The sequence below is a fragment of the Hyperoodon ampullatus genome (assembly GCF_949752795.1).
Source record: "Hyperoodon ampullatus genome assembly, chromosome: 3".
Taxonomy (NCBI): domain Eukaryota; kingdom Metazoa; phylum Chordata; class Mammalia; order Artiodactyla; family Ziphiidae; genus Hyperoodon; species Hyperoodon ampullatus.
This window is the reverse complement of record NC_136916.1, coordinates 161,614,970-161,687,058: the sequence shown is the minus strand read 5'-3', so window position 1 is coordinate 161,687,058 and position 72,089 is coordinate 161,614,970. Positions and strand designations below refer to the sequence as shown.

The 72,089-nt window shown below is 37.6% G+C and overlaps 1 protein-coding gene across 1 annotated transcript; it reads right to left on the bottom strand.

Moving 5' to 3' along the window:
- Positions 1–44,107: 44,107 nt before the first annotated feature.
- On the bottom strand, positions 44,108–46,464 carry LOC307050202 (nucleolar RNA helicase 2-like; the record flags this gene model as incomplete). Its single annotated transcript, XM_079700067.1, is given in 3 exon segments — positions 44,108–46,176; positions 46,179–46,392; positions 46,396–46,464. Coding segments are annotated over 3 exon segments (2,352 nt in total).
- Positions 46,465–72,089: the final 25,625 nt, after the last annotated feature.

The following is a 72,089-nucleotide window of genomic DNA, read 5'->3' as shown; positions in this document are numbered from 1 at the left end:
TGAAATTTGGCATAATACCTGTCTGCTTCGTCCTCACTGAAGAACTTATTCCTGGCAGCCACAGTGGCAGAAGTACCTCATTATAAAGCTTTTTCACTTATAAGATGGCCCCATGGCATGGATCCTAAATGTCATGTTCTGATAGGCCCCATTTGGCACATTGGTAAAAAATTAAATACACTGTATGCTTTAAATCTGAAATGGGAATGCAGTGGAATGTGAGAAATATTTCTTTTCAATTTGGAGGGCAAACTCATCAATCAACCATTAGATAAATGGTGCATTTACTTTAGGTCTGTCAATAAACAGATCAATTAACATAACCAGATCCTGTCTGTAAGAACACAACTGGATAATACTTTTCCTTGACCCTATTAAGAATTCAGAGTTTTTTTCTCTAGTTGTCTAATCAAAATATCTTCATTTCAAGAAAAATACTAATTGATAATTAAAATTATATATATATATGATATATATATATGATATATATATATATATATATATATATATATATATATATATATATATATGATATATATATATATATCTGTCCCAGTTCATGGGACAAAACTCCTAAAGTCCTTGCAGTTCCCTAAGTGGTAAGAGCATTAGGAGTATCTTTTGTTCTAATATTTAATCTTTGATGCTAGTTCCTGACACAGGGATCCTAAATCCCTTGGAATTTTCTGGGTGATGGGAATGTCTTTTGCTCTAATGAGTCAACTCTTGGTGGGCTTCTGGATAGCTTCAAGATGGGGGCTGGTCACCAGAAAGACCAAGTAATGATTAGACACTTGGAATTTTCAGCCAGTAAGGGCAGAAGTGATGCAGTCTGAGTTAATGACGAATCATGCCTACATGATATAACCTCCATAAAAATCCCAATAAACAGAATTTGAAGAGCTTCTGGATTGGTGAACACATCCATGTGCTGGGAGAGGGTTGCATTCAACTTCTCAGGGACCTTGCCCTGTGTATCTCTTCCTGTGGCTGTTCATCTGTAGCCTATATCATATCCCTTATTATATAATAAACTGGTAAATTAAGTAAATATTTCCCTGAGTTCTGCGAGATGTTCTAGCACATTATGGAAAACTAGGAAAGGTTTGTGGAACCCCTATTTATAGTTTGTTGTTCAGAAGTAGTGGAGACAACCTGTTATTTGGAATTGTCATCCAAAGGGGCAGTCTCCTCAGATGGAACCCTTAATCTGTGGGATATAATGCTAACTCCAGGTGGATAGTGTCAGAATTGCACTGAAATGTAGAAGGCCCAGCTGGTATCCAAGAACTGGCTGGTGTGGGAATAAACCCATGCATCTGGCATCAGAAGTGCTGTGAGTGTAGTATTCATGTGAGAGTAAAGGGGAACACAGGAGGTTTTCCTCGACAACTTTGAATGAATCCTGTCATATTTAAAATCATTCTCCCTATTTCTAAGTGTGAGATACTCCTCTTAGGTTTCTTAAAAATGGAATCCATCAATTTCTGTTCAATTCAGATTTCCATGGGATTTTCTGTTCCTATTAAAGGCAGTGGCATTATTCCAGTCAACTAGAGGAGAAAAATCAATAATTTGTGACTCTGTCCCCTTTGTCCTGATGTCTAGTCAGTCCCTAAATGTGCTTGACTTGTCCTGACAGCAGTTTGCAAACTCGTCTTCCCCTTACTCTTCCCCTTGTCTAGTATGGACTGGTCATTACCTTTGGTCCAGATTATTACAGTTGCCACCCTAATATGGCTCTCCAATCCCAGAGTATTTGCATTCTTTAAACTAAAACAGTATTTAGGCAGCTTTATTTCTTTATTTTTAACAAAGAGATTTCATCACTTAACTTCCCATTCAAACAAACAAACAAAAAAAAAAACAAAGAAAAAAATCCCTCAGAACTCTCTATTGCCTTTTTAACTGTAAACACATCCTGACTGATGTACAAAGATATCCATGCCTTCACCAACCCTTCCAATTTTACTTACCATTATTTGCCTTCAAATATTCTGCATTCCACATTAAACTGTCCTCAGATATTCCTGTTCCCATGATTTTTTGTCATGTTATTCCCTCAGCCTGAGAGTACCATGATCTTTGTATTTCATGTTTATATTTTTTTAATTTTTTGAAACACAGTTGTGATGTTGTGCTTATTTGGAGGTTCTATCTTCCTCATCTGATTCATACAGCAAATGGGTTTTTCTCCACTTTTTACTCACTAGATTGCTTTTTCCCCTTATGTTTTATATATTTTGTAAAAATCTTTATTACTATATGGAGAGCTCATTGAGGGCAGGAAAATGTCATTATTCATTTTTTGTGACCTTTACTGTGTCTTTCACAGCTCAGGTGCTCAATAAATATCTGTTTCATAAATCTAAGTATATGGATATGACACACACAATGTTTATATCCTTAGAAAGTTTCTCAAGCAGATGGTAGTTGCTATAGGAATTCAGAAACAGTGGGAAGAGAACATTTGATGTTCAGTGCTATCATGTTCATGTCCCTTCCACCCAGAGGGAGTGCAAAGGAAGGAGCTGAGAATCAGAGACTTCTTCAGTTCCTCAAACTGTACGTGGTATCCACATCACCAAGACAAACAGCTTAATATCTCAAGGCATCAGTTCTCTCCTCTAAAAGTGAAGATGTTCTGCTATGTGTACTATCGTTACTATGTCTACTCATAGGGATTTGTAAAAAATGGGATAACATCCAACATCAATTGATAAACTTTAAAACATTATACAAAGAGAAATCTTTAATGAAACTTGCAGTTACTAAATATCCATCTCAGATTTACAGTTTCATAAATGTCAGTCTCCTATTAACAAACTTGTCTGGTGTGATACTTACCAAAGGGGCCAGTATCTTTCCTTTCCCTTTCTTTTTTTTCCATTTTGCTTGTAATTTATATATCATTGGTAGTATTTTGTGTATCATAAAACTTGAAAAGCCATTATCATTTTCAAAATGCGAGTAAGTGGGAAATTCATTTTATTTAGTGCTAGTGTACTGATTTAATATCCATTATTTTTCCCTAATCAGTGTGAGCTGGAAACAGCACATTTCTTCTCCAGATGCCACTGAGTGTCAATCATCACAAGCATGAATTTTATTTGAAGCTACATTTTTAACCAGAATATAATTTGATTTCATATTTGTCCTTGATTTAGCTATCAACAAAATGGAACAAATAGATGGGCAGAAAGAAAAGATGATTATGTTTTAAATGAGAGGTAAAAACAATAAAACAAAATAAATAGCAGTTTTATATTCTGATAATGTCATTTCTTATTAGATGTTTAGGAGACTGTCACCCTCAAAAGACAAACACCGATAGCTTAAATGGAATCTTACCTGAGGGGAAGGCAGGGGAGAACTTTGAAAGGCAATCACTCTATGTGGGAAGATGTAGTTGTGCAAATCTTGACCATCTCTTTTCGGGAAGTGTTACCTTCCACTTGAAGGAAGCTCTTAATTTTTTGTCTTCATTACTTGTATGCAAGCAGCTGTGCTCTATTTCTCTCCCTTCCTCTTCTTCTCTTAGTTTTGGAGTCAGGCCAGAATTTTCCAAATTTTTGAAAGTAAAAAAATAGCATATATATATTTTTAATTAAAAAATACTTTACTGAAAAGCATACAAAGAGTATTTTGCTTAACCTTCAATAAGAAAACCCCTGAATTTTTACTGATACTTACATATTCTCAGCTCCATACTCTTGCTTTCACATCTAAATCTTCCCACCTCTCCTTTTTCAAAGAAGTAAATGAAATATAGCAGCTTCCTAAGATGTGAGAGACATCTGGAGACCAGAGGACCAAGAGTAGACAAATAAAAGGAGAATTATATAGAGGATAAAACATGTTATTTGAGTTCAGGTAACTAACTGTCTAGAGTTTTTGGTAGTTGTTAAAACTCAGGTCCTGTTTTGGATGGACCACGTGGTAAGGAGCAAATTACTAAGAGGAGGCTTGGTCCCAACCACTGGCAGGCATTAAATTTCAAAAGCCCAGTCCTTTGGACCAGAATTTAGGGCATGATTCCTGGATTTGGTGGTGCATTATAATCGGTGGAAGAAATCTAGAACATAGAAGAACTGGGATAACATGAACTTAATTTAGGCCAAGTGTCTGGGGCGGGGAAGGTTGAGATGGGGATGAGGGAATCTATGAAAGAAGGGATCCTGGACATCAGGTTTTGCATTAATATCACCAACTCTAAGCTTATAGTAGCTGATGCTGAACTTACTGATGTTTTGAAATGGTGGTAAAGTTCAAGTACCAAATTCAACTAAGAATGTGTGACAGGAGGGGAAATTTTAAAGGAGACCCATGCCTGAATCTTTTATTAAAACTGTGGTATTATTGAACCATTTTTCAGTGAATTAGGGTTTGTATATGTTAGTGATCTAGCCAGCTCTCCATATGCTCATACTGACAAAACAAGTGCTCTTGTCTACTCTTTGTCTGAACAGACAGTTGCCTGTGTAGGTACATTGGTAATTATGAAGAACTGGCATAAACTAAAAACTAAAATTCAGCTTTATCTATCTGAAAGAAAGATTTGTGATAATAAATTGGTTTTTTGATTAACATTGAAATGCCTCCTACATATTTGTTTTGATAATTACTTCACCAGAAGGAACTTTTTACTTAGATTTTTCAGTAAACAAGTAGGGCCTATGTCAAAAATTTTGTTATTTTCCCTAAAAGTAAGTTTTCTCTCAATTCCTTTCTTCTGACTCACACACACACATATGTTAGTTTGCGGTGAGTGCGTGAAATTTTATACAATTTTATTTGCATTTAATGTATAAAGTAGGAACCAATACCTGAAGGCTAAAGTTAAAAATAGGTGTGATATTATTAATCTCATATTATCATTGGGAATTTACATTAAAGCTGGAACAAACATTAATGAATGCAATATAGAAAGTGGGGGGGAAAGGTGGGCAACAGTTTTATTCTGTTTTTCATCTCAATGGCATTTAAAAAAATTACTTGTGAAGAATGCATTTGTTTTTATGACTATGTCTTGGCTGTGCCATATAAATCATTCTCTAATTAATGATCAAAGTAAAGAAAAGATAATTAAAATTGGTTGTTTGGACGAATTGATCCAGTTTATTAAAATAGATCAGTCATTTCCATCAAAATAGTTAATCTGGGAGCCCTTAAATAAATATTTTATGGAAAGTTACCTTTCTTATTCAAATCAGAAGACCATCATATATCATTTGTGGATAAAAGCTGGACTTTTCTGTTGTCTTTTGAGTTGTTTCTCTGTAGTCTGGGTAAATTACATCATTTATAACACATATCTTAGGTAAAATCACTACTTATGTAGCCAGTGAACTAGAATCCAACCTGATATGCAAGAAACATTTTTCCCAGGATACTTAATAATTAACATTCAAAATTGAGCCTGAGACAAAACTATAAGTGGCACTTTTGATTTCTTCAAAGAAGCAGTCTATTTTACCAGGGGTTGTTAGATAACAGGAACTTCATTAGTTTTCTGCTTCCTCTTGTGGTATTCATTTACTGTTAGAAAGTAAAGCATGAAAGACGCTAATAACATTTTGGTGTGATTTTTTATTCACACTTTATATTTTTTATTAACCATAACACAAAAGACTGAAGTTCACACTGATGATTTCAAACCACAAATTTCAATAGAGAGAGATGTATTTAGTGTGCTCATGTAATTGAACTACCTACCAAGATTCAATAAAAAATGTAAAAGAAATTAACAAAGTCAGTAGAGGAAAAGATTTTTACTTACCTTGCATATTAAAAACAAAATTTCTGAAAATTATTACAAACCTAGATAGTATTTACTGATACAATGACAGGGTGCAATAAACCTATGGTTTTAACACATCAGGACAAGATTCCATAGGTAAACTGATCTTATATTAAGACCATCTTATTTTAATGTGGATTATTTAAAATACTGGAACAAAATAGGTATTTTGGTTCCCTCTCCCATTTCTCTCTTATACCTTCCTCATACAGTTACTCAGAGACAATAAGGGTTGCATATATGACAGTTGGTCTCTAACTGATAGCTCTGTTAGACTCTATCTTTTCAGCATTATATATACCTACTGTCAAATATTTGAACTGCATAAACTCCTTGAATGTATACAAGTAGCTTTAAATCTCAACCACAGATTCTATATAGGGTGTCCTGTTCGAATCTCCAATAGTTTAGAATTGCATGAAGTTCAGTTCAAATAGAAAACTAAAATAACTAAAAACTTTTAAGTTTTGGAAATGGCTATGGATATATTTGGATTTTATGTGAAACAAATTTTTGGAGCATCATCAGAAGAAAACATGTGTGTTTTGGATACAGTTAGTTACCTTCCACTCTGTCCCCCAACATGTGTTCCTTGGTTCTTCCTCATGGTCATGCAACAGCAATTCTAAATAGTATTCTCTGCCCCCAAACATAAAATATTTTAAAATTTCCTTTCTTGTTATAAAAAAATATTATCTATAATAGAAACATGAGGAACTTCTGTGCCCAGAAGAAAATCTTATGCCAACCTTTTAAGCAGGAAAATTGGATTGATGTATGTGAATAAATCAACTTCCAGACCTATGCATGTAGAGTTAATAGCTTTAATTTTGGGAAGGTGGCAATATCACAAAAAAAGAAAAAAATAGTTTATTCAAGTGATAAAATATAGACAAGGAAACTGGCCAAAGGAAAGATAGCAAAAATTACATAGGGAAGACCATAGCAATATGGTCTCAGGAGACTGATATTTACAAAATTGTTTCTTGTCCCTAACTACATAAATTTGTGCATACATGACTACTTATAAATGTACATAACAGGAAATCAAATAAATTTTAATATCCTGACATAGAGTTTCACAGTCCAAATGTGCTTTAGTTTCTTTCTAGGTACCAGATAAAAGAAAAACAATATTCTAGGATTTCTTTTGAATATTGAAGCCTGGGAATGGAGAGGGTAAAGGCGATATTTCTTCCTTTCTTTACACAATACATCATTCCTTTGGTTTCTTTGCTAATAAACTTTTGCTGGCAGCTTAATATGATAGATCATTGTGAGTGGGTTAGGCCGCTTGGGAGAGTTTCTTCCTTATGGACTTTGTTCCTCTACTTACTTGAAAGATTCCAGGAGGAGTGGGTATGCACCAATATGCTCATTTCTTCAGTTGTAGGTGTGGGGTAATGAGAGGCAGAGCTGTGCAGTTCTGTAAGAGGCTTTAGAAAATAGGAAGAACTGACATATCACTAACTAATCTTCAAGATGGACCTTTTGTCTCTATATAATGTCCTGTCCTGGGTAAGTACTGGAAAAACTCAATTATCTGTTAGGATAATTGCATATTAAAGATTTAAATCAGAGCTTAGCATTTTGTAGAGATGTATATCCTGGGAACCAGGGCTTTGAACTATATTCCTCCACTGACTTTTAAAGTAGTGAACAAGAAAGAAATTAAGATATGTCATTTCTTGGCTGAAGTCACTTCATGTGGAAAGTAATCTTTGAAAAGATCAAAACAATATAATCTTCCCACATGACAATTCAGTCTTTGTGAAAGCAGACAGGTGATAAAATGTCTGTTTCAAAGAATTCAAAATAACTAAAGTATCATTAAAAGGTACAAATTATTTAAACCAGACTGCTAAAAGAATAAATAACTAATATCATTTCCGAAAACAGACTAGGAAATAGAGTGCCTTACGTATGCATTTAGTAATTTGAAATGTTATAGGCATCAAACATTAAGTAAAATATTTCAACATTGTTAAAAATAACTATTTAAAAATGATTAAACAGCTTCTCTATTATTATTTTAACCCTGCGAATATGTTACTAATACTTATTTGTATCTTAAAGGGTCATTTCATGCCACTTAATGTGACACAAATCTATACCTTTGATTAGAAAAGCAGTATTTTATCTGTCAGTACTACATCTGGTTTTTCCCTCCTGGGAGCTCTCAAATTCATAGTTAAAAACCAAAAAATGAACCTGACCAAATTTGTCTGCTGAGTTCCTCTAGCTCAGTGCTTCTCAAAGTCTTGTCTCTGAAAAAGCAACATCAGCATCACCTAGGAACTCATTAGAAATGCATATTTTCAGTCCCGCCTGAGATCTACTTACTGAATCAGAAATCCTGGGGATGTAGGCCAAGAACAAAGCCTCCAGGCAATTCTGATACACTACTTGAAGTGTGAGAACACTGCTGTGCAGCAGGTCAGCATATCCCCAGGTGCTTAACCTTGGGAACTAAAATGGCTTCTTCACTTTCAGGGGCCAGAACTGCCAACCCCACTCCCTGAATGTCTGCTAGGCACTCCTTTCCATCCTCAACATCCTGTTCAAATTTTATCTGAGTCTCATTGCTTCAGTGCTAATTCTGAAAATTGCAGCCATAGTACTATACATTATACTCTACATAGACCTATACATAGTATCCACATACATTGTATGCTACCGTCCTGAAAATTATTTACATTTAAATCTGAGCCCCATGAAGATATAGAGATTTAGCCCTAAGGTTTCTTCCTTTTTAACACCATGGCATGTTTCAGATTGTCTTCTAATTATATTTTTGGGACAAATTTACACAATTGACTCATTTATGCATACTACCTGTGAGAGTTAATGACACATACTAATATAAGAAAATTTCTCAAATTGAATAATTCAGTAATAAATTAAGAAATGGATAAATGTGTAGTGTATGTTCTTCAACGCTATTAAACATAAAATTTTGGAGGGAATGGAGGTAGACACAAATATATACTAAAGTAGACACAAATATATACTGGCAGAAAAGCCAAAGTTTTCATGAATTTTTAAGGTAAATGTAAGTATAGAAATATCAGGATGGGGCTGTGGCTTTAGAATTGTCTCCCCCACTGGATGTAATTGAATGAAAAAGTTTTAGAAGCCCTTGTGGCATTTAGGTAAGTTCCCCAAAGCCCCTTTTAATTCAGACCATAGAATTTCATTTTACAGAAACACTGACTGTGTTGAATGGCTAGCAGGGGCTTAAGAGGAAAGGTGCCATAAAGAATTTAGTACTTAGAAAAGGGGGGTTGAGAGTGAAACTTCAGTGAAATATCTCTTTCAGTGAAGTAAATTAACATCTATATTCTGTGCTCTTTTACCATGGAGGAAATATCTTTGAGAGAACTCAGAAGATTCCCTCTCCAAAAAAAGGTAGGGAAATAGACATGTATGATTTTTTTCCATTGAAGTTTATTCTGTCAGGTGTAGCAAATCAAAGGAGAGAAAGTTAGTTTTCAAAAAAAAAAAAAAAAGAGAACAAAGTAAGGAAAATAAAGCAAACTAATTGTCAAGATCCTTTCTGCCTTAGACCCAGATGGTTCACTTTTTCCAAAATAGAGACAGTTCTATGGCCAAATACTTGGGTGTCACTCTTGAGGAGAGTAGTTTGGTGATAAGGTACAGTTTCTCTGAAAAGTGACAGGTGCTCAGAATTTCAGCTGATAACTCTCTCCCTTTTAAACTGTTATAATTTAACCTGAAAGCTAACTGCTGATAAGTAGGCATAATGGGTAGCAATCAGCTAATGAGATATTAACTAGTTTTATTGTTTTGGAATTAACTGAGTGTGAACAATTAGGGCCATTGGTGTGACTTGTCACACCATCTTTAAAAAAAAGCAAGACTTGCTAGATCTTTAGAAGGATATATGCCCTATTGGATACTTTTACACTTAGAGACTGAAAGAAGTTTTGGGAACCGCTGTATATAATAGTAAAGGACTGCCCAGAATGCATTTAATTAAAGGCATTGTCTTTATTTTCTTTTGCTACTGTAACAAACCTACCACATACTTAAAAGCTTAAAAATACAAATTTTTTATCATACAGTTATGGTAGGTAGAAGTCAGATGCAGGTTTCACTGGGCTCAAATCAAGATGTCGATGGGTCTGCATTCCTATCTTGAGGTTTTAGAAGAGAATCTGTTTCCTTGCCTTTTCCACTTTTTAGAGGCTCATGGTCCCTTTCTCCACCTTTAAAGCCAGCAATGTTGCATCTCCCTCTGACCATTCTTCTGAGGTCACATTTCCCTCTGTCCTTTTCTGCCTCCATTTTAAAGTCCCTTTTGATCACATTGGCTGCATCTGAATAATAATACAGGATAATCTCCCCATCTCAAGGTCCCTCCCCTTAGCCACATCTTCAAAATGTCTTTTGCCATAAAATTCACAGATTTCAGGAATTAAGTCAAGAACATTTGGGGACATCTCTTAGTTGATCTACCGCACACATTGGTGAAAACCCCAGAATTTTTAACCTGCTTTACCCCTCTGACTTTGCCTAAAGTTGGCTGCTCAAACCTTACTAATATAAAATATTTTGCCTTTTTTTTTTTTGAGGAAATACAAGTAGATGGTGTGGTCTTCTAATGTGCATTACCTTTAAAGTATAAGCAGAGAAATTGGGGGAAGGCAAATTTATTAATTGTTTCAAGCACACATTTTGAGCATCAAGTAGCTGGTTGACATCATTCTAGATGTTGTGTATATGATGATGAATGAGATATGACTCAGTTTAGCTTATGCCCTGGTCCTACCTAGTCTCCCCTTAGGCGAAACAAACACAAGGATGGTAGATTCTCTAATGTATAATATAAAGATAAGTAATCAGGTGCTCTGATTCATAACAAGAGGTAATTTAGACTTTTGTTTGGGGTAGAGTCTCTGAGCAAGTAACATTAAAGACAGGAAAAGTGCTAGTGGTGGAAGGTATCAAAGGCCCTGCATTGATAGTAAGCTGTCTGTGTTTGGGGAAATGAAAAAAAAAACTCAGATTATTGGTATAGCTGGAACACAGACAGGAGGAGAGTGGTGAGAGGAAGGATTGGTAGGTAGTCCCTTTTGCAGAATTCGAATTGCATTGTAATTCAAAGAATAACACTGAAGGATTTTTAAGAAAGAGCTCAGAGCTGATTTATATTCTTAAAAATTACACTGAAAATGGAGAAGAGATAATTAGGAGATAAAGCCTTTAAAGAGATAATTGAATTAATCCAGGTGAGAAGAAAATGGTGATTTAGGTAAAAAGGATATTGGTAGAGATAGACAGATAAAGATTTCAAATTTTGGAAATAGAATAGTGATTTATAACATAGTGCCAAGATTTACCCTCAGATTTCTGATTTTAGCAAGTAACTTGATGGACATTTAATTTACTGAAATTGGGAAACTATTTCCCCATTTATGGGTTCTGGATGATCTTACAGCAATATTTACAATTTTGAGGAGTCACAGACCAAGTAGAAAAATCCAAACACAAAATTTTGCATGCAATTTTTGAGGGTTAACAAATCCCCTAAACACTCTATTTCACCAGCTAGATTAAAAAGCTTAAAGACCTTCAGCAAGTTGAACTCTCCTTCTCTAAAGTAAACTTCTACATATACAAAGAGCTAGTGCCTTTTTTAAGAGATGCACTTTAGTTCTTTTGTGATCTAAAATTAATTTCATTAAAATTAGCTCATCTACTTCTGTCATTCATGATCTGGGACCTACCTTGCATCCCTGGTAAGCACAAGTTTTTATGTATTGGTGCTTTTATCGATTTCTCTTCTTATCCTTGGTCTTTTCTTATGGAATTTCTATCCTTTAAAAATATACCTCCATGAGTCCCTTATCCATGAAGCTTTTTCTTAATTTGCCGGTTGACATTAATCATTCCCTTCTTTAGCTCATTAAGGTATTTATGACCCTATATGGTCCTCAGAAAAAGATAGGCTCACTGAATACAGGAACATAGTATAGCATCTTTGAGTCTCTGTTGTAACCAGTACAAAATAAGCCTTAATAAATAGTTATTGAATATAATGATTTAATTGAATTGATTTCCTATATTTTCCCATAGATAATAGTACACCTTCCAAAGATATATTTGTTAAATAGAAGATTCACCTAATAGCTTGCAGAAAGTGTTCCTCTGTGAATAAAGATACATCACTTAGTTTCAAATATAAATCATTGAAAAATGACTTTTAGTGGAGTCAAATGATCCCTTAGAAGTGTATGTTGCTGCAGTGATCACTGTGCCCTTGCTTCAGGCATCTGGAATTTAACCAACATTGGCGGAGTCTTGGCAGTTTCTTGGTATATGCAGTATACTTTGGCTTTCCTTTAAAGGCTGATTAACTGTGAACTTCCCTACAAATTATCTTATTAAGTGATCTATAGTAACAGACTGTGAGCTATTAAAACAATTATTTTTGGGACAAAGGGAAGATGGCGGAAGAGTAAGACGCGGAGATCACCTTCCTCCCCACAGATACATCAGAAATTCATCTACACGTGGAACAACTCCAACAGAACACCTACTGAACGCTGACAGAAGACCTCAGACCCCCCAAAAGGCAAGAAACTCCCCACATACCTGGGTAGGTCAAAAGAAAAAAAAGAATAAATAGAGACAATAGGATATGGACGGGACCTGCACCAGTGGGAGGGAGCCGTGAAGGAGGGAAGGTTTCTACACACTACAAGCCCCTTCGCGGGCGGAGACTGCAGGTGGCGGAGGGGGAAAGCTTCGGAGTAGCGGAGGAGAGCACAACAACAGGGGTGCGGAGGGCAAAGCGGAGAGATTCTGGCACAGAGGATCGGTGCCCTCAGGCACACACCAGCCCGAGAGGCTTGTCTGCTCGGCCGCCGGGGCGGGCGGGGCTGGGAGCTGAGGCTCGGGTATCGGCTTTCAGTCGGAGCGCAGGGAGAGAACTGGGGCTCGCGGCAGGAAGAGACCCTGAAAGGGTTAGTGCACCACGGCTAGCCCGGAGGGAGTCCGGGGAAAGGGTCTGGAGATACCGGAGAGGCAAGAGACTTTTTTTCCCTTTTGTTGCCTGGTGCGCGAGGAGAGGGCATTAAGAGGGCTGCTTGGGGAGGCGCTGGAGACAGGCGCGAGCCGCGGGTAAGGCGCGGACCTCGGAGACGGGCGTGGGACGCTGGGGCGGCTGCTGCTGCTGCCGCCGCTGCCGCCGCCGCCGCCCGCCGCCCGCCGCCGCCGCCCGCCGCCGCCGCCCGCCGCCGCCGCCCGCCGCCGCCGGCCGCCTCCGCCGCCGCCGCCGCGGGGCCTGTGTGCGAGCGCGGGTCACTGTCTGCCCCGCCTTCCGGGGGGCCTGTGCACCCCGCCACTGCCGGGGTCCCGGGACCCGGGGACGGCTTTCCCGGGAGGGCGCACGGAGCGCCATGGGCTGCTGCAACGTCACGCCGGCCTCTGCCGCCGCAGGCCCGCCCCACACTGCGCGCCCCTCCCTCCCCTCTGCCTGAGTGAGCCAGAGCCCCCGAATCAGCGGCTCCTTTAAACCCGTCCTGTCTGAGCGAAGAACGGACGCCCTCCGGCGACCTACGCGCAGAGGCGGGGCCAGGTCCAAGGCTGAGACCCGGGAGTTGTGAGAGCAGAGACAGGGAAATCTCTCTGTGCAGCCTCGGAGGCAGCGGATTAAAGCTCCACGGTCCATTTGATGTGCCCTGCGTCTGTGGAGTGCATAAATAGACAGCGAATCATCCCAAATTGAGGAAGTGGACTTTGAGGACAAGATTTAAGACTTTCCCCCCTTTTCCCTCTTTTTACAACGAATTATCCCAGATTAAGGAGGTGGACTTAGCAAGATTTCAGACTTCTCGCCCTTTTCCTCTTTTTACAACGAATTATCCCAAATTGAGGAGGTGGACTTGGAGAGCAAGATTTTTGATTTTTCCCCCTGCTCTCTTTTTGTGAATGTGTATGTGTAATCTTCTGTGTAAGATTCTCTCTGTATAGCTTTGCTTCCACCATATGTCCCTGGGTTCTATCGGTCCGTGTTTTTTTTCAATAATTACTTTTTAATTTTAATAACGCTACTATATTTCATACTTTATTCTATTTTACTTTACCTGCTCTTTCTTTTTTTCCTACCTTCCCTTCCTCCCTCCCTCCCTCCGCTCCTCCTTTCCTTCTTTCTTTTTCTTTCCTCCCTCCCTCCCTCCCACCCTTCCTCTTTCCACTTTCTTTTTCTTTCCTTCCTCCCTCCCTCCCTCCGCTCCTCCTTTCCTTCTTTCTTTTTCTTTCCTCCCTCCCTCCCTCCCACCCTTCCTCTTTCCACTTTCTTTTTCTTTCCTTCCTCCCTCCCTCCCTCTGCTCCTCCTTTCCTTCTTTCTTTTTCTTTCCTCCCTCCCTCCCTCCCACCCTTCTTCTTTCCACTTTCTTTTTCTTTCCTTCCTCCCTCCCTCCCTCCTGTCTTTCTTTCTTTCTTTCCTTCCTCCCTCCCTCCCTCTCTTCTTCCATTCACTCTTCCTTTTGCTTTCATTCTTCCCTCCCTCCCTCCTTTCTTCTCTCTTTCCATCCTTCCTCCCTCCCTCCCTCCTTTCTTTCTTTCTTCCTTCCTTCCTTCCTTCCCTTCTTCCTTTCTTCCCCTCTCTCTTTCTTTCTTCTACTAATTCTTTCTTTCTAGTTTTTCTCACTGTTATTCTGAGCCGGGTGGATGAAAGGCTCTTGGTGCTGCAGCCAGGAGTCAGTGCTGTGCCTCTGAAGTGGGAGAGCCAACTACAGGACACGGGTCCACAAGAGACCTCCCAGCTCCACATAATATCAAACAGCGAAAATCTCCCAGGGATCTCCATCTCAACACCAGCACCCAGCTTCAGTCAACGACCAGCAAGCTACAGTGCTGGTCATCCTATGCCAAGCAACTAGCAAGGCAGGAACACAACCCCACCCATTAGCAGAGAGGCTACCTAAAAACATAATAAGGACACAGGCACCCCAAAACACAGCACCGGACGTGGACCTGTCCACCAGAAAGGCAAGATCGAGCCTCAGCAACCAGAACACAGGCATTAGTCCCCCCCACCAGGAAGCCTACACAACCTACTGAAACAACCTTAGCCACGGGGGACAGACACCAAAAACAACGGGAACTACGAATCTGCAGCCTGCAAAAAGGAGACCCCAAACACAGTAATATAAGCAAAATGAGAAAGAAGAAAAACACACAGCAGGTGAAGGAGCAAGATAAAACCCTACCAGACCTAACAAATGAAGAGGTAATAGGCAGTATGCCTAAAAAAGAATTCAGAATAATGATAGTAAAGCTGATCCAAGATTCTATTTCCAAGATCCAAAATCTTGGAAATAGAATAGACAATATGCAAGAAACAGTTAACAAGGACCTAGAAGAATTAAAGATGAATCAAGCATCAATTAAAAACACAATAAATGAAATGAAAAATACTCTATATGGGATCAATAGCAGAATAACTGAGGTAGAAGAACGGATAAGTGAGGTGGAAGATAAAATAGTGGAAATAACTAATGCAGAGCAAAATAAAGAAAAAAGAATGAAAAGAACAGAGGACAGTCTCAGAGACCTCTGGGACAACATTAAACGCACCAACATTCGAATTATAGGGGTTCCAGAAGAAGAAGAGAAAAAGAAAGGGACTGAGAAAATATTTGAAGAGATTATAGTTGAAAACTTCCCTAATATGGGAAAGGAAATAGTTAATCAAGTCCAGGAGGCACAGAGAGTCCCATACAGAATAAATCCAAGGAGAAATACACCAAGACACATATTAATCAAACTGTCAAAAATTAAACACAAAGAAATCATATTAAAAGCAGCAAGGGTAAAACAACAAATAACACACAAGGGAATCCCCATCAGGTTAACAGCTGATCTCTCAGCAGAAACTCTACAAGCCAGAAGGGAGTGGCAGGACATAATGAAAGTGATGAAGGAGAGAAACCTGCAACCAAGATTACTCTACCCAGCAAGGATCTCATTCAGATTTGATGGAGAAATTAAAACGTTTACAGACAAGCAAAAGCTGAGAGAGTTCAGCACCACCAAACCAGCTTTACAACAAATGCTAAAGGAACTTCTCTAGGCAAGAAACACAACAGAAGGACTATACCTACAATAACAAACCCAAAGCAATTAAGGAAATGGGAATAGGAACATACATATCAATAATTACCTTAAATGTAAATGGACTAAATGCTCCCACCAAAAGACACAGAGTGTCTGAATGGATACAAAAACAAGACCCATATATACGCTGTCTACAAGAGACCCACTTCAGACCTAGAGACACATACAGATTGAAAGTAAGGGGATGGAAAAAGATATTCCATGCAAATGGAAATCAAAAGAAAGCTGGAGTAGCAATTCTTATATCAGACAAAATAGACTTTAAAATAAAGACTATTAGAAGAGACAAAGAAGGACACTACATAACAATAAAGGGATCGATCCAAGAAGAAGATATAACAATTGTAAATATTTATGCACCCAACATAGGAACACCTCAATACATAAGGCAAATACTAACAGCCATAAAAGGGGAAATCGACAGTAACACAATCATAGTAGGGGACTTTAACACCCCACTTTCACCAATGGACAGATCATCCAAAATGAAAATAAATAAGGAAACACAAGCTTTAAATGATACATTAAACAAGATGGACTTAGTTGATATTTATAGGACATTCCATCCAAAAACAACAGAATACACATTTTTCTCAAGTGCTCATGGAACATTCTCCAGGATAGATCATATCTTGGGTCACAAATCAAGCCTTGGTAAATTTAAGAAAATTGAAATTGTATCAAGTATCTTTTCCGACCACAATGCTATGAGACTAGACATCAATTACAGGAAAAGATCTGTAAAAAATACAAACACATGGAGGCTGAACAATACACTACTCAATAACGAAGTGATCACTGAAGAAATCAAAGAGGAAATTAAAAAATACCTAGAAACAAATGACAATGGAGACACGATGACCCAAAACCTATGGGACGCAGCAAAAGCAGTTCTAAGGGGGAAGTTTATAGCAATACAATCCCACCTTAAGAAACAGGAAACATTTCGAGTAAACAACCTGACCCTGCACCTAAAGCAATTAGAGAAAGAAGAACAAAAAACCCCCAAAGTTAGCAGAAGGAAAGAAATCATAAAGATCAGATCAGAAATAAATGAAAAAGAAATGAAGGAAACGATAGCAAAGATCAACCAAACTAAAAGCTGGTTCTTTGAGAAGATAAACAAAATTGACAAACCATTAGCCAGACTCATCAAGAAAAGAAGGGAGAAGACTCAAATCAATAGAATTAGAAATGAAAAAGGAGAAGTAACAACTGACACTGCAGAAATACAAAAGATCATGAGAGATTACTATAAGCAACTCTATGCCAATAAGATGGACAACCTGGAAGAAATGGACAAATTCTTAGAAATGCACAACCTACCAAGACTGACTCAGGAAGAAATAGAAAATATGAATAGACCAATCACAAGCACTGAAATTGAAACTGTGATTAAAAATCTTCCAACAAACAAAAGCCCAGGACCAGATGGCTTCACAGGTGAATTCTATCAAACATTTAGAGAAGAGCTAACACCCATCCTTCTCAAACTCTTCCAAACAATATCAGAGGAAGGAACACTCCCAAACTCATTCTACGAGGCCACCATCACCTTGATACCAAAACCAGGCAAGGATGTCACAAAGAAAGAAAACTACAGGCCAATATCACTGATGAACATAGATGCAAAAATCCTCAACAAAATACTAGCAAACAGAATCCAACAGCACATTAAAAGGATCATACACCATGATCAAGTGGGGTTTATTCCAGGAATGCAAGGATTCTTCAATATATGCAAATCAATCAATGTGATACACCATATTAACAAGTTGAAGGAGAAAAACCATATGATCATCTCAATAGATGCAGAGAAAGCTTTCGACAAAATTCAACACCCATTTATGATAAAAACTCTGCAGAAAGTAGGCATAGAGGGAACTTTCCTCAACATAATAAAGGCCATATATGACAAACCCACAGCCAACATCGTCCTCAATAGTGAAAAACTGAAACCATTTCCACTAAGATCAGGAACAAGACAAGGCTGCCCACTCTCACCACTCTTATTCAACATAGTTTTGGAAGTTTTAGCCACATCAATCAGAGAAGAAAAGGAAATAAAAGGAATCCAAATTGGAAAAGAAGAAGTAAAGCTGTCATTGTTTGCAGATGACATGATACTATACATAGAGAATCCTAAAGATGCTACCGAAAAACTACTAGAGCTAATCAATGAATTTGTTAAAGTAGCAGGATACAAAATTAACGTACAGAAATCTCTGGCATTCCTGTACACTAATGATGAAAAATCTGAAAATGAAATCAAGAAAACACTCCCATTTACCATTGCAACAAAAAGAATAAAATATCTAGGAATAAACCTACCTAAGGAGACAAAATACCTGTATGCAGAAAATTATAAGACACTGATGAAAGAAATTAAAGATGATACAAATAGATGGAGAGATATACCATGCTCCTGGATTGGAAGAATCAATATAGTGAAAATGACTCTACTACCCAAAGCAATCTACAGATTCAATGCAATCCCTATCAAACTACCACTGGAATTTTTCACAGAACTAGAACAAAAAATTTCAAAATTTGTTTGGAAAAACAAAAGACCCCGAATAGCCAAAGCAATCTTGAGAACGAAAAACGGAGCTGGAGGAATCAGGCTCCCTGACTTCAGACTATACTACAAAGCTACAGTAATTAAGACAGTATGGTACTGGCATAAAAACAGAAGGATAGATCAGTGGATCAGGATAGATCAGTGGATCAGGATAGAAAGCCCAGAGATAAACCCACGCACATATGGCCAACTTATCTTTGATAAAGGAGGCAGGAATGTACAGTGGAGAAAGGATAGCCTCTTCAATAAGTGGTGCTGGGAAAACTGGACAGGGACATGTAAAAGTTTGAGACTAGATCATTCCCTAACACCATACACAAAAATAAGCTCAAAATGGATTAAAGACCTAAATGTAAGGCCAGAAACTATCAAACTCTTAGAGGAAAACATAGGTAGAACACTCTATGACATAAATCACAGCAAGATCCTTTTGGACCCACCTCCTAGAGAAATGGAACTAAAAACAAAGATAAACAAATGGGACCTAATGAAACTTCAAAGCTTTTGCACAGCAAAGGAAACCATAAACAAGACCAAAAGACAACCCTCAGAATGGGAGAAAATATTTGCAAATGAAGCAACTGACAAAGGATTAATCTCCAAAATTTATAAACAGCTCATGCAGCTCAATAGCAAAAAACAAACAACCCAATCCAAAAATGGGCAGAAGACTTAAATAGGCACTTCTCTAAAGAAGATATACAGACTGCCAACAAACACATGAAAGAATGCTCAACATCATTAATCATTAGAGAAATGCAAATCAAAACTACAATGAGATATCATCTCACACCAGTCAGAATGGCCATCATCAAGAAATCTAGAAACAATAAATGCTGGAGAGGGTGTGGAGAAAAGGGAACACTCTTGCACTGCTGGTGGGAATGTGAATTGGTACAGCCACTATGGAGAACAGTATGGAGGTTCCTTAAAAAACTACAAATAGAACTACCATATGACCCAGCAATCCCACTACTAGGCATATACCCTGAGAAAACCATAATTCAAAAAGAGACATGTACCAAAATGTTCATTGCAGCTCTATTCACAATAGCCTGGAGCTGGAAACAACCTAAGTGTCCATCATCGGATGAATGGATAAAGAAGATGTGGCACATATATACAATGGAATATTACTCAGACATAAAAAGAAACGAAACTGAGCTATTTGTAATGAGGTGGATAGACCTAGAGTCTGTCATACAGAGTGAAGTAAGTCAGAAAGAGAAAGACAAATACCGTATGCTAACACATATATATGGAATTAAAAAAAAAAATGTCAGGAAGAACCTAGGGGTAAAACGGGAATAAAGACACAGACCTACTTGAGAATGGACTTGAGGATATGGGGAGGGGGAAGGGTAAGCTGTGACAAAGCGAAAGAGAGGCATGGACATATATACACTACGAAACGTAAGGTAGATAGATAGTGGGAAGCAGCCGCAGAACACAGGGAGATCAGCTCGGTGCTTTGTGACCGCCTGGAGGGGTGGGATGGGGAGGGTGGGAGGGAGGGAGATGCATGAGGGAAGGGATGTGGGAACAGATATATATGTATGACTGATTCATTTTGTTATAAAGCAGAAACTAATAAAAAATTAAAAAAAAAATTATTTTTGTGGAATTTGTGTGATTTTTCTACTTCTAAAACAAATCAAAACTAATTAAGAAATTTTCAGGGAAAAACTCTCAACTGAGACCATACTGTTTCAGAATATGTTATCATTAGACAAAATCTGAATTAACACTTCTCTTTTCACTCTCCAGCAGAAACAACTTGAATATGTGTAATGTAAATTATTTAGCATGAATCAGATGTTTCATTACAACAAATTAAAGGTTGCTAAGAAACAGAAGTTGTGATCTGTCAATAGGGGACTATTTAAAGCACCTTAAAATAAAATGTTGTCATCAATGAAAGTCATTTGGAACTCTTAGTGACAAACATTCATTATTGGTCTGGGGGATATTTGTGGTACAAATGAGTGTGCTCATTTTATATTGCATTAAAGTGTATATTGCATTAAAATGTATTTCTTAGTTGAATAAGTACAATGAAGAATATAAGTATAATGAAGAAATATAAGTATATCTTTTTAAAAATAACTAACATATTTCATGAATATACATTCATTTATCTTCAATTGGTACAAACATATTATTTTGATTTCTTCAAGTTATATTTAACAATGAATAATAAAGCTACTAGACTCTTAGATAAAAGGTAGGTCTACCCCTCATTGTATAGTTTATGAAGTGCACTCATGTGGTAGTAAGACTTGCCAATTTCCTGTCCTGGAATAAGTGACAGTTCTTTACCTTGAGCACAGATCCTCTGATTCCTAAACTCAAATTTTTCAATGACATGTAAGAATTAGACTAACTCAACTTCTTTAAAGTACCTCTTTGACTCCCAACTATGTCTCTTTCTAATTCTTACATGCCTTTAAAAAAAATCTGAGCTCATAAGAAAATTTAAGAGGCCCTTTTACTGTGCCTCATCTGGTTCTTTTTCTCCCCCTCTCCCCAGTTAACAGCAAGCTTTTGACTAGGAGTGATGGTCACATTCTCTATCAGTAGTTATCCTCTACCTATCAGTGTCTATCTGTGACTCAAGACCCAACCAATCAGGAGGAGAGCCTGAGGCACACAACTAGCATGGTCATGCCAGGGAGTTCTGGCTTCACTGTGGCTGACTTAAACACAGGGGGAGTTCTTGCAAAGTTAGCATTCCAGAGGGTCACTGGGAGGCTGGAAAAGCAGGCTTGAAGATGGAAGACACTAAGATCTGAGCTCTGAGCTCTGAAGGACTGTGAAGCAGCAGGACAGGCTGTGTCGATTCTGGCTTACTGGCTTCTGCAAATAACATTCAAGATATAAAGTCTCAGACAATTGACCCTGTGGGAGGTGTGGAGGAGGAAGATCCAGTTGCTTCTACTAACTCTCACTAAGAAAGCAGGCCAACCAAGGAAAGATAACTTCCCCAAAGGAAATAACGGTGCATTTAGGAGGGAGATGGGGTTCTTGATAGCAAAAGAAATGATGCCTTTTTACTACTGTTTATATAATGAAGCACATGGTATATGATATCAAGTCATAATCCTTAAACCTTAGTTGCCTACCTTTCCTTGTCCTCTCATTGTTATTAGTCTATAGTCTAAGAAATGTAGCAATTGTTTTCAGTATTATTTATCTGGCATCTTGCTTATATTATCTATTTTATTGTATCATATTATATTATCTATTATATTGTATGTATATATATACATATACACATATATATATAAGAAAATATTGGATGAAAAAAAAACTAATACTGCAAGCAGTTTGTGATTAAGCATCATGTAAGCTGTTTGCCCATAAATACCAAAGACGTTCAGAGGAGGGGGTTATCAGGACAAAGTGAGGCAATCACATGTATATAGACTATAAATGCCAGAAACACTTAAACTCTATTCCCAACTCTGCCACAAACTATCAACATGACCATCCCTGTAAGTGACAATTCAGTTTACCTTTGTAGCCTCAGGTCCTATATCCTTCAAATAGGGATATTAATGTAACTAACTCGTGGAATAATTGTGTAACATGCAACATGCTTATCACAGTGCCTGCATAGAGTAAGTGCTCAAAAATGTGTACTGGAATTATTCATATTAATATTCGTTATTATGAAGTATTATTAGAAGTGATATGGTTTAGGTAGTGATGTTCAAATTCAGCAGATGTTTCCCAAGGGCTGGCTCTAAAATAGCCCCAAAATAATCCACTGAGAGTACCACTGCGGTGATGGTAATTGTTACTGTGGGAAATTGCAAACAGGAAACCTACAGCTCATTATGGTGTGTTGTTTGCATATTACAAATGCTGAGCTGTATAATCTGGAATAAAGACAATATGACCTCCGATTTTTTACTCCAATCGCTGCTGCAGCTGTTCAAAATACCTCCTCCATAGCAGCCACACAAAAAAATCTTCTTGTGTTTGCAGTTAAGCTGGAACAGATAACATAACTTCTCAGCCAACAAATTTCATGTTTTGAAAGTTGTCGCCAAATATATTCAGATCCAGTGTTTCGAATTAGGAATTGGAAAAGGAGTTTGATAGAGAATAAGAATGGCATCTTCTCCCTGTTCGTTCCCTGGAATGCCACAGATTGACTTAGTGGGATAATTTTATTTTGATAAAAACCAGGAAAAATTTCATAGAAACATTTAAGTACAACTTTCATTGAATTTGGAAAGGGAGTTTCAAAGAAGGATAAAAAATTTCCTTGTGAAGGAGATGGTCATTTTGGAAGTGATTATACAATAGATTTTTTTTTTTCTTAAGAAAAATTCCTGAGGACTGAGGCAAGACGCGGTCTGCTGCTCGAATGGATTATGCCCGCATCTGCCCATGGAAGGAACTGGCTGATGAAGACATTGGTGTAGTTGGCGAGGGCAGGAGCTGGAGGAGTAGCTGATTCAGATTAATCAGTTGGCAGCTGGCGCTTTATGCTGACTCTAGGAAGAGTCTCAAAGATTCAGGTTTAAATTGGAGAAGAGGAGAGAGAGGAGAGAGACAAATGACAGGAAAAAGGATGAACCTTGAAGCCTTGATAAAAATATATTAGATGGAAAGACAGCACGCCGGAGGAAGATGGCGGAAGAGTAAGACGCGGAGATCACCTTCCTCCCCACAGATACATCAGAAATTCATCTACACGTGGAACAACTCCAACAGAACACCTACTGAACGCTGACAGAAGACCTCAGACCCCCCAAAAGGCAAGAAACTCCCCACATACCTGGGTAGGTCAAAAGAAAAAAAGAATAAACAGAGACAATAGGATATGGACGGGACCTGCACCAGTGGGAGGGAGCCGTGAAGGAGGGAAGGTTTCTACACACTACAAGCCCCTTCGAGGGCGGAGACTGCAGGTGGCGGAGGGGGAAAGCTTCGGAGTAGCGGAGGAGAGCACAGCAACAGGGGTGTGGAGGGCAAAGCAGAGAGATTTTGGCACAGAGGATCGGTGCCCTCAGGCACACACCAGCCCGAGAGACTTGTCTGCTCGGCCGCCAGGGCGGGCGGGGCTGGGAGCTGAGGCTCGGGTATCGGCTTTCAGTCGGAGCGCAGGGAGAGGTCTGGGGCTGGCGGCAGGAAGAGACCCTGAAGGGGTTAGTGCTAGCCCGGAGGGAGTCCGGGGAAAGGGTCTGGAGCTACCGGAGAGGCAAGAGACTTTTTTCCCTTTTGTTGCCTGGTGCGCGAGGAGAGGGCATTCCCCTCCCTCCCCTCTGCCTGAGTGAGCCAGAGCCCCCGAATCAGCGGCTCCTTTAAACCCGTCCTGTCTGAGCGAAGAACGGACGCCCTCCGGCGACCTACGCGCAGAGGCGGGGCCAGGTCCAAGGCTGAGACCCGGGAGCTGTGAGAGCAGAGACAGGGAAATCTCTCTGTGCAGCCTCCGAGGCAGCGGATTAAAGCTCCAAGGTCCATTTGATGTGCCCTGCGTCTGTGGAGTGCATGAATGGACAGCGAATCATCCCAAATTGAGGAAGTGGACCTTGAGGACAAGATTTAAGACTTCCCCCCCCCTTTTTTTTCCTCTTTTTACAACGAATTATCTCAAATTAAGGAGGTGGACTTAGCAAGATTTCAGACTTTTCGCCCTTTTCCTCTTTTTACAACGAATTATCCCAAATCGAGGAGGTGGACTTGGAGAGCAAGATTTTTGATTTTTCCCCCTGCTCTCTTTTTGTGAATGTGTATGTGTAATCTTCTGTGTAAGATTCTCTCTGTATAGCTTTGCTTCCACCATATGTCCCAGGGTTCTTTCGGTCCGTGTTTTTTTTCAATAATTACTTTTTAATTTTAATAACGCTACTATATTTCATACTTTATTCTATTTTACTTTACCTGCTCTTTCTTTTTTTCCTCCATTCCCTTCCTCCCTCCCTCCCTCCGCTCCTCCTTTCCTTCTTTCTTTTTCTTTCCTCCATCCCTCCCTCCCTCCCACCCTTCTTCTTTCCACTTTCTTTTTCTTTCCTTCCTCCCTCCCTCCCTCCCTCCTGTCTTTCTTTCTTTCTTTCCTTCCTCCCTCCCTCCCTCTCTTCTTCCATTCACTCTTCCTTTTGCTTTCATTCCTCCCTCCCTCCCTCCTTTCTTTCCTTTCTTTCCATCCTTCCTCCCTCCCTCCTTTCTTTCTTTCTTCCTTCCTTCCTTCCTTACTTCCCTTCTTCCTTTCTTTCAATCTCTCTTTCTTTCTTCTACTAATTATTTCTTTCTACTTTTTCTCACTGTTATTCTGAGCCGGGTGGATGAAAGGCTCTTGGTGCTGCAGCCAGGAGTTAGTGCTGTGCCTCTGAAGTGGGAGAGCCAACTTCAGGACACGGGTCCACAAGAGACCTCCCAGCTCCACATAATATCAAGCAGCGAAAATCTCCCAGGGATCTCCATCTCAACACCAGCACCCAGCTTCAGTCAACGACCAGCAAGCTACAGTGCTGGTCACCCTATGCCAAGCAACTAGCAAGGCAGGAACACAACCCCACCCATTAGCAGAGAGGATACCTAAAAACATAATAAGGCCACAGGCACCCCAAAACACACCACCAGACGTGGACCTGTCCACCAGAAAGACAAGATCGTGCTTCAACCACCAGAACACAGGCATTAGTCCCCCCCACCAGGAAGCCTACACAACCTACTGAAACAACCTTAGCCACGGGGGACAGACACCAAAAACAACGGGAACTACGAATCTGCAGCCTGCAAAAAGGAGACCCCAAACACAGTAACATAAGCAAAATGAGAAAGCAGAAAAACACACAGCAGGTGAAGGAGCAAGATAAAAACGTACCAGACCTAACAAATGAAGAGGTAATAGGCAGTCTACCTGAAAAAGAATTCAGAATAATGATAGTAAAGCTGATCCAAGATTCTATTTCCAAGATCCAAAATCTTGGAAATAGAATAGACAATATGCAAGAAACAGTTAAAAAGGACCTAGAAGAACTAAAGATGAATCAAGCATCGACTAAAAACACAATAAATGAAATGAAAAATACTCTAGATGGGATCAATAGCAGAATAACTGAGGCAGAAGAACGGATAAGTGAGGTGGAAGATAAAATAGTGGAAATAACTGATGCAGAGAAAAATAAAGAAAAAAGAATGAAAAGAACAGAGGACAGTCTCAGAGACCTCTGGGACAACATTAAACGCACCAACATTCGAATTATAGGGGTTCCAGAAGAAGAAGAGAAAAAGAAAGGGACTGAGAAAATATTTGAAGAGATTATAGTTGAAAACTTCCCTAATATGGGAAAGGAAATAGTTAATCAAGTCCAGGAGGCACAGAGAGTCCCATACAGAATAAATCCAAGAAGAAATACGCCAAGACACATATTAATCAAACTGTCAAAAATTAAACACAAAGAAATCATATTAAAAGCAGCAAGGGAAAAACAACAAATAACACACAAGGGAATCCCCATCAGGTTAACAGCTGATCTCTCAGCAGAAACTCTACAAGCCAGAAGGGAGTGGCAGGACATAATGAAAGTGATGAAGGAGAGAAACCTGCAACCAAGATTACTCTACCCAGCAAGGATCTCATTCAGATTTGATGGAGAAATTAAAACGTTTACAGACAAGCAAAAGCTGAGAGAGTTCAGCACCACCAAACCAGCTTTACAACAAATGCTAAAGGAACTTCTCTAGGCAAGAAACACAACAGAAGGACTATACCTACAATAACGAACCCAAAGCCATTAAGGAAATGGGAATAGGAACATACATATCAATAATTACCTTAAATGTAAATGGACTAAATGCTCCCACCAAAAGACACAGAGTGTCTGAATGGATACAAAAACAAGACCCATATATATGCTGTCTACAAGAGACCCACTTCAGACCTAGAGACACATACAGATTGAAAGTAAGGGGATGGAAAAAGATATTCCATGCAAATGGAAATCAAAAGAAAGCTGGAGTAGCAATTCTTATATCAGACAAAATACACTTTAAAATAAAGACAATTAGAAGAGACAAAGAAGGACACTACATAACGATCAAGGGATCGATCCAAGAAGAAGATATAACAATTGTAAATATTTATGCACCCAACATAGGAGCACCTCAATACATAAGGCAAATACTAACAGCCATAAAAGGAGAAATCGACAGTAACACCCTCATAGTAGGGGACTTTAACACCCCACTTTCACCAATGGACAGATCATCCAAAATGAAAATAAATAAGGAAACACAAGCTTTAAATGATACATTAAACAAGATGGACTTAATTGATATTTATAGGACATTCCACCCAAAAACAACAGAATACACATTTTTCTCAAGTGCTCATGGAACATTCTCCAGGATAGATCATATCTTGGGTCACAAATCAAGCCTTGGTAAATTTAAGAAAATTGAAATTGTATCAAGTATCTTTTCCGACCACAATGCTATGAGACTAGACATCAATTACAGGAAAAGATCTGTAAAAAATACAAACACATGGAGGCTAAACAATACACTACTCAATAATGAAGTGATCACTGAAGAAATCAAAGAGGAAATTAAGAAATACTTAGAAACAAATGACAATGGAGACACGACGACCCAAAACCTATGGGACGCAGCAAAAGCAGTTCTAAGGGGGACGTTTATAGCAATACAATCCCACCTTAAGAAACAGGAAACATTTCGAGTAAACAACCTGACGCTGCACCTAAAGCAATTAGAGAAAGAAGAACAAAAAACCCCCAAAGTTAGCAGAAGGAAAGAAATCATAAAGATCAGATCAGAAATAAATGAAAAAGAAATGAAGGAAACGATAGCAAAGATCAACCAAACTAAAAGCTGGTTCTTTGAGAAGATAAACAAAATTGACAAACCATTAGCCAGACTCATCAAGAAAAGAAGGGAGAAGACTCAAATCAGTAGAATTAGAAATGAAAAAGGAGAAGTAACAACTGACACTGCAGAAATACAAAAGATCATGAGAGATTACTATAAGCAACTCTATGCCAATAAAATGGACAACCTGGAAGAAATGGACAAATTCTTAGAAATGCACAACCTACCAAGACTGACTCAGGAAGAAATAGAAAATATGAATAGACCAATCACAAGCACTGAAATTGAAACTGTGATTAAAAATCTTCCATCAAACAAAAGCCCAGGACCAGATGGCTTCACAGGCGAATTCTATCAAACATTTATAGAAGAGCTAACACCCATCCTTCTCAAACTCTTCCAAACAATATCAGAGGAAGGAACACTCCCAAACTCATTCTACGAGGCCACCATCACCTTGATACCAAAACCAGGCAAGGATGTCACAAAGAAAGAAAACTACAGGCCAATATCACTGATGAACATAGATGCAAAAATCCTCAACAAAATACTAGCAAACAGAATCCAACAGCACATTAAAAGGATCATACACCATGATCAAGTGGGGTTTATTCCAGGAATGCAAGGATTCTTCAATATACGCAAATCAATCAATGTGATACACCATATTAACAAGTTGAAGGAGAAAAACCATATGATCATCTCAATAGATGCAGAGAAAGCTTTCGACAAAATTCAACACCCATTTATGATAAAAACCCTGCAGAAAGTAGGCATAGAGGGAACTTTCCTCAACATAATAAAGGCCATATATGACAAACCCACAGCCAACATTGTCCTCAACGGTGAAAAACTGAAACCATTTCCACTAAGATCAGGAACAAGACAAGGCTGCCCACTCTCACCACTCTTATTCAACATAGTTTTGGAAGTTTTAGCCACAGCAATCAGAGAAGAAAAGGAAATAAAAGGAATCCAAATTGGAAAAGAAGAAGTAAAGCTGTCACTGTTTGCAGATGACATGATACTATACATAGAGAATCCTAAAGATGCTACCGAAAAACTACTAGAGCTAATCAATGAATTTGGTAAAGTAGCAGGATACAAAATTAATGCACAGAAATCTCTGGCATTCCTGTACACTAATGATGAAAAATCTGAAAATGAAATCAAGAAAACACTCCCATTTACCATTGCAACAAAAAGAATAAAATATCTAGGAATAAACCTACCTAAGGAGACAAAAGACCTGTATACAGAAAATTATAAGACACTGATGAAAGAAATTAAAGATGATATAAATAGATGGAGAGATATACCATGCTCCTGGATTGGAAGAATCAATATTGTGAAAATGACTCTACTACCCAAAGCAATCTACAGATTCAATGCAATCCCTATCAAACTACCACTGGCATTTTTCACAGAACTAGAACAAAAAATTTCAAAATTTGTTTGGAAAAACAAAAGACCCAGAATAGCCAAAGCAATCTTGAGAACGAAAAACGGAGCTGGAGGAATCAGGCTGCCTGACTTCAGACTATACTACAAAGCTACAGTAATTAAGACAGTGTGGTACTGGCATAAAAACAGAAAGATAGATCAGTGGATCAGGATCGAAAGCCCAGAGATAAACCCACGCACATATGGCCAACTTATCTTTGATAAAGGAGGCAGGAATGTACAGTGGAGAAAGGACAGCCTCTTCAATAAGTGGTGCTGGGAAAACTGGACAGGGACATGTAAAATTATGAGATTAGATCATTCCCTAACACCATACACAAAAATAAGCTCAAAATGGATTAAAGACCTAAATGTAAGGCCAGAAACTATCAAACTCTTAGAGGAAAACATAGGTAGAACACTCTATGACATAAATCACAGCAAGATCCTTTTGGACCCACCTCCTAGAGAAATGGAAATAAAAACAAAGATAAACAAATGGGACCTAATGAAACTTCAAAGCTTTTGCACAGCAAAGGAAACCATAAACAAGACCAAAAGACAACCCTCAGAATGGGAGAAAATATTTGCAAATGAAGCAACTGACAAAGGATTAATCTCCAAAATTTATAAACAGCTCATGCAGCTCAATAGCAAAAAAACAAACAACCCAATCCAAAAATGGGCAGAAGACTTAAATAGACATTTCTCCAAAGAAGATATACAGACTGCCAACAAACACATGAAAGAATGCTCAACATCATTAATCATTAGAGAAATGCAAATCAAAACTACAATGAGATATCATCTCACACCAGTCAGAATGGCCATCTTCAAGAAATCTAGAAACAATAAATGCTGGAGAGGGTGTGGAGAAAAGGGAACACTCTTGCACTGCTGGTGGGAATGTGAATTGGTACAGCCACTATGGAGAACAGTATGGAGGTTCCTTAAAAAACTACAAATAGAACTACCATATGACCCAGCAATCCCACTACTAGGCATATACCCTGAGAAAACCATAATTCAAAAAGAGACATGTACCAAAATGTTCATTGCAGCTCTATTCACAATAGCCTGGAGCTGGAAACAACCTAAGTGTCCATCATCGGATGAATGGATAAAGAAGATGTGGCACATATATACAATGGAATATTACTCAGACATAAAAAGAAACGAAACTGAGCTATTTGTAATGAGGTGGATAGACCTAGAGTCTGTCATACAGAGTGAAGTAAGTCAGAAAGAGAAAGACAAATACCGTATGCTAACACATATATATGGAATTTAAAAAAAAAAAAAATGTCATGAAGAACCTGGGGGTAAAACGGGAATAAAGACACAGACCTACTTGAGAATGGACTTGAGGATATGGGGAGGGGGAAGGGTAAGATGTGACAAAGGGGGAGAGAGGCATGGACATATATACACTACCAAACGTAAGGTAGATAGATAGTGGGAAGCAGCCGCAGAGCACAGGGAGATCAGCTCGGTGCTTTGTGACCGCCTGGAGGGGTGGGATGGGGAGGGTGGGAGGGAGGGAGATGCATGAGGGAGGGGATGTGGGAACAGATGTATATGTATGACTGATTCACTTTGTTATAAAGCAGAAACTAATAAAATATATATATATATATTAGAAAAAAAAAAAAAAAAGAAAAATTCCTTCATCTTGAAATGTTTTCAAAATGTCATGACCTTCACTAGCCCTTTAACTTTATCTGGAAAATATCTACAGATGCCAGTCTTTGTGTTAGCCTTTTATGTCTTTTATGAAGCACCTACTGAGTGCAACATGCTTGGGGAACAAAGATGAGACATATATAAGAAGTAAAAGACAACCTACATTCTGTTTTTTTCAATGACTTCTAAAAACTGTGGAGTATTTCTTAGAGGTTTTCAGATTAAGAATTAATGAGATTTGTAGACATTTTTCTGCTCATAGCAAAATCAATAATATGGAAATAACATTTTATTTATTCTATAGTTCTGTATATTAAAATAGAGTATTTTTTTTCTATAGTTGATCATGATAATTTAAAAAGCATTTTGTTGTAGTCAGTTGCTTGGTAAATTTCACTGAGGAAGTTTTAATGTTTTAAGTATTATTTTTCTGGAAATTATTCTCAAGGAATTGTCTTATATTGCTTTCGCCTTACAAAAAAACACAGCTAATTGAAAATTAAATTGTATGTCTCTTGGAAATAAGTAAAGACTTTTACAGAAAAAAACTTGCATGATTAATTTTAGTTTCTTTTTTATTTCATATTAAATTCCATGCTATTATTTACCCTTAAAATTGTAAATTGTTTTCTATTTTTATTGAATATTATTCAGCAAACTAAACAAAGACTGACAGGGACTGTTTCTGATTATAGAAAATGCAAAGAATAAAAGAATATGTGGCCTTTGATTTCTCATAGATCACAGCTTTGTCATAAAAATTATCTAACTTCTGTGTTGGTACTATGATGGTAATAAGTTTGAATTCTAAAAGAATAATTTGCAATATACATATATTCTAAAAATATTACTTAGATAAAGATCTTTGGAAACACCACAGTTTCTTCAATAATAAGGACACCTGTCAGCACTTCTCAAAGAGATGCTGGAAATATATCGAAGGTTTTATAGACACATTTGAAATAACATGACTAAAATATTTTGTAAATTATTTTTTTCTGGGATTTCTTTCTAACACCCAGGATTCTTGTTCATGAATGACATGTTGAGATTCCAATGTCTAAAATGTGTTGTGTTCACATAGTGACACCAAACAGACTGAGAGCTAATTGTCAACAAATACCCATTGGTTAGTGTCTACAGTGACGCAAATGAAAGAAAGGCTTAACATGTGAATCATGAAACATTTACATTGTCAAGAGGCAGAAGATTGTTATGTGATTTAATCCCAACCACCGCATCCTTTTGCCTTTGTCCATGTTTCTTCTTCTTTTCTTTCTTTTTTTTTTTTTTTTTTTTTTTTTTTTGTGGTACGTGGGCCTCTCACTGCTGTGGCATCTCCCGTTGTGGAGCACAGGCTCTGGACGCACAGGCCCAGTAGCCATGGCTCACGGGCCCAGACGCTCCACAGCATGTGGCATCTTCCCGGACCGGGGCACAAACCCGTGTCCCCTGCATCGGCAGGTGGACTCTCAACCACTGTGCCACCAGGGAAGCCCGTTCTTTTCTTTTTTTTAAGAACATATTTTTCTCACTGAACTACCAAGTTATATCATACCATCACTTTTTTCTAAAGATTTTAATGTACATTTTTGAAGACTTTAACTTTATAAAAAATGTTAGCCTTCACCTATGTGGATTTGTAAAATTCAAAGTAATTGTGATGTAACATAATGTATTAAAGAGAGCATGGATAATAGAGTTACATTTATGCATGAATTTCTGCTTCACTCCTTACCAGATGTGTGGCCTTGGAAACATCTGTTAATCTATTCTAAATCTCTGTTTTCTCCATTCCAACCAATACTTAGAATTGGGAGGATTCACTGATATAAAGGCTATAAAGCATCTAGCAGAAAGCATATAATAAACACTAAAGAAATGTTAGCTGATATTTCCATGCCCCATATTATGAGAAGGCAAATCTGGGTAATGGGCTTGTTGCCAACATTTTTCTGGATGAGATACAGTAGTTGTGAACAAAATGGCAATTTGGATGGATCCTATATGAACCCAAGAGGCAATTCAGTAGGGCGATAATATGATAATATGCAAAAATATAACTTCAATTAACATACAGCACCTCTTCTTTTCCCTCATCAAATTCAGAGAAAAACTGATGTAATGCTCTTTTGCCTTTATATAGGAAAGATTAACTCTTTATTATTCTTTTCTGTTTTTACAGACTAAATTTGGTATATCCTTTTGAGATAACTTCACAGAAATAAAAATGTGACTAGGTAGGAGGAACAGGGAAGAGAAAACACAGAGCATTCTCTGACATAAATTGTACCAATGTTTTCCTAGGTCAGCCTCCTAAGGCAGTAGAAATAAAAACAAAAATAAACAAATGGGACCTAATCAAACTTACAAGCTTTTGCACAGCAAAGGAAACCATAAACAAGACATAAACACAACCTATGGAATAGGAGAAAATATTTGCAAATGATGTGACTGACAAGGACTTAATTTCCAGAATATACAAACAGCTCATAGAAGTCAACAACAACAACAGCAAAAACAAACAACTCAATTGAAAAATAAGCAGAAGACCTAAATAGACATTTCTCCAAAGAAGACATACAGATGACCAATAGGCACATGAAAAGATGCTCAACATCACTAATTATTAAAGAAATGTAGGGCTTCCCTGGTGGCGCAGTGGTTGAGAGTCTGCCTGCCGATGCAGGGGACATGGGTTCATGCCCCGGTCCGGGAAGATCCCACATGCCACGGAGCAGCTGGGCCTGTGAGCCATGGCCACTGAGCCTGCATGTCCAGAGCCTGTGCTCCACAACTGGAGAGGCCACAACAGGGAGAGGCCTGCGTATCGCAAAAAAAAAAAAAAAAAAAAAAAAATGCAAATCAAAACTACAATGAGGTACCACTTCACACTAGTCAGAGTGGCCACCATTAAAATGTCTACAAATAACAAATGCTGGAGAGGGTGTGGAGAAAAGGGAACCCTCTTACACTGTTGGTGGGAATGTAAATTGGTCAGCCCCTGTGGAAAACAGTATGGAGATTCCTCAAAAAAATTAAAAATAGAGTTGCTACGTGATCCAGCAATCCCACTCCTGGGCATATACCCAGACAAAACCATAATTCAAAAAGATACACGTACCCCTATGTTCATAGCAGCACTATTTACAATAGCCAAGACATCAAGACATGGAAACAATGGAAATTTCCATCGGCAGATGAATGGATAAAGAAGGTGATATATAGGGCTTCCCTGGTGGCACAAGTGGTTGAGAGTCCACCTGCCGATGCAGGGGACACGGGTTCGTGCCCCAGTCTGGGAGGATCCCACATGCCATGGAGTGGCTGCGCCCGTGAGCCATGGCCGCTGAGCCTGCGCGTCCGGAGCCTGTGCGCCGCAACGGGAGAGGCCACAACAGTGAGAAGCTCGCGTACCGCAAAAAAAAAAAAAAAAAAAAAAAAAAAAAGAAGGTGATATATATATATATATGGAATATTACTCAGCCATCAAAAAGAATGAAATAATGCCATTTGCAGCAACATGGGTGGACCTAGAGATTAGCATCCTAAGCAAAGTAAGTCAGAAAGAGAGAAATACCATATATCACTTATAGGTGGAATCTAAACTATGATAAAAATCAACATATCTATGAAGCAAAAAAAGACTCACAGATATAGAGAACAGACTTGTGGTTGCCAAGCAGGAGGGGTGGTAGGAGAGGGAAGGAATGGGGGTTTAGGATTAGCAAAGGCAGACAATTTTATATAGGGTGGATAAACAACAAGGTCATATTGTATAGCACAGGGAAGTATATTTAATATTCTGTGACAAACCATAATTGAAAAGAATATGAAAAAGAGTATATATATGTGTGTGTGTGTGTACATACATATAAATAACTAAGTCACTTTCACTTTGCTGTACAGAAGAAATTAACACAACATTGTAAATCAACTATACTTCAATAAAGTTAAACGAAGACAAGAAAAAAAGAAAACACAGAATTTGATTTATTTGGGCCTCCTGACCTTCTACTTTAGGCCCACAAGTGACCTTGATAAGAAGTTATTTCCTAAGAGATTTTATTTAGAAAGGAGGCAGTGGCAGTTAATAATCATATGCTGTTTCATTAATTCATGTATTCATACAATAAATATTAAGCACCATTTTTTCATTATGTCCTGTGCTATGGGGTGGAGATACAGTGATGAATAATGTAGATATTGATTCTTCCCTCCTTACATCTAAAATATGAAGAGGTAAATAAGATTACTGGTGGCAGAGATAAAAACAGATTTGTGGGAACCAGTGTGTGGTGCTCTGGGAGCATAAAAGGGGCATGTCACTCAGCCAGTAGGGAAGCAGGGCATTCAAGGAAAGTGGTAGGTAAGAAAATACCAACTTACTGAAGGCAAGTGCACTTCAAAGACAGAAAATGACTCTGCAAAGGCTTTGCAGAGATATTTGGGAAATTTGAAGAACTGGCTAGAGTTTTATGTTCTAGAATGAGACGTAGGAGAGATAAACCTAGGAATTAATCAAAGGTAAGCTAATACAAGGCTGCAAAGGCCGTGTCGGCACATTTGAAAATGATTCTCAGGGAAATGGCGAGAGAGTAAAAGATCTCCAGCATGCATGTGAAATTATAAAATTTAGCTTTGAAAAAAGGAAACCATTGGACAAGAGAGCTGTTAATTCTTGAAGTATATTTTTTGTGGGTTTTTTTTTGATCAATATATTTAGTTTCTATAATGTAAGTATTTAGAGATAAGCAACACAAATCTCCCACTTTTAGTATTAGGGTTCATAAAGCCTCTGATATCACACAAGTTGGTTAGCATCAAACTTTTCCATAAAAGTCAAGATATTAAGGCCAATATATCTTCACCAACCATCTCTTCACTTAAACTTTTAAAGTTATGTTATTTCCTAACTTTGCTGTCACTGATAAGGCCCCCCTCATGATCTCTCTCTTAGGTGATCCTTAGAGATGAGAGAGTTTCCAAACAGAATGTTTTGTTTTCCTAAAATTCATTTCTTAAGAAATGTAAGAATGTTTCGTTTGTTTGGTTCTATGTCATTTGAAGTCTTAATTTTCCCATTTTATGGTCTCTGATGAAACCTGAAAGACCAGAAATTAATTTTTCACTGATACTCAAAATGTGTCTGTAATCCAAAGGCATCACCATCACCTGGCTGCTTGTTAGAGATGCATATCTTCAGTGCCCATCACAGACCTACTGAATCAGAATTTCTAGGAGTAAATCCCAGGAGACAGTCTTTTAAGAGGTGGTTCTTACATGTGCTGAAATTTAGGAAGAATAAAAAAAACTTGTAAAAATAAATGATGTTTATTTTTAAAATGATATTAAAAATTGAAATTATTGAGACTGGACACCAAGAGAATAATCTGTAAAAGAAAAAAAAAATGTTCTATGAAAGCCCATGTTAAGAGGATGAAAAGACAAGCTACAGACTGGCAGCAAATGCCAGACAAAAAGCTAGTATATAGAATATATAAAGAAATCTTTCAACAAATAAAACAAACCCATTTAGAAAATTGGAAAAAAAATTGAACAGAAGTCTTTTATCTAAGAAGATAAACATATGTCAAACAAGTACATGAAAATATATTCAACACCATTACCCATCAAGGAACTACAAATAAAAACCATGATGATTATCACTGCACACCTTCAGAATGGCTAAAATTAAAAAAAAAAATAAAGTGACCACATCAAATGCTGGCAAAGATGAGTAGAAACTGGTTCTCTCATACATTCTTAATGGGAATGTAAATGGTATAGCCACTCTGGAAAACAGTTTGGCAGTTGTTCATAAAACTAAACATAGAATTACCATAGAACCCCATAATTGTACTCTTGGCTGTTTATTCCAGAGAAATTCAAACTGTGTTTACACAAAACCTATACACAGATGTTCATAGCAGATGAACACAGATGTAATAGTCCCAAACTGGAAACAATACTGATGTACCTCAACAGGTGACTAGTTAAACAAACTGGTACAAATATACCATGTATGCTACTCAACAATATGAATGGAGGAGGTATTGATACATATAGTAATTTAAATTCCATTTGTATAACATTTGTGAAATGACAACATAATTCAAGGACAGTGGAAGGGTGTGTGTCAAAGGGAAATGGGTGTGATTATAGAGGGCAACATGAAGGATTCTTGTGCTAGAATTGTTCAGTGTCTAGACTGTGGTGGTGGATACATAAAGCTACAAACATGATAAAATTGTAGAGAAACAAATTGTCTAGAAAAAAACAGGGCTATTAATAGCAACAATTCAGTGGGAACAAGTGTGGTTCACAGAGATCTACTCTGCAAATTCAGAACATTTTGCCACTGAAGAAGGAACCAATGGCCAGCCCAGCCTCTGTTGATCTCCTGCAGATTTCAATAGCTTTCATCACATGGGTATTCACATTTGTAGACACAATCTACCTGAATCTCTTCCCACACCCTCTCTCTACTGCCCCTGCAGGAGCCCAGGAACCCCACCAACAGCCAGCCTAGACCTTAGTGATAATAATAACATAGACAACTATACACCAACAGATTGGATAACCTAGAAGAAATGGAAAAATTCCTAGAAATATACAAGCAAACAAGACTGAATCATGAAGTAATAGAACATCTGAGAGAACCAATAGTGATTAAGGAGATTGAATCAATAATCAAATACCTCCCAACAAAGAAAAACCCAGGACCAGATGGTTTTACTGGTGAATTCTACCAAATATTTAAAGAAGAATTAATGCCAGTTCTTCTCAAACTCTTCAAAAAAGTTAAAGAGGAAGGAAGACTCCCAAACTCATTTTATGAGGCCAGCATTAACTTGATACCAAAGGCAGATAAATACCAAAAAAAAATTATAAACCAATATCTTTGATGAACATGAATGCAGAATTTTGCAATAAAATATTAGCAAACTGTATTCAACAGCACATTAAAAGGATCATGCACTATGATCATGTGGGATTTATCCCTGTGTTGCAAGGATGTTTCAATATATGCAACTCAATAAGTATAATATACCACATTAACTAAATGAAAGATAAAAATCATCTAATTATTTCAATAGATACAGAAAATCATTTGACAAAATACAACATTCTTTCCTGATAAAAATGCTCAACAAGTTGGGTGTAGTGGGAATACACCTCAACATTATAAAGGCTATATATGGCAAACCCACAGCAAACATTATACTCAATAGTGAAATGTTGAAACCTTTTCCTCTAAGACCAGGAAGAAGACAAGAATGCCTACTCTCATCACTCCTATTCAACATAGCTCTGGAATTTCCAGCCAGGGAAATTAGGAAATAAATAAATAAATAAAGTCATCTAAATTGTAAAAGAAGCGGTAAAATTGTCTTTGTTTGCAGATGAGATTTTCTACATATAGAAAATCCTAAACACTCTGCCAAAAAACTTTTAGAACTATTAAATTCAGTAAAGTTTCAGGATACAAAATTAACATACACAAATCAGTTACATTTCTATACACTAACAACAAAACATCTGAAGAAAGAAATAAAGCACAACCATTTACAATAGCATCAATAAACAGTAAGTACTTAGGAATAAATTTAATGAAAAATGTGAAAGATATGTCTGTACACTGAGAAGTACAAGACTTTGATGAAAGAAATGGAAGAAGACACAAACAAATGGACATATTTCCCATTTTCATGGGTCAGAAGAATTAGTATTGTTAAAATGTCCATACTACCCAAGCCCATCTATAGATACAACGAAATGCCTATCAAAATTCCAATGGAATTTTTCACTAAAATTTATATGGAGTCACAAAAGACCCCAAATAGACAAAGCAATCATTAGAAAGACAAACAAAGCTGGAGGAATCACACGTCCTGATTTCAAAATATACTACAAAGCTGTAGTAATCTAAACAATATGGTACTGCCATAAAAATGGACACATAGACTAATGGAATGGAATCAAGAGCCCAGAAATAAATTCTCACATATATGGGCAACTAATATTTGACCAGGATGCCAAGAATACTAAATGAACTAAGAGTAGTCTCTTCAATAAATGGTGTTGGGCAAACTGGATAACCACATGCAGAAGAATGAAATTGGACCTCTGTCTTACAGCATTCACAAAAATTGACTCAGGATGAATTAAAGCCTTATGCATAAGACCTAAAACTGTAAAACTCCTGAAAGAAAACGTAGAGAGAAATCTTCTTGATACTGGTCTTTGCAGATTTTTGGGATGTGATAGTAAAAGCACAAGCAACACAAACAAAAATAAGTGGGACTACATCAAACTGAAAAGTTTCTGCTTAGCAAAAGAAACAAGAAAATGAAAAATAACCTACAGAATGGGAGAAAATATTTGCAAATCATATATATTCGATACGGGGTTAATATCCAAAATATTTTAAGAACTTATACATTCAGTAGAAATAAAATAAAGCAACCTGATTAAAAAATGAACAGAGGAACTGAATAGAGAGTTTTCTAAAGTAAACGTACAAATGTCCAACAGGTACATGAAAAGGTGCTTGACATAACTAATCAACGGAGAAATACACATCAAAACCACAAGAATACATCATCCCACACCTGTCAGAATGGCTTTTGTCAAAAAGACAACAAATAACACGTGTTGGTGAGGGTGTGGAAATAAAGGAAACCTTGTGCACCGTTTGTGGGAATGTAACTTGGTGCAGCCACTATGGAAAACAGTGTAAAGCTTCCTCAAAAAATTAAAAATAGAAGTATGATACTGAAATCCCATTTCTAGGTATATATCAAAAGGAAATGAAAACAATCTCAGGGAGATAACTTCACTCCCATGTTCATTATAGCATTATTCACAATAGCAAAGAAATGGAAACAACCTATACGTCTGTCAGTGGATAAGTGGATAAAGAAGATGTGGTATATACATGCAATGGAATATTGTTTAGCTCTGAGAAAGAAGGAGACTGTGCCATTTGCAACAGCTTGTAAGAACCTTGAAGTCATTATGCTAAGTGAAATAAGTGAAATACAAATACCGTGCAATATCATTTATACATGGAAACTAAAAAAGCTGAACTTATATACTGTTTCTATAACAGAGAGTAGAGTGGTAGTTACCAGGGTCTGAGGGATGGGGAAACGGAGATGTTGGTGAAAGTATATAAATTTCCAGTTGTAAGATGAATAAGTTCTAGGGCTCTAATATGCATGATTATTAGGGCTAATAATACTGTATTATATACGTGAAAGTTGCTAAGTTATTGCACCTTGAATAATTGTAATTATGTTACATGATGGCAGTGTTACTTAACCCTATGGTGGTAATTATTTTGCAATATGTAAATATGTCAAATCAACAGGTTGTACACTTTAAGCTTACAAAATGTTATATGTCAATTATATCTCAATAAAGCTTGAATAAAAAAAGAAAATCAAAGTAGGTGCTTCAAGTAATAAAGATTCATTGTTTTCTTTGTTAATGACTTATTCAGAAACTGAAGAAAATAGGAGCTACTTCAAATAATAGAGTAAAATATCCAGAAATGTTTGTCTTCCTTTCTTACACACTTCATGCTTTCTTATTTTTTTCAAAAAAGAATGAGAATAACAGTTTTCTTATTATCCAGTAAAACTTGCTAAAGTCAATAAAACCTAAATGTAGATTGATCTAAAATTGATTCTGAATTTTGTAAAGAACATATAAGGTTGAAATCTAGGGGAAATATCTTACCACAGTTCTAGTAGGAATGGTTGAGAAGTCATGTGAAAAATCCCATAAGTCATTATTTATTCAGGTCCAAATAAACTTATAGTTCATTTTTATCTTAATTCATCAAAACTAACTCATTCCTTTTGTTTTCTGGCTAATGTTAAGCATAATTTGAATGTCAGTCATCGTTTTGTCTTCAGAATGGCTTTGCTTGTTCTACTATTGCATAGAACTCAAGGGTCACAAAAGCCATGGACACTGAAGCATGACTAAAGGCAGAGGAAGGCTGTTATGTTTCCACTTAAATTTTCTTTTCTACTGAGTCTAAGAAGGCTCACTCCCTAGAAGATGCTTTGTCTCAGAGAATAAACAGATCAGATGTTTTTCTTGACATCATGTCTATTTCATTCCTTCTGCCTTGCACATGATTAGTCAAGAGGATGGGAGATTAGTGATTGTTTTTGTATTTTGTTAATTGGCACACATTACCACATAGGTACTCGGCAGACAGAACAGATGATACACATGACTCAATAAATAAACCGAGAACGCACTGTACAAGTGCCAAAACATTTCTTGATAGTTGGCATGTTGAATTCATCTTGTGGCAAAAAATATTTGCTATGAAAATCTTTCATCAACATTGTAAGATGAGACTTTATGATAGATTCCTATAAAAGGGTTATATATATAGAGAACTGTTTTTTACTGATGAAGATTTATGAATGGAAAAAAGTTCTTGGCATCTTACTCTATCCTCAATGATCCTGTCTTCAGAATATACAGAGAAAGTCAGTCCCACTGAGAGGTTGAGACTGAGTTTAGCTTACTTTTTCCTTAAAAAATTGTGAGGACAGTTTTATAAATTGCATCCAGTAAAAGAATGAGCTATAATGAGGGGACTATAACAGCTAAAGTTCTCCACAAGATGACTTATTACCTTAAAAGACCATTTCAATGCTCATAATGTGATACCTTTAATCCATAAGAACTCCAGTTTTATCTTATGTACAGTAGAATCTTTGTCGCAGTGTATGAAAACCCTTGAGAGAAAACTTTCTATAATTCCAGGGCTAATATTTAGGGAAAATAAAACCAAACTATTCTCAGGAAACTACTAGAGCAGATTCCTCATACTCACTTAGATCTGGATGGATTGAAGTTAATGCATGCTACTCATGAAATGTGATAGTCTCTTGGTTCAAGACCAAAGAAAATATGAAGATTGAACTAGAGTTTATCATACTGAAGATAGTGTTTACATTTATCCTCATAGGCTTGGCTTCTCGGGCTGCTTTCAGTGTTCTCGTGAACTGAAAAAGAATCTGACTAAACTACCCAAATGTAATTTGCTCTATTCTCCCCTAAAATCCTGGGCATCAATCAAGCCCATAACTGTGACTTAAACAATAGCCATCAGCAAACCCAATTCTGCATACCTTACTTAAGCCTGAAGTACTCTCCCTGCTTAGGGATTATGTGATAATTTCTCCAATAACCATTTGTCCTCGATTGATTGTAGAGTAGTCACAATTTGGGGAGATAAACACCAGCACATCAGAGGTGAACTTTAGGACTCTGTGCTTCAGGAACCAGGCTTAAACCAACTAGGGCATAATATTCTCTGAGTTATAATAAATTCTCAGGACCAAACCGAGGTCAAAGAGACATCAGAAAGAGTTTCCTGGGGGGTTTGTTCCCTCCTTTATGTGAGAGAGCCATATTATGGGATGGTCTCTTTTCCTCTGGTTTCTTTTGCAGAGATTGAGTCCTAGGATTGTTACAGCTATTTTGCTTGAGCAAGAAACCAACACAGACTTAACTAGAAGCCCAGAGGACTGCAGAAAAAAAGATAAAACCTGAAGTCCTCCCTTCCTCTGGACTTCCCAATAAATAAACCAAAACAATCCCTTTCCTTTAAAAGACTTTGAATTTGGTTGTCTGTTATTTGCAGCCAAAGTCATTCCAATGTGTATACCTCTCTGCCCATTCTTCAAAGTTTACTTCAAACCTTGATTTCTTTATATTGATAGTCGCTTTCTACTGATAATTTATAGAGCTCTTACAAGATACCAGGTGCTGTTCTGAGTATTTCGCGTGGGTGGTGAGAGGTCAACAGCCTAGTGAAATTATTCAATTATATCCTAAAATTTGTAAGATTATAGAAATATTAAGTAACTTCCCCAAGGTCCTACAAGTAGGAGGGAAAATATGTTTAAACCCAGGTAGTATTGTTCCAGAAGTTTCATTCCCAACTATTACATGTTACTGTCTCATTATATGCTAATCTCATATTAGATCCATATAAGCTCTTCTTTTTGAATTATTTGACATTTATTGTCTATTTTACAGTTAATACCTGCTATTAAATTGCCCTGGGCTATTTTCACCCTATATTTTTTACCTAACCTATTTTTTTAACATCTTTATTGGAGTATAACTGGTTTACAATGTTGTGTTGGTTTCTGCTGTATAACAAAGTGAATCAGCTATATATATATACTTATATCCCCATATCTCCTCCTCTTGCGTCTCCCTCCCACCCTCCCTATCCCACTCCTGTAGGTGGTCACAAAGCACCAAGCTGATCTCCCTGTGCTAGGCAGCTGCTTCCCACTAGCTATCTATTTTACATTTTACTTAACCTATTTTATATTTATATTTATGTTTCACATGTGATCCTTCCTTTTTGCCCGATTCATTTGGAATAGACTCTGTTTTGCAGTACTCTTATATTCTATAATGTTTTGTAAACACAATGAATTCTGTTTGTATAGCAATACTGATACAATCTCAAAATCATGACAAGTTTGGCTATGCTAAACTTAATCACCATGTTGTAGCATACTTGAACATAGACTAATATTAAGGCAACCCCCTTCTCCACTTCCTCCCCTTTCCATACAAAATTGGACATCATAAGACGGGAATTTCTTCAACATCCTTATCTCACTCTCACCATCATCTGAATTCAACCACCCTAATCTTTGCTGTCCCTTCTTATACATTTTGTATAAGACAAATTTTATCATTACTCTGCTTCCCACCCCCTTTTGCCTGCCAGGTGACCTTGGTTCATTGGCTCTTACATCTTTTTTCTTATATATTCAACTTTTTCTCTCTTTACTGACTCCTTTAGCTTGTAAACAATGTTTAAATCCTATCTTCTTAAAAACTAAAAGGAACACTCTCTTCCACACCAAGCCCCCACTTAACTTCTTCTTTAGAACTCATCTCGTTTCATAGCCAAGTTCCTGGAACATGTCTTCTTTCTCACTTTCTATTCCTAATTCTTCTGCCTCCAACTCAAAGTAAACTAAATGTTTGTTGCTAAAGTGATTAGCCTTAAAAAATGAGTGGGCTGTCTGTTTCACTGTTTCCCATTAACTGCTTCCTTTTGGAGTTTTCCTCTCCCTGAGCTTCAACATTCCTATCTTTTCTTGTTGCTTTCCTATTAATCTGCTTCTATATATTACTCATGGGATTCCCTTCCTCTGTTAATACTTTAAATACTGTTATTTCTTATTCTTGTACCTGGATATTTCATTTATTCCCACTATTTTTTTCTACTTTTATTTATTTTTTTTTCAGCAGATACATGCTTGATTTTATCTTATAATCTATAGACACTGCATTAGAATATGTAATGAATTCACACACCTTTTCCAAAGGAATACCCGATACAGAAGTAGCAACAAAGTTATAAATGACAATGATCAGATGAAATAATTTAGATGAAGCCTGTCTCTCTTGAAGAGATGGGGACTGGGCAAGTAGTCAGGAAGGAAATACAATGTGCTTTTAACTTTGTATGAAAAATAATGTTCAGTTTCCTGTTGCCGAACATAGTTCTGTTTTTGCCACATAAATCCTCTACTTCAAATTACTGTCCGAATGCTTTACTAAAATTCCGCTTCTGGCCTTTGTTTTGGAATCTGTTACTTTTGTTGCCACCTCCTGATCGCTGTCCTCTGAAGCTTCTATTTCTTTCCCGCTGTCCCTTGAGACCTCGATTGCCTTCCTGCTGTCCCCTGAAGCTTCTGTTTCCTTCCCGCTGTCCCCTGAAGCTTCGATATCCTTCCCGTGGTCCTTCTAGCTCTGGTTGCTCTGTGGCCACAGAAAGCTGCCAGCGCCATGAATCATGCCATTTTTCCTGTACTTCTGTTACTGATGCAGTAGGGATATCAAAGCAAACACCCTGCTTGCCTTTGAGAAAGACCATTCCCTTCACTTTGGAATCAATATCCTCACCCAGTTGCTCTTTAAGTTCTTTCCAAGCATAACTAATATTTGGCATTTCAACTGAGCACTGCAAGATCATGGTCACAGAACCCACATCTGAGTTGATCAAGGAGCGCTGGTTGACTGACGTGGCACCTGAAATATGGGCCAGGGCTGCTGCCAGGGCTTCCACGGCTCCCTTCTCCTCGATCAGCTTCTCGGCTGACTGCTTGAAGTGAGCAATCTCAGTGGGAGGCACAGAATCCAAAAGCCTGATGGCATCTTTGCTAGAAGCTTTTATTATCTCTGTTGCAGAAGGAACACCTATCCTCTTAAATTTAATTCCTGCTTTTTGCTCCACTTGGACTAACTGATATTCTTCCTTGTGCTGATAAAAGCAGATGCAAATCCCAGTCCTTCCAGCTCTACCTGTTCGCCCAGAACGATGAGTGTAGGACTCCACATCCTTTGGTGGAGAGCTCTGTACAACCAGATCAACCTTGGGGATGTCTAACCCACGTGCAGTGACATTGGTTGCAATCAAAACTCCAAAATCACCATTTCTAAAACCCTTCAGGGTGATTTCCCTTTGCTTCTGTGGAATGTCTCCGTGTAATGACTGGGCATCCTGCCTTATGGACACATTCTGTGACAACTCCTGGGCTTCTTTCTTGGTTTCACAGAAGATGATAGTGCGCCCTTGATAACCACTGTACACTCGGATCACTTCCCCAATAACTGCTGCCCTTTGAGTCCAGTGGCACTTGATAGCCAACTGCTCTACAGTTATTGCCGTTTTCTGGGTCTTTTTACCAATCAGGTCCACTTGTTCATATGTAGATTTCATGTATTTCTTAGCAACATTATAAACCCAATGAGGGCAAGTTGCAGAACAAAGCAATGTTTGGGGATTGTCTTCTGAATCTTTCTTGTATGCCACACATAAAATCTCTTCCACTTGATCAGCAAAGCCCATGTCCAACATCTGGTCAACTTCATCCAGGACAACATGCTTACGTTTGGTGAGATCTAGCTTGCCATTCTGCAGGTGGTCTTTGATACGACCTGGTGTCCCAACCAGGATATCAATCCCATTCCGCATGCATTCAATTTGTCCTCCGTAGGGAGTTCCACCATAAAAACAAGCCACTGCCAGCTTTTTTGTGACGTCACTGAAGTCTCTGCTTACTTGACTTGCCAACTCCCTTGTGGGTGTAAGAACCAGTACCTGAGGGGCACGGCCTCTCTTCCGGTCTTGCAGTTCTCCCTGAAGTTTCTCAACCAAAGGGATAGCAAAGGAGAATGTCTTCCCAGTTCCTGTCCGTGCCTGTGCAATCAAGTCCTTCCCACTATAGACGTGGTGAAACGTCTTTGCTTGTATAGGAAACAGGAAGGTCACCCCACGGGCTTTGAGAAGTTTAATAGTTTCTTCAGATATGGGAAAATTAGAGAAAGCTCCTTCTTTTTGCTCCACAGTTATTTCCTGCTCTAACTCACTGTTACTTTCTTCACTGGCAGCTTCCTTGGAGTCGGAGTCAGGTCCAGAATGAGGGAATCCATTCTTCAGGTTGGGGCTTTTCTCTCCAATTTCTCCATTCATTTCTTTTTCTTTCTTCATCTTCTTGGACTTAGGTGCACCCAAGTCATCCTCAGAAGACTCCTCATTTTTTATTAGTTTTTTGGTTTTAGGAGAAACAACTGTCCTTTCACAGGGCTCCTTTGATTTTTCGCACTTTTGGTTTTAGGAGAAATAATGTCATCTTGAGATGGCGCCTCTTTCTTTTTTGCCTTTTTGGATTTAGGAGAACTCATGTCAGCCTCAGAAGGCCCTGCTTTCTTTTTAACCTCTTTAGCTTTGGGAGAAATCGTTTCGTCCTTTTCTTCTGCTGCCTCTTCAGTCTTATTAGATTTTGGCTTCTCTTTTTTACCTTTCTTCTCATTTTGCTTTCACGGCATCTCCACTCTTGCCATGGCCGTGTCCGACTCCAAATCCGTGTCACTAAGAAGTTTCCCTGGCATCACTCAGGACAAGCAGAATAGGCCTACCACTCTTGTCCACCGCGTGGAAAGGAAGAGAATGCCCAGCTTTCTCTTTAGCCCACCCAGCTTTCATCCTACTTTTATTGTTGATTCAAAGTGGCAGTTTTTCAGACTTTCTGAAGAGCAGAAGTCCTCTCCCTGAATTTTCTCTTGCCTGATTCCTGAAACCCCAACATTAGTGCTACAACATGGAACAAAATATTTTGATTTCTATAGGAGTGAAATATAGCCTCTTTTATTTATCTTTCATAGGAATAATGGTCTTGAACAATGTGGGTTCTGTGTGGTGGATATCAGAAAAGTGGAGAGAGGAGATTATAGAACTAAGTGGTGAGAATGTGAGGGGTAGTTTTCAACTATATGATAATTTTGTTGAGGACTTCAAATATCAAAACAAATCATAAATGTTTCAAACATAGATGTGTCATGCTAAGGAAACTTTGCAATGCCTACTTTTAGGCTACATCCATCTACTGCTAAAACAGGAAAAGGAAAGTAAAAACAATATCATTGTTTGATATAAAATATCATACTGTAAATATTCTAATACTTTTTTTTCCTTCGGCTTTTTTTTAAGATATCATTGACATAGACACTGTATAAGTTTGAGGTATATAACATAATGCTTTGATACATCATGAAATGATTACCACAATAAGTTTAGTGAACATTCATCATTTAACATTGATACAAAATAAAAGAAAAAAGAAAATAAAAACATTTTTCCTTGCAATGAGAACTCAGGATTTATTCTAACTTTCATATATTACATACAGCAGTATTAATTGTATTACTCACTTTATACATTACATCCCTAGCACTTATTTATCTTATAACTGGAAGTTTGTACCTTTTGACCACCTTCATCCAACCCCTCTCCCCCAACACCCCATAACCACAAAAGTGATTTTTTATGAGTTTGTTTGTTTTCCGAAGTATAATTGACCTACAATACTATGTTAGTTCTTGGTGTACAACATAGTGTTTTGATACTTCTGTACATTACAAAATGATCACCATGATAAATCTAGTTATCATCTGTCACCATACAAAGATATTATATTATTACTGACTATATTTTTCACACTGTACATTTCATCCTGTGACTCATTTATTTTGTAACTGGAAGTCTGTAACTCTTAATTTTCTTAACCTATTTCACTCAGCACCCCCATCCCTCTCCCCTCTGGCAACCACTTGTTCTCTGTGGCTATGTTTCTGTTTTATGTTTGTGCATTTGTCTTGTATTTTGGATTCCACATATACGTGAAGTCACACGGTATTTGTCTTTCTCTGTATAACTTATTTAACTTAACATAATACCCTCTAGGTCCATCCACATTGTTACAAATGGCAAGATTTTACTCTTTTTTATGGCAGAGTAATATCCCATTGTTCATATATACCACATCTGCTTTATCCAGTCATTTATTGATGGAAACTTAAGTTACTTCAATATCTTGCTTATTGTGAATAATGCTGCAATGAATATAGAGGTGCATATATCTTTTTGTTTTCATTTGAAAAATACCCAGAAGGGAAATTGCTGGATCCTGTTGTAATTCTACTTTTTAATTTTTTGAGGAACCTCAGTACTGTTTTCCATAGTGGCTGCTAAATGCTCTTAATACTTGACAAAAGAAAAAAAAATTGAAATGCTAGGTGGAAGTGCTGTCTTATGTTGTAATATGTGCTCTGACTTTGGAATTTGTCTGTTAAAATGATTTTCCCCATGAAGGAAGAATTTTAAAACTTACAAAGAAAGAGGGGATGTGATGGGAGGGAGGGAAACAAAGGAAAGAAAAAAAATTAAAATATATATGGAATTCAGTATGCTGTAATTTCAGACGTCCTTGATGGTCTTAACTTGCAGAGCACATAGGAGATGAAAGAAAGAGGGAGAAAAGAAAACTTGCTGGTTCTTAGTGGATTAACAAATGGTCTCTTAATAAACGCTGCTATAGTGTTTATGGTACAACAAGGGGAGCCCATATTACCTTTAAGTCGTGCCTTTCCCGTGGCCTATATTGTCTAATCTTGTACTACATTTAATCAAGTTTGATGGGCTGCATAACAAAGGAGGAATTCCAGATAGTATTTGCTCTCATTCTTTTATTCCCTGGGTAGATACCGGGAAGAGGCAAAACATGAATCTGAGGAATGAAGAAGTTTCAGCATAATGCACTGACCTCTAGAGCAAACTCGTTCCACATGAGAGTGTTCATGTTAATAAAAAGGTTAGCATCATTAATTCCATGATCTCTTGTTTTGACAGCCAAGATGAATCGGTCTGTTTTCTTAAACATTCTATCCTCTTTCCTAGATGGAGATCACATCCACAGTCATGGCAGTGAGTCAATTAATACAATTTCTTGAAAAGACATATGTAATAATGACCATCAGACAACTTGAGAAAATATTCAGTGCATTCATAATCACATAAATCTTTACAATGATTTCATAAATGTTTACAAAAATTCCTTCCAAATCTTTTCCTATATCTATACCTACTGTTGAAGTCACTGAGAAAGCTGTTATAATCATTGTAAAATATGCAAAGTAAAGAGAATTACAGTGACAAAGGAGCTATATTCTCTTCATGTTCCAGTCTAAATATAAAAATTCCTTGTGAATTGATTGCAACCTTGAATCACTTTGTTTTCATGCCAGTGCTTTCCAGATATAGAGAACCAATAAACTTTTACATTGCTTAGCTAACCTACTAGCTCTCTAAAGCTATGATGAGCATCAATAATAATTTTCTAAATGAATTCTTAGAGCCATAGAATTGAAAAAGTCAAGTCCCAAAGATCAGAAATAGATTGTAAAAGGGGAAGGGTTGCTAATGGCCCCTCCTTTTTTGTGTTGTACTTGGCCCAGTGAGTGAGGGGCTTAAAAAAGGAAAGTATGAGTGGAAGTACATAAGCTAATGGTTTCTTGGAAAGATAGACCATGAATAGTCAGATAATGAAAACACAGAAGAGATGAGGGTGTCAAAAAGAGATGGCATGTACTTCTCAATTTAGTACAGGTCAGTCCTTTTTTTTGTTTGTTTCTTTTTGAATTTTATTTTATCTATTTTTTATAAAGCAGGTTCTTATTAGTTAAATATTTTATACATATTTGTGTATATATGTCAATCCCAATCTCCTAATTCATCCCATCATCACCACCCTCCTGCCACCATCCCCCCTTGGTGTCCATATGTTTGTTCTCTACATCTGTGTCTCTATTTCTGCCCTGGAAACTGGTTCATCTGTACCATATTTCTAGATTCCACATATATATGTTAATATACGATATTTGTTTTTCTCTTTGGCTTACTTCACTCTGTATGACAGTCTCTAGATCCATCCACATCTCTACAAATGACCCAATTTCATTCCTTTTTGTGGCTGAGTAATATTCCATTGTATATATGTACCACTTCTTCTTTATCCATTTGTCTGTCGATGAGCATTTAGGTTGCTTACATGACCTGGCTATTGTAAATAGTGCTACAATGAACATTGGGGTGCATGTGTCTTTTTGAATTATGGTTTTCTCTGGGTATATGCCCAGTAGTGGGATGGCTGGGTCATATGGTAATTCTATTTTTAGTTTTATAAGGAACCTCCATACTATTCTCCATAGTGACTGTATCAATTTATATTCCCACCAACAGTGCAAGAGGGTTCCCTTTTTCTCCACACCCTCTCCAGCATTTGTTGTTTGTAGATTTTCTGATGATGCACATTCTAACTGGTATGAGGTGATACCTCATTGTAGTTTGGATTTGCATTTCTCTAATAATTAGTGATGTTGAGCAGCTTTTCATGAGCCTCTTGGCCATCTGTATGTCTTCTTCAGGGAAATGTCTATTTAGGTCTTCTGCCCATTTTTTGATTGGGTTGTTTGTTTTTTTCATATTGAGCTGCATGAGCTGTTTATATATTTTGGAGATTAATCCTTTGTCAGTTGATTCATTTGCAAATATTTTCTCACATTCTGAGGGTTGTCTTTTCGTCATGTTTGTAGTTTCCTTTGCTTTGCAAAAGCTTTGAAGTTTCATTAGGTCCCATTTGTTTATCTTTGTTTTTATTTCCATTACTCTAGGAGGTGGATCAAAAAAAGATCTTGCTGTGCTTTATGTCAAAGCATGTTCTTCCTATGTTTTTGTCTAAGAGTTTTATAGTGTCTGGTCTTACATTTAGGTCTTAATCCATTTTGAGCTTATTTTTGTGTATAGTCTTAAGAAGTGTTCTAATTTCATTCTTTTACAAGTAGCTGCCCAGTTTTCCTAGCACCACTTATTGAAGAGACTGTCTTTTCTCCATTGTATATCCTTGCCTCCTTTGTCATAGATTAGTTGACTATACATGGGTTCATTTCTGGGCTTTCTATCCTATTCCATTGATCTATATTTCTGTTTTTGTACCAGTACCATATTGTCTTGATTAGTGTAGCTTTGTAGTATAGTCTGAAGTCAGGGAGTCTGATTCCTCCAGCTCCATTTTTTCGCTCAAGACTGCTTTGGCTATTTGGGATCTTTTGTGTCTCCATACACATTTTAAGATTTTTTGTTCTAGTTCTTTAAAAAATGCCACTGGTAATTTGATAGGGATTGCATTGAATCTTTGGGTAGTATAGTCATTTTCACAATATTGATTCTTCCAATCCAAGAACATGGTATATCTCTCCATCTGTTTGTGTCATCTTTGATTTCTTTCCTCAGTGTCTTATAGTTTTCTGAGTACAGGTCTTTTACCTCCTTAGGTAGGTTTTTCCTAGGTATTTTATTCTTTTTGTTGCAATGGTGAATGGGATTGTTTTCTTAATTTCCCTTTCTGATCTTTTGTTGTTAGTGTATAGGAATGTGAGAGATTTCTGTGCATAAATTTTGTATCCTGCAACTTTACCAAATTCATTGATTAGCTCTAGTAGTTTTCTGGTGGCATCTTTAGGATTCTCTATGCATAGTATCAAGTCATCTGAAAACACTGACAGTTTTACTTCTTGTTTTCCAATTTGTATTCCTTTCATTTCTTTTTCTTCTCTGATTACTGTGGCTAGGACTTCCAAAACTATGTGGAATAATAGTGGCAAGAGTGGACATCCTTGTCTTCTTCCTGACGTTAGAGGAAATGGTTTCAGTTTTTCACCATTGAGAATGATGTTTGCTGTGGGTGTGTCATCTATGGCCTTGATTATGTTCAGGTAGGTTCCCTCTATGCCCACTCTCTGGAGAGTTTTTATCATAAATGGGTGTTGAATTTTGTCAAAAGCTTTTTCTACATTTATTGAGTTGACCATATGGTTTTTATTCTTCAGTTTGTTAATATGATGTATCCCATTGATTGATTTCTGTGTATTGAAGAGTCCTTGCATTCCCGGGATAAATCCCACTTCATCATGGTGTATTATGTTTTTAATGTGTTGTTGGATTCTGTTTGCTGGTATTGTGTTGAGGATTTTTGCATATATATTCATCAGTGATATTGGTCTGTAATTTTCTTTTTTTTTTTTTTTTGTAGTATCTTTGTCTCATTTTCGTATCAGGGTTATGGTGGCCTCATAGAATGTGTTTGGGAGTGCTCCTTCCTCTGCAATTTTTTGGAAGAGTTTCAGAAGGATGGCTGTTAGCTCTTCTCTAAATGTTTGATAGAATTCACCTGTGAAGCCATCTGGTCCTGGACTTTTGTTTGTTGGAAGATTTTTAATCACAGTTTCAATTTCATTACTTGTGATTGGTCTGTTCATATTTTCTATTTCTTCCTGGTTCAGTCTTGGAAGGTTATACATTTCTAAGAATTTGTCCATTTCTTACAGGTTATCCATTTTATTGGCATAGAGTTGCTTGTAGTAGTCTCTTAGGATGCTTTGTATTTCTATGGTGTCCATTGTAACTTCTCCTTTTTCATTTCTAATTTTATTGATTTGAGTCCTCTCCCTCTTTTTCTTGATGAGTCTGGCTAAAGGTTTATCAGTTCTGTTTATCTTCTCAAAGAACCAGCTTTTCATTTTATTGATCTTTGCTACTGTCTTCTTTGTTTCTATTTCATTTATTTCTGCTCTGATCTTTATGATTTCTTTCCTTCTACTCATTTTGTGTTTTGTTTGTTCTTCTTTCTCTAGTTCCTTTAGGTGTAAGGTTAGATTGTTTATTTGAGATTTTTCTTGTTTCTTGAGGTAGGCTTTTATTGCTATAAACTTCCCTCTTAGGACTGCTTTTGCTGCATCCCATAGGTTTTGGATAGTTGTGTTTTCATTGTAATTTGTCTCTAGGTATTTTTTGATTTCCTCTTTGATTTCTTCAGTGATCTATTTGTTATTTACTAATGTATTGCTTAGCCTTCATGTGTTTGTTATTTTTTCCCTGTAATTGATTTCTAATCTCATAGCGTTGCTTGATATGATTTCAATTTTCTAAAATTTACTGAGGTTTTATTTGCGACCCAAGATGTGATCTATTCTGGAGAATGTTCCATGTGCAGTTGAGAAGAAAGTGTAATCTACTGTTTTTGGATGGAATGTCCGATAAATATCAATTGAATCTATCTGGTCTATGTCATTTAAAGCTTGTGTTTCCTTATTAATTTTCTGTCTGGTGATCTGTCCATTCGTGTAAATGAAGTGTTAAAATCCCCCACTATTATTGTGTTACTGTCGATTTCCTCTTTTATAGCTGTTAGCATTTGCCTTATGTATTGAGGTACTCCTATTTTGGGTGCATATATATTTATAATTGTTATGGCTTCTTCTTGGATTGATCCCTTGATCATTATATAGTGTCCTTCCTTGTCTCCTGTAACATTCTTTATTTTAAAGTCTATTTTATCTGATATGAGTATTGTTATTCCAGCTATCTTTTGATTTCCATTTGCATTGAATATCTTTTTCCATCCCCTCACTTTCAGTCTGTATGTGTCCCTAGATTTGAAGTGGGTCTCTTTTAGACAGCATATATATGGATCTTGTTTTTGTATCCATTCAGTGAGCCTGTGTCTTTTGGTTGGAGCATTTAATCCATTCACATTTAAGGTAATTATTGATATGTATGTTCCTATTACCATTTTCTTAATTGTTTTGGGTTTGTTTTTGTAGGTCCTTTTCTTCTCTTGTGTTTCCCACTTAGAGAAGTTCCTTTAGTATTTGTTGTAGAGCTGGTTTGGTGATACTGACTTCTCTTAGTTTTGCTTCTCTGTAAAGCTTTTGATTTCTCCATCAAATCTGAATGAGAACCTTGCCAGGTAGAGTAATCTTGGTTGTAGGTTTTTCCCTTTCATCACTTTAAATATATCGTGCCACACCCTTCTGGCTTGTAGAGTTTCTGCTGAGAAATCAGCTGTTAACCTTATGGGAGTTCCCTTGTAAGTTATTTGTCATTTTTCCCTTGTTGCTTTCAATAATTTTTCTCTGTGTTTAATTTTTGTCAGCTTGATTACTTTATGTCTTGGTGTTTTTTCTTCTTGGGTTTATCCTGCCTTGGACTTTCTGTGCTTCCTGGTCTGGGATGGCTATTTCCTTTCCCATGTTAGGGAAATTTTCGACTATCATCTCTTCAAATATTTTCTTTGGTCCTTTCTCTCTCTCTTCTCCTTCCGGGACCCCTATAATGTGAATGTTGTTGTGTTTAATGTTGTCCCAAAGGTCCCTTAGGCTGTCTTAATATCTTTTCATTCTTTTTTCTTTATCTTGTTCTGCATCAGTGAATTCCAGCATTCTGTCTTCCAGGTCACTTGTCCATTCTTCTGGCTCAGTTATTCTGGTATTGATTCCTTCTAGTGTATTTTTTCATTTCAGTTATTATATTCTTCATCTCTGTTTGTTTGTTCTTTAATTCTTCCAGGAGTTTGTTCTTTAATTCTTCTAGGTATTTTAAAATATTTCTTGCATCTTCTTGATCTTTGCCTCCATTCTTTTTCTGAGGTCCTAGATCATCTTCACTATCATTATTCTGAATTATTTTCCTGGAAGGTTGCCTATCTCCACTTCATTTAGTTGTTTTTCTTGGGTTTTATCTTGTTTCTTCATCTGGTACAGAGTCCTCTGCCTTTTCATTTTGTCTATCTTTCTGTGAATGTGGTTTTATTTCCACTGCCTGCAGAATTGTAGTTCTTCTTACTTCTGCTGTCTGTCCTCTGGTGGATGAGGCTATCTGAGAAGTTTGTGCATGCTTCCTGATGGGAGGGGCTGGTGGTGGGTAGAGCTGGGTGTTGCTGTGGTGGGTAGAGCTCAGTAAAACTTTAATCTGCTTGTCTGCTGATGGGTGGGGCTGAATGCCCTCCTGTTGGTTGTTTGGCCTGAGGCATCCCAGCACTGGAGCCTACCTGGCTCTTTGGTGGGGCCAATGGCAGACTCTGGGAGAGCTCACTCCAAGGTGTACTTCCGAGAACTTCCGCTGCCAGAGTACCTGTCCCTGCGGTGAGCCTCAGCCACGCCCCGCATCTGCAGGAGACCCTCCAACACCAGCAGATATGCCTAGCTCAGTCTCCTATGGGGTCACCCCTCCTTCCCGTGGATCCCAATGTTCACACTACTTTGAGCATGCCCTCCAAGAGTGGAGTCTCTGTTTCCCCCAGTCCTGTCGAAGTCCTGCAATCAAACCCTGGTCACCTTCAAAGTCTGATTCTCTAGCAATTCCTCCTGCCATTGCTGGACCCCCAGGTTGGAAAGGCTGCTGTGGGGCTCAGAACCTTCACTCCAGTGGGTGGACTTCTGTGGTATAAGTGTTCTCCAGTTCGTGAGTCACCCACCCAGCAGTTATGGAATTTGATTTTATTGTGATTGTGCCACTCCTACCATCTAATTGCAGCTTCTCCTTTGTCTTTGGATGTGGGGTATCACCCACCCAGCAGTGATGGGATTTGATTTTATTGTGATTGTGCCACTCCTACCATCTAATTGAAGCTTCTCCTTTGTCTTTGGATGTGGGGTATCTTTTTTGGTAAGTTCCAGTGTCTTCCTGTCAGTGATTGTTCAGCAGTTATTTGTGATTCCGGTGCTCTTGCAAGAGGGAGTGAGCACACGTCCTTCTACTCTGCCATCTTGAACCAATCTCCACAAGGTCAGTCCTTATGCACAGATGTATTTTCTACCATCGTAAATTCTACTCACTTGCCAACTTGTGTATCCCAGCCTCAAATTGTCAACCACTGGCCTAATCAAAGCAGACCTGAATTTTTGTCCACTTTTGCTGCAGTTTCTCTTAATTGGCTACTCAAAAGACGTTTCCAACCTCTTTTTCTTTTACCACCTCCACAAAAGGGACTGGAAAGCCAAATATTTACTTTCCCAGTATATTTTCTGTTATAATAAGTATTTAACCCAGTTCCAGCCTCTGAGAAATAAGCAGAATTCTGCTGATGGTGAGGGTCTAGTTCTCAAAAAAAATTGCTTCCCTTATAAAAAAGCATGTGGTGAATTTTCTGCACTTGTCCATTCTTCTTGCCTTCAGAATAGGTGATTTATCCATAGCTGCTACAAGCTCATATCACCACGAGGCAAGTGGGGAAAGACCAACAGTCTTAGGATGGCAAAGTAGGAAGACAGAAAGATAGCATGCTTAAGTGCTCAAACAAATGCCAGCAAAAAGCTCAGATTAGGTATGTACACAAAATAACTACTATTTAAGCCACTGTATTCTGGTTTTCTGATTGTTACAGGTCAATACATGTTTGTGTGATTTAAGGTATTTTTCAAAGAAATATTTTTAGTGTTTTGTTAATGATAAGCATATTTGATTTTACTAACATAAAGCTCCACAGGATATGCTTTTATTTTTTGACAGAATTGTCATTCTGATCACATTAAAAAAGCCTAGGATATCTACAAACACATAGGAATCTCATCTTATATAAACAAAACATTTTAACCAACTGGTACTTCGTCAGAAATCTTGGTGGAGTTTTATATTTCGTCTCTATCGTCTCAACATAGCACTTGTTTTATCAACTCTTTAGCCTTATGGTGTGAATCTATTTGTCCTCTCTGCATTCCCTGAAGTGGTAATAAAAGGACATTGCATGATTCATTGATTGTAGTACTAAAACAGGCATGTAGAATTTTTTTAATGTGACTTCATTTTGTCATGCAGTAAATAATTTTAATAATTATATTTTTATGGCTTGGCATTTGATAGGCAACTATACTTATAGTGTCTGCACACATGGCCAACCCAAATTTTTTCCACTGCTCTTGTGCCAGCTCAATGAAGCACAGCCCAATGCAATGAAAAGAACACAAGTGTGAGACACCTCAGTAGGTGGTATGTATTACCTACTAACTCTGTGGCTTCAGATAATTTTATCAACTTCTGCTTAAGCGCTATCCTTTGTATAACACAGAGATAATCTTGTATATTTCTGTTTCACAATTAAATGAGTTGTAAAAATAATCCATCATAGAACTTAGCACACATTTCACTCAATGTATGTCAGTAACTTTCTATATTTTCCTGATATATTCATTTATTGTTGTTGTTGTTGTTAAATGATCCATGCTTATTGAGGTAAAATGTATAAGTCCATTAGTATTGGTAGAAGCAAAAGAATATACCCCCAGTCTCTCATGTAGTAATCTGTAGAGCACAAAAGGTAAAATAGAAATAAATTGTGAGTAGATCCTTAATATATAATAATAATGATTGACATGTGGAAAGCTGACCATGTGTTTGACATCTGTTAAGGCTATGAGTGGATTACTAATTTTAAACCTCTCAAAAACCCTGTCATTAAGCTACCATTTTGGTCATATCCATTTTGCAAATAAGAAAACTAAAGATTCAGAAAGTGTAAAGAACTTACTCAAAGTCCATCAGTGTTGGAATTTGGTGAACTTAGTATTTGAATGAAATCTCCATTATTTTAGAGTCTACTCTTCAATTCTGCTTTATACACTGTCTAGAGAGTAGTTGATAATGTATAATTGATTGAATGTCATCAAATGGAAGAATATCTCCCTAGTCTCCAGAAATCCTTAAACATTTTTTAAACTGAAACAACCTATTTTTATATTCCTTTTTTTTTTTTTTTTTTTTTTTTTTTTTGTGGTACATGGGCCTCTCACTGTTGTGGCCTCTCCCGTTGTGGAGCACAGGCTCCGGACGCACAGGCTCAGTGACCATGGCTCACAGGCCTAGCCATTCCATGACATGTGGGATCTCCCCAGACCAGGGCACGAACCCATGTCCCCTGCATTGGCAGGAGGACTCTCAACCACTGCGCCACCAGGGAAGCCCTATATTCTCTTATTTTTTAGAGGAATGTGATTATATCAAATAGTACATCAAATAATGATCTGATTATGATCCATATGGCACATGTTTCAACTCCTTTGTTAAATATTGAAAACACAACTTCTCAGTAGAATGGTTGTTATGAGAGGCCGGGAGGTAAAGGAAAAGGGGAGATGCCGTCAGAGGGTACATATTTTAGTTAGAAGATGAATAAGTTCTAGAGACCTAATGTACAGCATAATTAATTACAACGTACTATATCCTTGAAATATACTAAGAGAGTAGTTCACAGCTGTTCTTACCACACACACAAAAGATAACTATGTGAAGTGATGGATGTGTTAATTAGCTTGATTGTGGTAACCATTTCATAACGTATATCAAAACATCATGTTGGGGCTTCCCTGGTGGTGCAGTGGTTGAGAGTCCGCCTGCTGATGCAGGGGACACAGGTTTGTGCCCCAGTCCGGGAAGATCCCACATGCCACGGAGTGGCTTGGCCAATGAGCCATGGCCACTGAGCCTGCACGTCCGGAGCCTGTGCTCCGCAATGGGAGAGGCCACAACAGTGAGAGGCCCATGTACTGTGCAAAAAAAAAAAAAAAAAAAAAAAAATCATGTTGTTCAGCCTAAATACATACAATTTTATTTTTCAATCACACCTCAGTAAAGCAGAGAAAGAAATAAGTAAACAGAAAACTTTACCCTGAAAGAGAAAATAAAAAATAACATAGCTTCTCAGATTTTTGATAAATCTGAAAGTCAAGATTCAGTAGCTTTTATGCTGTGTCAACATGCAGGACCAGATCAAGACACCAAAAGCCAAAATCTAAATTATGTTCTGCTGGCTTCAAATAAATATTTCATTCCCAACACCCAAGGATTTACATATGTGACAAACAAAAATTTTTAAATATATAGCTTAGTTTCATTTATTTATATCCTGAGGAGATGAATGTAAGCAGATCTAAAATCTTGCTTAACTTTTAATGCATTTTTTAGAAAAGATGTGAATTGTGAATAGGCTGTTGGAAGTGAGCCTTATAAATCACCTGAACTGTTCCACTATTGGTATGTCTTGGAGTCATTATGTATAATTGGTTAATGGTGTATTTATTCTCACATTATTGGATCAGCTCCAGGGATAATCACTGATGAGTTTCAAAACTCCAGGAGGATTTCTGTGCAGAGGTAAATGAATTAAAAAACAAGGTAAAACTAATTACTTTTATTTAAATTCAATTTAGGGGTAATCGTTCTGTCTTGGGCTTCTTGCAGCAGTTTTCAGAAGTGATAAATTTGCTTTAGTTTGCTAACTTGCATTTCCCTAGAGGTGAGAAATTAAATCATTGGTGATGAAAATCAGAAAGGAAGCCATTCAAACTAAAGTTCATAGTAGAATTTCCCACCTTCATGCTCTCTTCTTTTTAATACCTTATCTTATTTAACATGGTCTTTGGAAACTTGATAAATAGGGAAAAAAAGAACCATTTTCAGAGACAAAATCAAATGCACATTACTTAAAGGAGTTAGGATTTCCAGAAACTATACAAACACTACACTACAAAAAAGCTCATGTGTATTTCATTGAGGGTATCTGCCCTGACTGGACACAGAAAATGCTGAGAGTATAGTGCTATAATTTTCATGTAAAGCTACTAGATATGGTTAAGTAATAAAAATTCAAGACCTTTTACCTCAATATGCTTCACTGGATTAATTATTTTTTAGCTGTCTGATATGATAGCATTAGAGCTCATTTCCTTTGACATGAGGATATGTATACTATTCAAGTGTAAATATCACTGGAATAGATTTATAAATTATTGCATTTAACATGTGCTCCATGAGATAAATAGGAGTTCTCCAGACATAATAACTTGAGATAGGGAAAAGGGTGCAGTGAGAAATGAATTTCATAAGGTTTTGGTGAGTATATCATTTAAAATGAGATTCAACTACATATTAAGGAAGATCTAAATAAAGGTGGTTTGAACAAGAAGTGAGCTCTACCATAAAAATATTCTCGAGCTAGGTGTTGCAAGTTGGTGCAAGTACTTGGTTGTCATCAGGGATCAAGGACTCTTCTATTTTTCTGTTCTAATACCCCCCTTTTCCCCTAATTTACTAACATGTTGAAGCAATGAATGTCACTGATTGAATGGGTAGAGGAGAAGAAAGACAGTAGAGAACCAGTACTACAAATTATCATTGCCATTTTTCAACTCTTGGTGTGCAGTAGAAACAAGGGGAAGCCAAACCACCAGAAATCAGGAAGAACAGCAACAAGAGAGTTAAAGGCATAGCCTCCCCATGGAACTGAACAGAGATCTGTAGAACCTCAGGCAGCTCTGGATGCCTAGGGTCTTCTGTGTAAATGGAACTCAAACTCTGACTTCTCTTACTTACCGTTTCCCCATCACCTTTTACTCATTCTTTAGCCCAACCAAAGGATAAACAACTTGTTGCTCTTATAGTTTGTGTAAGCCATAACATTTGGATGGCCATTTGGATCATTTATAATTTTACAGAAGCCCATTTTATCATTTGTGTCTAACAGCATGTCATGCATCCAAATCAGATCAAAAGATGCCATAAAAATTGAGTTGTATAAAATAGATAAAATGAGATGTCATTGCATGAACAATTAATTTAAAGCCCCCTCACCGCTTTTTACATAAGATGCTGTCATGATATTTCGAATTTCTTCTTGAGGACTAAAAAATCTAGTGGACTAGATACATGGTTTGTGACCTGGATTAAAGATCTTTTGTCCATTTAGCAGTTTGTTGTTATGGGTTCACACACAAAAGAGGCAGTGAATTTATTCTTAGTGCCCACTCTAGTAGATGGAATAAAAGAGACCCTATATAAATGTTTGTTGAATAACTATATAAATAAATTAAAGAATTCTCGGAGGGTCACTATAAGAGAAAGGTTTAAATTTCATCGTCATTAGTGTATATCATCTAGTTGCTATGTTCCTTCATATGTACTATAAGCTGATTCTTTCACAGAAAATTAGAACAAAACTGCATTCAGCTTTTAAATAACTGCCTTCTTGGAGATCACACCATTGCTGAATAATGAACATCATTTGATTGTTCTTCCCTTCTGTCAAAAAGAGTTAAAGCTAGTGAAATACATTCTTTAAGAAAATGTGTGTACCATATGTGGATGACTTATCATCGTGCCCTCTTTAAAAAGCCCATGTATGTGAAAATCAGAGATAGCACAGAGGTGCAAGTTCAAGAATGATACAGCTTTTTGAAATCCTATGTAAATTGCTTTCCCCTCTTTATAATTCCGGGAGAGAACAAGAGAGCACATTTTTGCAAACTTGCCAGTCCTTGGGTCTTTTAGCTTGTCTTACTCATGGTCCCACTTGGGGTCTAATGAGCCCAAACTATTATACATGAGCTTATTGTCAGGGACCGTGCATTGGATAGTGGCAGAGAAGTGACTCAGAAGTGACTGTTGCAGAAATGAGCAGAAGTTAAAAGACTAAGACCACTCCTATCATGATATATAATAAGGTCATTAGCTACTGAAATCACCACTGCCATTCAGGTCACTGGGAGGGGAAGGAGTTGGTAAAGAACAGTCTTATAGCACCAGGACTATTTTTTGCCTATTGAGATTCATATTCTTTTTTGGCGGGGGGGCGGGATACGTGGGCCTCTCAATGTTGTGGCCTCTCCCGTTGTGGAGCACAGGCTCCGGACGCGCAGGCTCAGCGGCCATGGCTCACGGGCCCAGCCACTCCGCAGCATGTGGGATCCTCCCGGACTGGGGCACGAACCCGTGTCCCCTACATCGGCAGGCGGACACTCAACCACTGCGCCACCAGGGAAGCCCAAGATTCATATTCTTTTAATTTCACCTTGGGGAAAAAAATGACTGGAAGAGATGATAGACTAAATTTCATCCTGATCTTATCTTTATAGAGATACTTAAGTTTTAATATAAATAAATATCACTTACAGACCCTAAAAATAGACTCCCACTCAAGTGAGTCTGATTTAGTAGGTCTCTGATGAAGCTCAAAGAGCTGCAGTTGCAATAATACCCCAGGTAATTTTAATATAGATAGGAAAACACTTTGGAAAACACTGATTTGTGGGACTATAAGTATTTCTCATGATCCAAATATAGAAGCTCATTATGTTGTATTTTAATAGAGAAACAAAATGTATTTTCCATTTAAAATAAATTATTATGGACATTTTCTTAGATATGTAATTATGTACATTACTATGGATGATTTCAGGGATATAAAACATCCTTCACCTCATCCCACATGACCTGGTAAATCCTGTGCAGAAGTGTTTAAATACTAACTTCCTATAATACAGCATTGGATTTCCAAAAATGAAGTCTTTAAGTGTATTTGTAATAAAGTTTGTAAGAGGAATGTACATTTAAAATATGATTTCACCCCAGGCAGTATAGAAGCACTACTTTTCTGATTGTTTTTCTTGCTTTGATTCCTAAGGAATGTTTGAATAAATTATTGAATGACTGGCTTTTAAAATACCTACAAAACTTACAAGTCTGAAGTAAAGAACATTATTAAAATGTAGAGCATTTAAATCCTTTATTATATTTGCTCTCCTTATTTAAGGATTTATTATCAGCTTGGAAGAGCTTCAGAAATTTAGTTGCTATTTGCTCTCTATAGGTACCTGTAGAGAAGATTCCTAGAATGGGTTTAGGTTGAAAACCGACATCACTCTCAGGTTTTATCAGAGAGAATTTAATCTCTAGGGCTGGGAACAATCTAGACAAATTACTTCCACAGGAAGATAACACAACCCTTTACTGACTCTCAGATTCTTCACCTGCTGCCACGCCCTGAATTCTCCCTTTTATCTGGACCTCTTCCTCTAAAGCAGCTTCTCTGGATTCCTGACTCCAGCCAACTTACCCATTTTCTCTTCTAGAAAAATTTTTACTTCTAACTTCCAAAGTGCATTCTCCAGTCTATCATCTGACAGGGTATTTCCATATCTGAAATACATATACTTCTAAAATTCTAGGCAAAATCTAGATTATGGAAAATCTAACCATATTTTAGATAAAAACTAATTCTTATTGTTTAATGTCTTGGGGACAAGGAATAAGATAGGGTTATGATGAGACGTGGCAAATATATGGAAGATTCAATCAGTTTAAGCCAGGAAATTCATCGGGGCATTCCAGTAGTCTCACAAAATCAGAGTCTGGGACTTCTTGTCAAATTAACCCAGGTTTATGTCCTGGCCCTTCCACACACGATCTTTGACAAGTCATTTTACTTCTCTGGATCATAGTTACCTCATTTGTTAAAATATGGTTAATGATATTTATTTGATGGATTATTATAGCAATTAAATTATACTTTGCATGAAAAATCATTATTAAAATGAAATTTAGCTTAATGTATATTACTTGCATTTCATGGCTCATCTTTAATTTTTAAATTGTTTTTTGGATGAAACTGCTAGCATTGTCTTTATTACATTTTTTGTTAGGTGTTCGGTATTTTGTCGCATATATTGGTGCAAAAATCGATTCAATTTATTAATGCAAAAATATAGTTATTTTTAAATGAATAAATATGCATTTTAGATAAATATATATTTTTTAATGTCAATTTAAATAAATATAATTTTTAACTAGTAGTGCAGGACCAATTTGGATATTCCAAACTGGACTCAAGGTTGAGAAACTACTTATATGATAAGCTGCCATTATGTATTTTTTTCCTTAATTCTTTACTTTTTTTTCATTCTTGGATGCAGGATGTAAACTGTAGAATGTGAGTGATGGAAGGATATTATTATTAATCACTTCATATGGGCAAAAATACACAATGAAGCAACATATGTATTTGTCTTTCGAAGTGCCATTCCTTTCCAGGAGTTCTGTTTCAGATGGTAACATTCACCACAATGCAATGAGACCACATCAAATTGCACACATGGAGTCATGTTAGAAGCACAGATGAAACAGAAATATTTCGTTTTGTCTACTCTCATTAGAGGCATGCACAAAATAATTTGTTTACCATCGCAGGATCAGAGTTGATAATTTACTAATGGCTAATACTACCTTTCTGTGTACTCTGAGTTAAATGTCTCCCTTTGACAGGAAAGTTAATAGAGGGTAATTTTTTTTAATCAAAAAAACAATGCTTTCGACTTTCTGATTGTATGTAGACTCAGAGAGGATGAGCAGTGGGGTCAAAGCTTAAAAGCATTCTTGCATTCTTGTTTTTAAAATAATGCTTGTAATGTGGGGAAACAAAGTTCAAACTACAAAAAAATAAGATTAAGAAGACCAAGCATTGCTTAATAAATTGGCAGGCATGTCCACATTCAAGGGATTAACATAGCTTCTACAAACTTGGCAGTATATGCACTTAATGTGTGTTTGTTTCTTACACACACACACATACAACACATCCTTATGCACCAGGCCTGAGAAAAGCATTTCAGAAGATGCTGGTCAAAGTTCTACCTACCTGGAAGGTTCCATACTAGTAGCTGTTTCATAGAGTCTTCAGAACACCTGCTGAATATACTGAGGCATTTTCTCATATGCTCTTGAGAAGCCTTAAGTGGGAAAAACAATTCTTATAACATGTCCTGTGAAATTTTTGTAGTCCCAATTAGCAACCACTGGAGTGATTTACAGACCTTAGAAATCTTTGCTTGTCAATGCTTTAAATGAAACATATTATCCAAGGTTTGCCCCAGTCTACCCATAGGAGCTGGAGTTTGTGTCATGTTTGATTCATTATCCTTGGTTTACTACAACAAAACACTTAACAGGTGGATAGAAAATAAAACAGCTTGTGTCAGAAGAATCAATTATGTCATCAAGACCTGGGCATTATTTAATTTATATGTGGCCTGTTCTAGTAAAAGCTCTAAAACTAGTTATGGCTCCCAGCAGGGAAGATCAATTTGCAATTCACAAATCACTTATGTTACACTTTTGTTGTAAAAAATGATAATTTGTTGGTTTAAATAAAATCTTTTTTTTCCACAAATATTTTTTTAAACTGAAGTATAGTTGATTAATACTATTGTGTTAGTTTCAGATACAGCAAAGTGATTCAGTTATATATATATGTTGTTTTTCAGATTGTTTTCCCTTACAGGTTATTACAAAATATTGGGTAGAATTCCTCGTGCTGTAGAATAAGTCCTTGTTGTTTATCTATGTTTTAATTTAATTTAATTTAATTTTTTAACATCTTTACTGGAGTATAATTGCTTTACAATGGTGTGTTAGTTTCTGCTGTATAACAAAGTAAATCAGCTATACATATACATATATCCCCATATCTGCCCCCTCTTGCTTCTCCCTCCCACCCTCCCTATCCCATCCCTCTAGGTGGTCACAAAGCACCAAGCTGATCTCCCTGTGCTAAGCAGCTGCTTCCCACTAGCTATCTATTTTACAATTGGTAGTGTATATATGTCCATGCCACTCTCTCACTTTGTCACAGCTTACCCTTTCCCCCAACCCCGTGTCCTCAAGTCCATTCTCTATGTCTGTGCTTTTATTCCTGTCCTGCCCCTAAGTTCTTCAGAAACATTTTTTTTTTTTAGCTTCCATGTATATGTGTTAGCATATGGCATTTGTTTTTCTCTTTCTGACTTACTTCACTCCGTATGACAGACTCTAGGTCCATCCACCTCACTGCAAATAACTCAATTTTGTTTCTTTTTATGGCTGAGTAATATTCCATTGTATACATGTGCCACATCTTCTTTATCCATTCGTCTGTCGATGGACACTTAGGTTGCTTCCATGTCCTGGCTATTGTAAATAGAGCTGCAATGAACATTGTGGTACATGACTCTTTTGAATTATGGTTTTCTCAGAGTATATATTGCCCAGTAGTTGGATTGCTGGGTCATATGGTAGTTCTATTTTTAGTTTTTTAAGGACCATCCATACTTTTCTCTATAGTGACTGTTCAAATATGGAACGCTTCACAAATTTGCGTGTCATCCTTGCGCAGGGGCCATGCTAACCTTCTATCATTCCAATTTTAGTATATGTGCTGCCGAAGCAAGCACTAAATAAAATATTTTATCTCAAGTATGGATTCTGGTGTTTGAGAGTGTCAGTGCTCTTAGCCACTGACAGAACATACAGAGTATAAAATGTTAAGGTTTTATGAAATGTTCTTGCATTAGCACTATTTTATAAAACTGGATTCTATGATTTAAATAAAAAGGAATGTGTGAATTTTATATTATATCCTAAAGAGGGTGCTAAACTGTTAATACACTAGTTAGTCTTCCTTCATGAAACATTAGCCAGTATTGAATGCTCATCTTTGGCTTACTGTGTGCATCCTTTTATTGTCAGAGTCAGAGATACATTTGTGGGAATGCCTTGACATGATTTTAAAGGTAACCTGCCTAGATGGGTTTTTTTTTCCAGCCAAAATAATACCTTTACTTTATTATTTTTCCAATTGAAGTAGAGTTGATTTACAACGTTGTGTCGGTCTCTGCTGTACAGCAAAGTGACTCAGTTACACACACACACACACACACATATATATATATATGTTCTTTTTATATTTTTTTCCATTATGGTTTATTCCAGGAGATTAGATATAGTTCCCCGTGCTATCCAGTAGGACTTTGTTTATCCATTCTAAATGTGTTTAATAAGTTAGAAGGCAGTGTAGAGAGCTCAGGATTTGGAGTAGGAGCTCTGTACCCATGCTGCCATTCTTTTTCCACTCTTTACCTTACAAGTGGCTGTGAGATTTCAAGTAAATAATTTATGTAAAATAGCTCCAATGACATCTGGAACAGAGGATGGCTCTGTATCCATAGATCTGATTCCATTTTTGAAAATAATGGCTGCTGTGTGTGCTCTCACTCTGCTAAGTGAGATTAAAATTTTTCCCTTTTTAATTTTCTCAGAAAATGTTCCCTGATGTTTGTGTATGTGGATACCACAAATGCACATGGGTGGACACACACACATGTGATTCATTTTGGTGAAATTATAAACTCTCTAGAGTTCTGTTTCCTAACCTAATCTGTCCCTAAAGATCCTCCATAGCTTTTTTTTTTTTTTTTTGCTGTACGCAGGCCTCTCACTGTTGTGGCCTCTCCCATTGCAGAGCACAGGCTCCGGACACACAGGCCCAGCGGCCATGGCTTATGGGCCCAGCCGCTCCGCGGCATGTGGGATCCCCCGGACCGGGGCACGAACCCGTGTCCCCTGCATCGGCAGGTGGACTCCCAACCACTGCGCCACCAGGGAAGCCCTCCTCCATAGCTCTTTGATGGTTATTTTATGTGTTAACTTGACTGGGCTGAGAGATGGCCAGATAGCTGGTAAAACGTTATTTCTGGGTGTATCTGTGAGGATGTTTCTGGAAAAAGATTAGCATTTGAATCATAGACAGTAAAGAGATCCATCTCACCAATGCAAGTAGATATCATCCAATCCAATGAGAGCCTGAATAGAACAAAAATGTGAAGGAAGGGAAAATTTGCTGTCTCTGTTTGAGTTGAGACAACCAGCTTCTCTTGCCCTCAGATATCAATGTTCCTGGTTTTGGAGCCTTTGGACTCAAACTGGGACTTACAACATTAGACCCCCTGGTTCCTATTAAGCCTTCAGGTTTGAACTAGAAGTACAACACCAGCATACCTGGGCCTCCAGTTTGCAGATGGCAGATCATGGGACTTCTCAGCCTCCATACATAGGTCAATTTCTTATAATCTCTCTCTCCTCCTCCTCTTCTTCTTCTTCTTCTTCTTCTTCTTCTTCTTCTTCTTCTTCTTCTTCTTCTTCTTCTTCTCTCTCTCTCTCTCTCTATCTATCTATATATATATATGGCACATATCATTGGTTCTGGTTTCTGGAGAAACGTGACTTACCACAAGCTATAAAAGTCTATTATGATTCTAAAAGAAAATCTTTGTGAATGTGTTTAAAAAAACAGAGAAAGAAAATTATTTCAGGATAGGTGGTGTGAAAGAGGTAGGATGTGGAGGGCTAAGAGTAGGTAAGTTAAATATGCTTTACAGGAGCTGGTATAGTATCTATCTTGTTAAATTTTCATTAATAATATCTAGCATATATTATGCACTTGAAGTTTGTTGAACGCATCCATTCATGCCTAAGTGGATGAATGAATTGGTAGATGGAAAAATATGACAAAATTCAGTTTAAGGAGACAGATCAATTGAAACAAGATTGTGAGAGTAGTGACTGAGAACACGACCTATGATGTTATTAAGGCCTGGGTTCGAATCTTAACTTTCATAATTATCAGCTATGGGATTCTGGACAAGTAACCAACTCCTTGAGTCAAATTTCCTCCTTATAATAATTCTAGGTAGTGGGTATTACTATCTTTCCCCTTGATGAGGACATGAGACAGGTAAAACACTCTATACCTGTCTCAAAGTAAGTGGTGTGATGATGATGATGGTGAAGATTATAGCTTAAGAGCAATATAATATGTATGAATCTATATAGTGTCTATTCTTCAGTTATTACCTTCAGCCTATTTTAGAAATTCGCCCAACAAACTTGTATTTCTCTCACAGATCACTTAAACGAGAGGCAATGTGACCATGTGACAGACTCATTTTGATCTCCAACTTGGTTATAGTAGTTTGCTTGCGAGCTTATGTACTTTAAAGCTTACTACTTATGTAAGTACATTAGTTATCTTTTTCTGCTACTAATACCTCCAAAACGTAATGGCTTAAGACAAAATAATCTTTATTATCTCCTGATTCTGTGTATCCTCTGGGCAATTCTTTTGGTCTGGGCTAAGTCATGCCATCTTTCTGGGCAGAGAATGATTGGGCTTGTTAGTCTAGCATGTTCTCTTTCACAGGTGAGAAGTTGGCATGATGTCACCTTGGACCACAACAGTGACTTGCCTATGTGTCTTTCATTACCCAGCAAGCTATCTTGGGCTCATTTCCATGGTCGTGGTTACAGTTCAAAGAGAGAGCAAATCCCAACGTAGGACCACTTTCAAGTTCTACTTTGCTATTTGTTCTAATGACTTCTTAGACAAAGCAAGTCACATGGCCAAGTCCAGATTTAGAGAGTAGAAAAATACATAAGCTTCACCATTAGCTTGGAGGAGTTGCAAGATCAAGGGTATTATCCATACAGGTGTTGGAGGAATTTGTAGTCATTGTAACCATTGTAATACTGCAATCTACCACATTCTGTTGAATGTGGTACTCACTATTCACTGCTAAAACTGACCATAATCCCCTTCAAAATTGACTGTTCTATGCCTTCAGCATCCATGAATACAGTGGCTTGCTCATGGTAGTTGTTGATTACTTTTAACTGAGAAAGGAAGAATCTAAGCTTCATCTAGTCATTCTTCCTTTATAATTCAGTTTTAATTAAAATACTTAAATTTTATTAACTTTAAGGTACAAAATATGTCTTATTTAAGTACATAGAAAGACTGTTGTGTAGAAAAAGGCATTACTTTTATTTTTAAAGGCTTGGCATTTGCTCTCTAACAAGTCATTTAAACTCACTGCCTCTGGTTTCAAAATAAAAATGGGAACTAATTTGATTTTTCTCACCTGTGAGACAAATGAGACAATATATGCGAGAATTGCAGCATCAGTTATAATATGAGACAAAATATCTTAATAATATATAAGCAAACAAGCAATATCTTTGAATTTAATTGTTTTAAAAATGAAACCTTGTTTATCTAGTTTTCTATCTCCATGTGCATTTAAAGGCTTATAATAAAAGCAAGTTACCTAAAAAAAAAAAAAAAAGCCAGTTACCTTTTGATTAATTGCATTATAAATATGGAGCCAGTATGTATCAGACACAGTTTAGGTACATACTCAACAGTTTTAATAGCATGAATTTTCCTTGAGTCTTCTAATTATTTTGTTCTCTGGGGACTTAAAAGAAGCATCAATGTAACATTGATTCTTAACTAGGGTGAATTTCCACCACCACCCCCCCCCCCCGGGTACAGTTGACAATGACTAGAAACATTTTTGGTTATTGTAACTTGGAGAGGTTGAGTACCAGCAACTAGTGAGTAGAGGTCAGAGATGCTGCTAAACATCCTACAATGCACAGAGTGGTCCCTCCAACTCCCCAACAAAGAGTTACTCAGCCCAATATGTCAGTAGTGCCAAGGCTGAGGAACCCTGCTTAACTGAGTGAAGAATTTACTGTGAGGTCATTATTTTTTAGAGAAAGCAGTTGATGATGAGCATGATGATGGCAGTGTTACAGAGGAGGAGATGGAGAGAGGTTTCTTTTCTATTCCTCCTCTCCAGAAGTGGCTACCCTTCCACAAAGGACAGGATGGTAAGGAGCACTCTCAAATCTTTTTACTCATTGAGTGAACCCTGCCCTTCTGGTACTTCCCAGTGCTCACTTATTATCTCAGTGGTCCCCTCCCTGTCCAGCTTTACACTAGCATTTTCTTACTGTTGTTTTCTTGAAGCATTATCTGAGCTACTGACTGGGTCTTTAAAATTGATGAGGTACCATCAGCAATTTCCATTTTTATTAAGGGAGCAGAGGCGAGGGGGAGTTGAGTTCTGGAGTGTGTTTGGGAGGTGTTTGTTTTGACTGTCTGGTGGCTGCATACCAGCCTGAGGGAGTCACAAATGTCACTGCTGTGCGATGGTATAATTTTCCTGCTGCTCCAAAGAGTCTTCTGTGTTAATCTCCTGGCATGTCTGGCGACTTTCAAAATAGAAGTTAAAGGCAATTCCATGGAGCAGTGAAAAAAGATTCAAGGTCCCCATTCGTATTTGTGAGGACAGAGAAAACTGCTATGTGCAGTTGGCCCTTTTCATTACTGAGAACATAGAGCAGCTCGGCTTTCACCAGGGCTAATTGATTTTCACAGCTGGTGCAAGAAAGTCTAAGAATGGTATGAAACTTAAAAAGTCCCTTTGTCCAGACACTGAAGCTCATGGGTTCTGCACGGACTTAAAATTTGCGCTTCAAGAAGAGATGCTGAAATCTCCCGAAATAACCATGTGCACCAACCGGAAAAGAGTTACTTGTTCATAGAATGCTTAGTGTGAGTGGGTTATGGCCTGCCATATGGCATCCCTTCAAATTCATTATTTTCCCTTTACATTAATTATGTTATGTGGCACAAACCTGATTTCACCCCTGGTGCCAAATAATTCCCCCATTTAATATGACATATTAGATGATGTTGATGCCTGCCTTTGCCTTATGGATGACAGAAGACACTACCTACTGACTAGAGGTCAGTATCATAAGTGTCTGCATCATAGACTTTTTGTTTTCTAACTGAATTTCTCTACTTTATGGGCTAATTGGTTTATGTACTCCTTATTATGAAAAGATGGAAAGGCAGTGGGAATCTGAGGCAGGGCTTTTATACAGAAGCAACAAAGCAAGGATGTAGTTGCTAGAACTGGGATAAAAGGGGAGGATTTGATCACATGTAATGTCAGTGTCCTAATGGCCTGAGCATCTTAGGCAAAGTAGCACAGTGCAGTAAAAAACATGGGCATCAGGTCAGATCATTCTGGCTTCCATTCTGAATTTGGCCACTGAGAAGTCAAGGGATCTCAGATGAGTTCCGTTAGTTAGGGTTGTGAGATATAAAATGAATGTAAATGGGCCAGGGATGTCATAGCACTCAGCATGCTTTCTTCTTCCTCTTCCAATTGCCTCCCTGGAAGTTAGGTTCAAAGTCTGAGTCTTGCTGATCAAAGCCTAAGTCTTGCTCATGAAAGCCTACTTGATGTTGAGTCTTGAACCATGATGGAGACCTTCTTGTATTTTCGGCAACAACAGAATTGGTCTTATATTTTGGGATGCAACTGGAGGATGTGTATAAAACACAAGAAGTTGTGGAAAATACATCACTAAATCCAGTAAAGACTATTATCTGAAGCAGCAGTCAACAAACATTTGACCAGAGTCCACTTATACAGAGGCAGAGAACCAGTTGCCTTTCTTCAACATATCTTCACCTTCTCTTTGAAAAAAAATAACTTGATGACATGTAGTTTAAAAGGAAAGAAGTGGGCTTCCCTGGTGGCGCAGTGGTTGAGAGTCCGCCTGCTGATGCAGGGGACACGGGTTCGTGCCCTGGTCCGGGAAGATCCCACATGCCACGGAGAGGCTGGGCCCATGAGCCGTGGCCACTGAGCCTGCCCGTCCGGAGCCTGTGCTCCGCAACAGGAGAGGCCACAACAGTGAGAGGCCTGTGTACTGCAAAAACATTAAAAAAAATAATAAAATAAAAATAAAATAACTTAATGGAGATGAGGAAAGTTGCTAAGCAAATAACTGACAGACGTGGGACTTAGGATAAGAGAGTAGTGAGTGCAAAATCCCGACGGTTAAATCT